This window comes from Neophocaena asiaeorientalis, unplaced genomic scaffold (assembly GCF_003031525.2).
Source record: "Neophocaena asiaeorientalis asiaeorientalis breed wild unplaced genomic scaffold, Neophocaena_asiaeorientalis_V1.1 scaffold46, whole genome shotgun sequence".
Lineage (NCBI taxonomy): Eukaryota > Metazoa > Chordata > Mammalia > Artiodactyla > Phocoenidae > Neophocaena > Neophocaena asiaeorientalis.
The window spans coordinates 7,447,366-7,518,582 of NW_020175393.1; the positions used below are offsets into that span (position 1 = coordinate 7,447,366).

General features: G+C 50.3%; 1 protein-coding gene and 1 non-coding gene across 2 annotated transcripts; one reads left to right on the top strand and one right to left on the bottom strand.

Annotated features, from left to right (window-relative positions):
• Nucleotides 1-15,516: 15,516 nt before the first annotated feature.
• On the bottom strand, nt 15,517-51,614 carry LRFN2 (leucine rich repeat and fibronectin type III domain containing 2). The gene is made up of 2 exons (XM_024766244.1): nt 50,215-51,614; nt 15,517-16,486 (listed from the first exon to the last, which is right to left on the bottom strand). Exons 1-2 carry the CDS (start codon nt 51,612-51,614, stop codon nt 15,517-15,519), a joined length of 2,370 nt encoding a protein of 789 aa, XP_024622012.1.
• On the top strand, nt 27,156-27,262 carry LOC112414086 (U6 spliceosomal RNA). The gene has a single exon (XR_003006069.1). It is a non-coding gene; the product is annotated as a U6 spliceosomal RNA (small nuclear RNA).
• Nucleotides 51,615-71,217: the final 19,603 nt, after the last annotated feature.

Here is a 71,217-nt window from a genome sequence, read left to right on the forward strand (position 1 = left end):
GGCTCTGGAGTCACATGAGTCAAATCCTCGCTCTTAGTGTTCCTTGATACAACATGGGCAAGTTACTGAACCTCTCAGGAACTTAGCTCCTAATAAGTATTTACTTCAATGCTTACTGAGGAGAGCGACATGAGGATACGAGGAGAGCGACATCCGCAAAAATTGTGCAGTGGGAACAAACTGCAAAGGTCTGTTCTCCACAAAAGCAATACATAAACTGGCAAAAACTGTGAGAATCAACTTTTTTCAGAACTCTGGAATCGAATCAAAATTTACCACAAGCAGAGACATGATTAATTGATTAAGAAAAAAAAAACAGATGAGTCTAGATAAGAGAGCTTTGTGACATTTTAACTTACCCTGATACCATCTCCCACTTCCCAGCTTGCAGTGGCATGAAGACAACAGCTGGCATTCCTAGTATGTACCTGGAACCAGAGGGAGCAGAACAGACTTTATTCTCAAACAAATGTAGTTTTTTTTTCTGACCCGTCTGGTGGCTCCTTGAAGAACCCTCTCAAATGGCTTGCTTTACTTCACCTCACTCAGAACATTCCCAGGGTTGAAGTAGCTACCCGGGGAAAATTTGTTCAAAACATTTAAAGGCAAATGTATTAGCTTTTGCTTCCTGAGACTGGGAATAACGGTTGGGGAAAACAATAGACTAACCTAAAAGTTTGGGAGGAAAGGCTGGGAAATGAGATGATTCGGGGAATAAGGATTTTGAAACGCAGTCACATATTTCTGGGAATCTAGAAGGCCATGCTCCTATTCAGGGCTGGGCATATGCTAAGAAGAGACCTGCGAAGGCCCTAGGTTCTTACCTCTGGCTGAAGTCAGGCTCTGTAGGAGCAGGGAGTGAAGGCTTAGGGGGAGTTGTAGTCTGCTTGGCTGGGTGTTGGAATGCACGCCCCAACACACACACACATACACACGCACGTGCTCACGCAGAGTCCATCTACAAAGACTGGAGGAATTTTTTCTTTTAGTTCTAAGAGCATAAGGAAATTTCTCTTGAACCACTGACTGAGCATTAATCTAACAGAACAGACTTTAATGACCACACATAACAAAGGATACAAACTTTCCAAAACTAGTTCAGAAAAGTCAAAGAACAAGGGACATGCAAATCAAAACTACGGTGAGATGCCATTCACACCTACTAAGATGGCTATAATTTTTTTTTTAATAAAAGTAAAAAGTGTTGATGAAGGTGTAGAGAAACTGGAACCCTCATATATTGCTGGTTAAGAATGCAAAATGGTACATCAATTCCATGTTGGCAGTTCCTCAAAAAGTTAACTATAGACTTATCACATGACCCAGCAGTTCCACTCCTAGATACGTATCCGAGAGAGAACTGAAAACAGACGCTCAAACAAAGAACGCGTGTACAAAAATGTTTATAGCAGAATTATTCATAACCGAAAGGTGGAAACAATCCAAATGGCCATCAACATGAACGGATAAAGAAAAGATGGTATATCTGTGTAGTGGGATATTATTTAGCCTTCAAAAGAATGAAGTACTGATACGTGCTACAACATCGATAAACCTTGAAAACATCAAGCTAAAAGAAGCCAGACACAAAAGGTTATATACTGTGTGATTCCATTTACATAGAACGTCTAGAATAGGCAAGTCGTCAAAGCAGAAACCTGATCAGTGGCTGCCAGAGGCAAAGGGGAGGGGAGAATGGGGATTAACTGATTAATGCGTACGGGACTCCCCGGGTTGTAGGAATGGTGAGTGACAAAATTTTCTGGAATACTGGTACTGCACAACGTTTTGAAGCCACCGAATCGTACTTTTAAAAACGGTTGAAGTGATAAACTTTATGTTATGTGAATTCTATTTCAATTTTTTTTTTTTTTAATGGGATCTCAGTTCCCCCATCACGGATTGAACTCCGGCCTCTGCAGTGAAAGCTCCAAATCCTAACCACTAGACCACCAGGGAACTCCCTATTTCCATTTTTAAAGAAGTAATATGGGATGCCCAAATACAAGGATGGATTTTGAACTTTTCAGGACTGAGTCTTTCAAAATAAGTGCCCAGTGAATATTCACACATGGGCCTCCTCCAACTGGCCTCTAAGACGTTTTCTTATTCTCATTGGTCAGGGGCAACCTCATCTGCTCAGCAACCCTCTCCCATTGGCTGGATCCTTCAACCCTCTCCCATTGGCTGGATCCTTGATGCCAAGGCTCTGAGTGAGAACCCGGGTCCCCCAGGTCCTGTGGCAGGGACACAAGGAAGCATGGGATAATGGTAAACCGCCCTATAAGGGTCTGGGTCCCCAAGGGCTGGCTGAGACTGGGTAAAGCTTCCTCTATAGTGAGAGGCCTTTGGTTGGTGGGAAAAGGTCAGAAGTTGTCATTAGGGGCTCTGAATTGCAGCTCAGCCCCTAACTCTTATGAGGCCTCAAGCTATTCACACCTCTCCTATAGCTCCTATAGCTGGATGGTGCTTTTCTCTGAGGTAAAATGGAAGTGAGGACTCTGGGATCACAGGCATCACATTATCGATGTGGTTTGCTGTTCTGCTAAATATAAAGCGAGGGCCACTGCCCTCAGAGGCCAGACTGCAGCCTATCTACATTCTGGACGGTCTGCGGGCTCCCATCCCCTCCCACACCCCCAACTCCTACTCACAGTGCTTGGCCCATCCGAGACTCAGAGGTTCCCTAGAAGCCCCCAAACTCCACGGAGTCCAGGCGGCCTCTCCCCCTACTCCTGCCTTGGGACTGCTGGTGTAGGACCAGTCGAAGGCTCTGAAACGTTCTAGAAGGCGCGAGGCCATCCTCCGCTTCCCCCTTACACACCGCAGGGGTGGGCATAGGGAGGAGGGCCTCTGATTGGAGGAGGCTTGGTGGGAGGGTGGCTTGATGGGCGTGGCCAACGGCTGGAGGAGAAGCAGTTGAGAGCAGTTAATTTCGGGAAGCGCCCTGCGCATTTTTCCTGAGGTGGCGCTGACTTAGTTGAGGAACAGGCTTTTGGGGATTCCCCCCTCCAGGAAGATCAGAACTGCTATAAGGACGCAGGAAAACCCTTGAGGCCCAGGACGTGGAGAACTGGGCACACTCTCCCTCAACCCAGGTTGGTTGCAGAAGTTGTGGCCGGAGGGTCCCCTGGGGCCACAGCCCTGCCGTCCTTGGGGCCTGGTGCTCCTGTCCCGCCAGGAGATGGGTGGTGGTTGGCAGGGCCCCGAAGCCCCTCCCAAGCCCCCTCCCCCTGGCCTCTGCCCTCACCAGAACGTTTCTCTGCTCTTTTCTCCCTTTACCTCTTATTGCCTCTCTCATGGGGGAAGGATTCCAGTCTCCCATCCCAAGGAGGAGAGCCACCTGAATGCCATGAAAGACACTGGGACTCCGGGGACAAGTACGTGCCTGGCAGAGTGACCTCCCAGCCCATTCCTGTGTGCCCTGCTCTGCGCTCTGCCGGCTTCTACCAGGCCTCTCTTTCCGGGTCTGAGGGTATTTTTCCTGGCTTCTTAGTCTCATTTCTCAACTCCCTTTCTGCTGTGATTTGTGAAGGGTTGGGGTGGACAAACTGGAGGCCTGGGGGGTCAGGGATCTCAGCTTCGAGTCCAAAGACGTCCCTCTAAGCTCTGGGTGATCATGGGAAATACGCTAACCCCTTCATGGGTATGCGCTCTCACCTGGAAAGTGACAAAATCATAATGCTAATTCAGAGTCTTGGTGAGAATGGGAGTGATTTGTGTGAATGTCTTTTGAAAATGGATGTGCTACAAATTACTTATTGTGATTTTAACTCTGTTCTTCCCACTCCCCGCCACCCAGCTGCTGCCTGTCTAGGTACCGAGTTTCTTCTGATTGCCTTTTTACTTCCACAGGATGGGTCAATCAAGCCATAACAAAGAGCATGGAGGCAGCCCTTTTGTCCACCCCGCCATCTTCTAGGAACTGGGAAGCACCCTTCAGGAGTCTCCGCTCCAGTGGACCTTCGCAGGCTCCTTCCTTCCCAGCCTTTGCTGTGGCATTAGCCATCTGGAAAAGGAGCTGCTAGTAGGACCCTGACTTTTGTTCCCGGCACCACTCCCACCCCTTCCCCTCCAGATATCCAGTACTCTACCTTCAGGGAGGAGACGTGAATTTCAGGCAGTAGGAAAAAAACCCGAGCCTTCAGGGTTATGGTTCCCTCCGAGGCCAAGGTTCCCATGACCGTCAGTAGAGAGGGCTGGGCTGGGCCCCTTCCCTTCCTCACTCTTCTTTTCCCTTTTTGTCCAAGAGCTCCGCTCTGACCCCAAGGCTTTTCCATTTACCATCAACATGGAAACTTGACTCTTCACACAAGTATATTCTTCCCCGTTTGTGCATTACGTTGTTCCCCAAAACTGCCCTTCCATGCAGGAGGCCTGTAGGGCTCAAGGGGCCTGGTCAGTCAGCTGGGCCCCCCTTTAGGGCCTCTCAAACCACAGGTCGAGTGGAAAAGTTTAATAAAGGCTTCATGTCCTTCTTGACTACTGGCTTGTGGTCAGTGTGCTGATTTGGAAGTGAAGACTCAGAGGGATCCTTTCTATCCTTCCCAGCCAAACCAGGTGGATGGTGTTTGTGCCGCTGGGAAATGCAAAGAGGGGCAGGTGGGAGGGCTGTTCAAGTGGGCACCCCTGGCCCTCCCACCTCCCCTTTTGAATAAAGCGCGTCACTGTCTCATCTCGGGACCTGGCCCCAGCCGGTTTACAGACACCTGGCAGAGTGTGCCGAGCATTTGCGTTGTAATAGGGCAGGAGCTAAAGGAACAAGTGTATCCACCAGAACGTCAGGTCACGGGGAAGGTTGTGGGAGCAGGTAGGCAGTGATTCACACTGAGGTCCTGGAATTTGATTAGTTACTATTTTTATAACGTTGTTCTTTTAGTCCTTGATTGAGGATAAAGGGAGAACTGGAGCAAATCACAGGTGGGAGGGCATGGAGGGGGTTGTCGTCCTCATTAGAGTGGGAACGGAGGAGTGCAGGTATGCGTCATCGGCCTGTGCTGTGTACCTGAGAGGTGTGGGCAACTTTCCTGGATCCCACAGCTGGGAATGCAAGTCCCAGAACACAAACAAAACATCGGCTTATTGGGGCCTCAGAGGTTGCCCGGTGTCCCTGCCCCTCTCCCCTACCTGTTTTCCCTGTGTGCCATGGAGACCAGAGCTGATTTGGCAAGAGAACAGACATCCCTAAGACTCCCCATCTGGGGCCCTGGTTCCGTTCTCTTCTACCCCAGTGGTGACCACAGAATATTCTGGGGGTTGTCTTCTGTTATGACTCTGGGGGCCTTCTAAGGAGCAGTAATGGTGGAGTCTGTACAAACCTGGAGCTCATTGACACACAGGGCATGTGTTCTTCATCTATTCTCTTCCTTGGTGGACTTCGGAATTAAAGGTATAGACTCATTTATAATCATGATACCACCTGGCAGGGATATTGGTGCATGGAGGAGGGCTTATTTGGAGACCTCTGATCTTTCCAGCCCTAAGACTCTGGGCCTGATATGCATATAATAATCACTAACGTCCTGCCATTTATAGCAGTGTCATCATTGATCCATGTCACTACTCATCATGAATTGGTGATTTCTCGAATCCTATGGGTTATTTGTACTGTATAGAGCTCTGTGATTTACAAACACAAAAATCGTTGGAGGTAGAGAGATACTATGCTATTTTACAGATGGGGATACCGGCACGGGAAAAAGACCCAACTCCCTTGAGCGAGGGGGTATGCAGTGCACTTGCCTTGTTGTTGCTATATGACTCCTCCCCTGTCTCCAACCCTCACACTTTGGAAAGCGGAAACAAAAAAGAACAGGCATCTGGGGATTATTTACCGCTCAGTTTGTCAGGACAAAGTTTAAGGACTCTTAGGAGGCACTGGGACAGGCACAGAGAAGTCACTAGATGTTTGCTCAATCCATTTCTCCATATCTTCTGCTTTTCAATGTTACATTTGTTCCTAATTGCTCACCTTTCAGAGAATTTGCTGAAATTCTAACGTCCTTTGCTGTTCCATAGGTTACTCTGGGGCAACTCCAGTTTTCGAGTGATTACCTAGCCCTCCCCCTAACTAGTTGTATGACCTGGCAGCAAGTCATTAACACCTGCCTTCGTGTCTGTTTTCTCAGTGAGAAAATGGGTGATCTAACCCATTTATGAGGTGCTTACTACACTGTTTGGTAAATAACACTAGTTCCCTCTTTCCTGCTTGGACGGTCCTTTGTATTCTGTCAAGAGCTTGCCTATTTATGGTGTAGCACAACCAAAAGGATAGAGTCCCAAGTCCTCCCTCCCGTAGCTGGTTCAAGACCAACCCAGATACCATAAAACTTTCTGAAAGACTTCCATCCTTCTGTACAACACCCGCCCCCCACCCCCGACCAGAGACTGGGTGTGACAGGTCAGTGCACCTGGAACAATCTGAAAGGCCTGGGGCTCACTGCCTTCCATCATTCTCCACTCATTTAGTCTCCAGCCATCCCCTCGTGGAGACCTGGAAGGGACAAGCGGACTTGATGGTGGGGCCGTGCCCCGAAGCCTCCAGTATTCATGGAGAAGCCAGCCCTTCCTTCCTTCACTAGACCTCGAAATGCAGGTGTAGACATAGCCACGATTTTCCAATGTGATTCTCTCTTCCTACACGGGGTCAAGAGTCTTTGCTGGACTAGTTCCTTTGAGGAATTAGAGCCTCAGAGCATACAGCACAGTCACTGGAATCCTGAAAATGACCTCAACTCCTGGATGGGCCCTGCTAGCCTCCTGGCTTCACTAGGTAGAGAGCCCTCCAGGACACTCCATGTGGAGCCCGAGCCCTGTCCTCTGCTCCTTCCCCCTTTTCTAGATGTGGACGGCGCATGGGCAGGATCCACACTTCGGACCTGCACAGCTGTGTCCTCCCAACAGCTCTTCTGGTCCTGCCCCTCATCCCTGCCCTCCTCGTCCTTGCCTGGACCCATCTCACGCCCCTTCTTTTTTGCTTAGCCCCCAGTGGATGATGGTGTCTAACCCCTGTCCCAGCTGGACTGGCCCTGGAGGGCTGAGAGAGCCTCATGTCCACAGAGGATCCCTGGCAGAGCTGCCCTTCTCAGCCCTATCTCTCAACTGTCCAGGGTCCTATAGCCTTTGTCTGCCTCTCCAAGGCCTGCTTGTGGGGCTACTGTCTTTCCTACCTCTGGCTGCCTTCCTACCTATTGTGGCAGCCAGCACTGTAATGGCTGAGTGTCAGTGGTGTGGCATGAAGAGAACTCCAGTTGTGGGGTCAGAGATACGAAGTTTGAGACCCACTTCTGCTTTATAAGCTCTATAAGAACTTGGGGGAAAATGGACAACTTTCATCCTCAATTTGGAAAATCTATAAAATGGGGAAAGCAGTAATGTGTAAATTGGAGTTTCTAGGTAAGGAATGGAAGGAATGATAATCCGTGCGAAAGAATGTATTTGTAATAGTGAGATGCCGTACAGTCTACCTCTGCTGCTGACTGTATCTTAAGTGTCTCCAGTTATGTTTCATCCCTCACGATTCTGCAGACAAGTTGGAGATAGGGAAGGAAACTTGGTTGACCACCCCTGGAATCGGATACTCTTGCCTGGGCCCACTCCATCTTGTTCTTTAACTCCAAACGGAAGACGGAGGGGTTCAGGCAAGAGGATCTTGCTTTTTCACGCCTGGCGCAAAGCCGCACTTTCCAGAAGTCTTAGGGAGGTGGAAGGCCCTAGAGCTCAAGAGAAAAGTCCCAGCCTCAGGAGAGGCTGCCTGGGGTCATCCCATCACCCCTCGGAAAGTGCTCACCGCCTGACTCAAGTGGGGACCCTCCGGCCCACTCTACATCCTTGAACAGAGCTGGCCTCTCCCTGGATGGCTTACCTGGCACCTGGCAGAGTCTTCCCATGGGTATTTACATTGTAGAAGGGAAAAAGTCTTTTAACCCAAAGGAATAAAGAAAAGCCAATGGGAGATTTTTAGTGGCAGCATTTGTGTCATTCCAGAGCCCTGAATGTTAGATTTTCGTCACTATGCCAGATGTGAGACAAGGGTGAAGTGTGAGCGGGGATAGGGGAACCGACGAGTGAGGGAACCCAGGGGAGAGGTCTGGAATCTTCCAGGTCCTCCTAGCTGCTGGGACAGTGGATCTCAGAACACAAAGGAGTATTGGGCTGCAGAGACTACCATGTGCTTTCTGCCCCTTTCCTCCCTCCCTCCTTTTCTCAATGTCATGACCAGCGTTGACTCAGCAGGGGAACAGCCCCTCCGCAGATGTTCCCAGGCAGGGCCCTGGCTCTGTACCTGGTTTCCTACCTACCTGTGGTTTGGCCACAGCAGTCTCTGAAAGCTGCTTTCTCTCTGGGCTCTGGATTTCACGTGAAGGCAGGAATAATGGTTCTGCAAGGGCCCACCAGGAATACGGAAACATAATCATCCGGCACTGATCTGATTGGAGTACAGGGAGCCACAGCCTGCCTGGGTAAATTGTGAAATTCCTCCTGCACGATCTTGCCTGTAGTAAGATTAATAACAGTTTTCATGGATATCGAACAGGGGATTCTAATACCCACTGAGGGAGGCTAGAGTGGATGACCTCTAATAGCTCTGTGAGTCCTGGGATTCGGTGAACTTGAGATACCTATTATCACTAATATGCTGTAATTTATAATAATGTTTTCAATGATGCATACCATTAATAATAATGACATTTATCACTCTGCCTTTTCCAACCTGATGTGTGATCTATATAACTAAATGGTAACTCCTCAGGCGTACTTACTGAAGTTGATGCTTACCATTGATACTTTACAGGAAAGGAAACTCAGGCCAAGAAATAGGCTCTGAACCCAGCTCCTCCCACTGGATGGCCCCTCCCCACCAGGAGCAACTGCACCTGCCTTGGGCTACTCAGGACCCTCCGGTTCTTTGCAACTTCCCCTCCTGCCCTCTTCCAGGCCTGCTTTGTTGTCTCATCCCCCCGCCCACCCACCTCAGAAGCTCCTGGGCAGCTAGAATTGTCTCCTTCTGTCCCTGCTTGTCCAGTACAGGATTCCGGTCCTGGCTGGGCCCGTCTGACCCAAAGCCAGTCACTTCGCCATGCTGGTCCCTTTGGAGATTAAAATCTAGTGAATTCTTCCAGCCAGAGGCGCCACGTGGGCTTCTGGCCAATCCATCCACCCATCTGTCTCCTCCTGGATAGTGGGTTCTTCAGAGCTATAGGTTATCTTAAAACGAGTGAAAACAGGCCATCTTTGTAAAACCAGAGATGTAGAAACCAGCTAATGTCCCTGCCCCTCGGAAGTGTGTAAGGCCCTCCAGTGCATGCCCAGTGTCCTTCACTTTTATTTTGATTTTTCTCGATACCGGGCACAGTGCAGGGCACACAGTAGGTCAGCAAATGCATGCTGAAAACATACAGCAATGATTTCTCCAACTCTCTCACTTTCTCTGCTGGACTGTTTTCTCAAATTCAAGGTTTATATACCAGGACTCAGGCCTTTGACCTGAAACCCAGCAAGCTCTGCATTTCTAATGGTCTGTGCAGTTCTGTTAGTAACTTCAGTGTAAATCAATTTATTGAGTGTTACCCAGCTCTGCCACTCACTAGCTGTGTGACCTTGGGCAAGTTATTTAACCCCTCTCTACCTTAGCTTCCCCAGTGGGGATGATAATGATACCCGCACATAGGCAACTCAATGAACAGCTGTTATCAATTTAATTTTGCAGTTCAACATCCACTCTGAAAATGCCAACCTTGTGTCAACCTAATGAAGGGATAAGAACTTTCTCATAATTGGTCAGGGTGGGTAAGGCAACGAGGCCATCCTTCGTAGACAGGCAGAATCATATCCTTGAGAGATTCCCCAAAAGAATGTGTGGGGAAAAAGTATGACAGAGAACCCAGGAGGGGAACCTTCAAGATTACTGGATGTGAATGAGGGCTTAATTCTCTTCTTCTCGGGAATATTCCATCTCAAATGGTGAGCAAGATACTTGCTTGTTACCAGGACATGCCAAGTCAGTGACTGAGGGGACAGGTGTGGGGCTCTGAGGTTTTGTCTCATGAGAAAGTGGGAATGGTCTCAGGAAGGTCAGCTGACAGAGGTAACCACGGTTCGGGGAACAGGGGACATCTGGAGATAGCACTGGCCGTTCAAAGGAAAGAAAACTCACCCTTGCAAAACATATAAATGCTGGAGTCCTTGCTGGGTGTGCCAGGGAGCACCCATGAACACATGTTACAGAGGAGGTGGCAGAAGAAGAGGGGGTATGATTATCATCATCTAAGCAGATGGGCAGCCCGGACGGAGGGGCCCAGGGCTGTGGGAGGCTGGTCAGTAGGCTGACTGGCTGTGGACCAGATGGGCTTGGGGATCCCATGGAGATGGCTGTAATGCCAGATTCACCCCCTCATCAGTAGGGAACCAAGTGGGTAACTGTGGGAGACACTGACATCTCAGAAAGGGGCTGGATAGTGAGATCTTCCTTGCTGCAGCCCCAGAGAGGCTCCAGCACAAAATGGCGGAGAGAATGCTGGCTCTGAGTCACTTGGACTACATTTGACTGTTGGCTAAAGGGATCAGATCAGTTATCCCAACACAAACAGGAAAATAACCAGACAAGAGCCTGCAATCTGGGCCCATTTCCCCGGAGTCAGCGAGCAGAAGAAAGATGCCAAACATCCCAAATGAGAACATGGCTGTTGCACCTGTGGGAAGATGCTAAATGGCCAGGATGGGGATCGCAGGATAGCTGCAGAGGTAAAGCTCATCTCCCCTCCTTGGTCTGTTGGGAAGCATATCAATTTCCCTCTGCCAGAGGCTGCAGGGAAGGGAAACCTGCGAGGTTTGTAAACATTCACTGGCTATGAGTTGGGGGACCTGAAACAAAATAATGAAATAAGCTGAGAAAATAAGATCTTTGGTTTAAAGGCTGAAAGCACAAGTAGATATTTTTAAACGGAAAAGGGGGCAGTGTTCCTTTGAGATGTTTGCAGAGCAACCTGGATGGGTCTGATTCTATTACGCAAAAATAGAATCTGTTTACCTGTGAAGAAGCCTTCTTGTCACAACGAACTTTTCCTGCTGCCAACTGCATCACACAGCACGTTGCTGGGTTTGGGATCTGGGTGTGCTGTATAAAATTGTGTGTTCAGGTTTTGACTGCTGCCTGCCAACAGTCTTTTTTTTTTTAATAAGTGTGTCTAATTTACCAGCAGCCGTTTGCAAACCCCCATGGCTGCAAGAACAGAGGAAACCCCACCCAGTTTGCTGAAGCCCTGAGACCTTTACTGCAGACACACTGAGAACAGAGAACAGAAGACACGGAAGTACTCAGGCTGTACTTATGAAAAGTCTATACCCACAGACTCTGGGAGAAAAGTTACTACCCATTTGGGAAGGGGGACATCTGAGACAGTGACCTTCCTCTTACCTGGTTAGAAATGATATCCCTTAAAAAAAAAAAAAGCGAGTCTAAGTTATTGTGGAATTTCAAAGCTGTAATCATGGCAAAATGAAAAAAATCTACTTTGAGGGGAATCTGAGGGATGTGTCATTATCAAGAACTTGGGGAGAGGGGGTCGAACACTTGCCAGAAACTCAGTAATTCAGCCAGGCTCAGAGTGTATCAGCTACCTCTCTTCTGTGAGAGATCAGAGAGCTAAAGGCTTCTCTCTGTCAGGAAAGAGGATCTGGGTAGGCAAGCATCTCTCCTGATAGGGACAAAAGTTTTGAATTAGGAAGAGGCGAGAAGATGGGTTTGGGCATTAGAGTGAGCTGGTGTGAGGTTTTCTGTCTTAAGGGTACAAAGTTACAGGTTTTCAGGGCAGAGGGGGCCAGATGAGGCTGGAGGTTGGAACGCTATTAAACAAGGGACCTCTAGCGGTCACCAGGCCAGGAGAAGGGATGATCAGGGGAATTTTCCTGGGATGGAATGTGTTACAAGCCAAAAAAAAGGGCCAGAAAGGCTAGTGCAGGGTCAGAAGAAACCACTTAACCAAGGGGCCCTTGCCTGGAGTCAACACTCTGAGAATTTTAGCAGACCTTCGGGCCAAACCCAGGGTTTCCAGATCAGGCTGTAAATTTGAGTACTTCAGTCAGTATAAAATACAGTCTGTAACGAATGAGTTGAAGGGAGGAAGAAAGGATAGGGGAGGCCGTGTGATGTCATGTGAAGAGCTAAGGCTTGCAGCCATGTGTGACCTTGGGCAAGTTACTTAACCCCTCTGAGCCTCAGCCCCTTCATTCGTAAAACTGGCATAATAATAGTTACCTTGAGAGGCTGCAGTGAGGATTCAGCGAGACATTGAGTGTGAAGCAGCAACACAGGACCTGGAACCGTTAGCTTCCTTCCCCTTCCAGAAGCTGTGCTTGCAAGTCAGTGGTTGTATGTGTAGAGCCGTACTGTACCAGCCCCATGTGGCTCTCAAGCACTTTAAAGGCAGCTAGTCTGAACTGAGATGTGCCATGTGAAACACACATCAGATTCCCAACACTTCGCACAAAAAAAAGAGTAAAATATCTTATTAATCATTTTACAGTGATTATACGTTGAAATGAAAATATTTTTATATACTGGGTTAGATAAACTATATTGTTAAATCAATTTCACCTGTTTCTTTATACTTGATTTAATGGGCTACTAGAAAATTTAAAATTACAATGAGGTTCACACTTTATTCCTCTTGGACAGTGCTGACCTAGACACTAGAGGACGATAGGGTCAGGAAGCTGTGTTCCAGAAGCTCATTTGTTTCTCTACCGTGGGTCTGTGCTTTAGTTTGCTGTCCCGGTTTCCCGGTAAAAGAACCTTTTGAAAAAATGCCACCTTGGCCTCAAAGTGGGTGGAAGGTACTCGGGCTCCCCTAGTGGCTACGTGCGGTAGTGGCCATCCAGGGAAAAGGAGGCAGGGCTGGAAGGCGACAGGATGGAGGGATCGGGTTGTAGCCGGGGATGGACTATTCCTTCTTAGCCTGGAGCGTTAATTCCAGACCCTCTACTGACCTTTACTCCAGGAGGCCGGCCCCATTCTCTCTTATTTCAGAAGGCTCCCATCTTATACGTGAACTTGGCAGGAAGCAGGCTCTCACTAGGCGGTACCAAACACAGGTGTAAGGGAAGATGCCACCTCAAAGCCACCTTCAGAAAACCACAGCGTTTCCAGAGAAATAAACAACAGACATTCACAGACACAGGAATGTTCTTTTTTTTGCTCTCTCCCAAGAAGTGTGATCCGTTTTTGTTTTTAAAACTGTACATTTTACTGTACATTTTTTTTAGCAAAAGAGAAGATTGGCATTTGTATTCTGCCCACAGGGATGTCACTTTCCAAAACTCCAAGTCAGAAACCTGACAAACACAAGCGTGAGTACATACCATGTCACGACAGAGCTCGTAGCCGCTGATGAGGACAGAGAGTTGATTCCCCCCCTTCCGATGTCCACCACTTTCCCTCTGGGCATCTGAACCCAAAGGCAAAAAGAGAGGTGGTATTTGGGGTCACTTCCTCAATGGCTACATTTAGAAAGGCTTAGTGAGAAAGTGCAGAGGGAAAAAAGAGTGGAGGAAAACGGGTCCGAGAAAGAGGGAGGATGGGAGAAAGGATGTGCTCTGGCACCCAGGCTGAAAGTCAGCTTGTGGTCTCAGGAAGAGACTGGCCTGGTCTGTTAATGGCCTGGTCTGTTTAATGTCCTGGTCAGGACCAGAAAGGGACTGGAGGAGGCAGAGAGGCACCAGAAGAAAAAGAATGAAGACAGGAGAGTTGAGGGAAGGTGAGGAGAGAAAGGAGGAGTGGGAGGAAGGACGAAGGCATGGGACTTGGAGGCTCCTGGGAGGAGCCAGAAGGCAGTCCTGCATAGACAGCTCCCCGCCCTCTCCCTGTGTGTTCTGGGCGGGGTTGGGGGCCACCAGCTCAGCTCCAGGTCTGAGCCCATTAGAACGTTTCAGCCCCAAATCTATGGCAGATGCTCGGGAGAGGGAAGAAGGAGGTGGAGAGAGGTAGTGCGTTGACAGTGAGGAGAGACCTGGAACAGACAGGGACCAGGAGAGACAGAGATGCGGGGAAAGACCTTCAGATGCTTCCAAAGCCTCTTCTCCCCCGCCACGTCTCGTCTGCCCCCTCTGGCCACTGTCTGGGAACGTAGGGGTCAATTCCTAGATGGAAAGGAGCCCGTGTGTCCCTCCCATCGCCATCCTGACATTTCCACGATGGATCCTCCTCATGAACGGCATCCATGGAAGGCATCCCCCGTGTCCCCATGTCCCACCCTGAGCCACCTTCTTCAGGAACAAACAAGGGACAGACTTTGGACATAGAAACACCCTAGCTACAGTGAAGACAGGGTAATGGATTTCAAGCACCACCCCCAGGAGGTAAGTGGCCTTGGGCCCTGCCCTGACTTGGTCACTAATGCACTATGTGACCTTGGGCAAGTCCTTTAGACCCTTGGGGGACAGGAAGAGAGGGTTAAGGATGAGATGATCGCAAACACCTCTTCAAGCTTCAGAACCCTACAATTCATTTAGTCATGAAGAGTCCTTAGTCCTTCGAGCTGGAAGGGAATTGGAGACTTGGTATGATCTCATTAGTTTATGAATTAGGAGGCTGAGGTCCAAAGAGAGAAAGGGTCTTGCCCACTGTGTTTAGCTGGTGGCTCTGGAACCCAAACTCAGAGCTTTGGACCCCGTGTCCAGTGCTCCTCTGTCACCCCACTCTGCTCTCCTTAATTAAGAGAAGCCCTCTTGACCCCCCCATGTCCATGGGGACTCCCTGTCCCAGCTTCCCCCAAAAGAGGCAAAAATCCCAAAGCAACTCCAAAAGTTAACATCCCTTATGTCCTTGTGTCTCATAAAAACCCTTCTACCTCTCCCGCACGTAGAGTCCCAGAAGTTACCCTTCTAGTTTAAGCTGATGTGATGGGTGTTTGAGAAGCAAAGGAAGCTGAGCCAGGGATGGGGGAGGTCACTCATCCCTCCCAAGTGTGGGGACTCTTGGGAATAATGAGGCGTCTGGGCAGGGGACTCCAGTCTTCCCCCAAACAAATGTGCAGCCCAAACCATTCCCTGTTCTTCTCAATTGGCAATGATCGCCCACCACCAGGGCTGCTTTCGTGTGTAGAGTAAACTCTCCGTTATCCGTGTCACTGAAGAGAAGGAGTCGGGGAAGTGGAAGAAATAAATTAAGAAATAAAAACAACACCGGAACCATCAGCAATGCAAAGCCGCTTGCTTATAGGCTACATTTGTGATTAGAAAGGCAGGAGCCCCGCCTTTCCAAACACTCAGGGCTTAGTCTGACATTTGAGCCATCGAGTCTGCTTTCCCTGAGCACAGCCTGATGGGTGGTGGGGGACGGGCCTGGGAAGGTGGTGTGTGTGGTGTGGTGGGGAGGGGAGGCCGTTGACAGGGAGACAAAACCGTCCCTGGATGTAAACATCACCATGGAAACGCCACAAAGACTTGTGGGTAAAGATGCTTTCCTCTTCTCTCACCCTGACAGGGTGGGAGGGAGGATGCCCACCCCCCCACCCAGGCCTACACCGTGCTCTCCATCACCCACTCGGAGCTGCCAAAAGTTCCCCGGGCCCCCGCCAGGTCACTCTCCTCAAAAGGCAAGAGCATGCCGTTGACAGAGAGGCTGCGCTTCGTCCAGACGTTCGAGACCCTCCGAGGCGGGCTGTAGCCACCAGCGGCGACCCCTCCCGCAGCCGCAGCTGCAAAGTCCCCCATGTCGAAGGAGTGGCTGCGTTTGGCCTTGCCCTCCAGGGGCAAAGGGAGCAGGCTCCTGGCCCGGGCCGCAGGCGGCCCCAGCAGTGGCTCTCGGTCCGAGGGGTGGCCCCTGGCCGATGTCCCAGACCCTCTCCCGCCTGGAGTCCTGGAGTCCAGCAGCTCCTCCTTTCTCTGACTTTTGAGGTCCAAGGAGGCGAAGGCCCCCATCAGGCGATCAAGGTTGGGCTTGGGGCGGGGGGCGGGGGGTGGGAGCCTCCAGGGGCCCCGTCCCAGCCCTGCAGCCTCCCCGAAGCCCAGAGAACTGGAGGAAGAGGAGTCGCTGCCTCGGGCCAGGCCAGCGCTGAAGTCCATGAGCTCGTGGCCCACCACCACCTTGGGCGGCCTGGGTGCGGGGGCCCCGCTTGGTGCGCTGCCCAGCGCGGGGGGCTGGGCCCCATTGGTCTGCGAGTGCATGTTGCTGACGGTGGCCGCCGGCTTCCCGGCGCCCTCCTGGTTGCAGACCTTGTAGCGCACCATGAGGATGACGATGAAGACCAGCAGCGTGGCCACGATGATGCCACCGATGACGAGGATCATGGTGCCGCCCAGGATCTGGCTGTGCATGGACTGGCACTGTGGGTAGTCGGCCTTGGTGAAGAACTGGGCACAGCCCACGATGTTGGTGGCCGTGAGCGTGGTGGCCGTGTCATCCCACATGGCCAGCACGCACAGGTCGTAGCCGGTCCCTGACACCAGGTTGTTGACCACGAAGGCCTTGTTGGAGGCTGGGATCATCCTGTGGGGCGTGGGTGGGCATAGAGGGGGAGGGATGGTGAGGGACAGTAGGGTGATGGGGGGACAGAGGAGAAGTAGAAGAAAGAGAGAGGGTGACAGAGACAGGAGAGATGGAGAGGGAGAGGGAGCCACAGATGCAAGGACACAGAATGAGGCGGAGCAGAAGAGGGTGACAGGTGGAGAGACAGGAAAAGGGAGAGACGGGGAGACAGAGGGGAGGGGGAGGAGGGGGACCCAGGTGAGAGAATAGAGACAGGTTGGAGTGGAAAGGGAAACAAGAGAGAAAGATTCCGGGTTGTGGGGTGGAAGTGCCAGAAGCAGGTACACAGAGAAAGACACCGGTGATCAGTTGCAGGGAACAACCCAGAAGATGTGGAAATAAAAGAAGGGAATGAGATGGGGGATAGTTGATGGTAGAGACAGTGGAAATTGGTTAGAGATGGAGGTTCAGGGAAGAAAGGGGAGAGATTCAGCAGAGAGGAGAGAGGAAGCACACGGGGAGGGGCAGAGGGAGGGACAGGAGAGGCAGAGAGATTAAAGGTGTGAAGAAGCAAAAACTGAACAAAAGGGACTCCCCACCTCCCCACTTCTGCCTTGTCTGCTGCAAATGGTCCCTGGGTCTCTGGACAGTGGGGGTGAGAGTAAGGTCGGCCCTGGCCCCTCAGCACCCTCCCAGAGGCTGGGTCCACCCTTTGTCTGTCCTGCGAGATTCCTCAGCACTGACAGCCTTGTTCTGAGCCTGGCGCTGTACTGAGTCACAGACAAGGTCCTGCCCTCAGGGACCAACTCCATCCTCATCTCCACATGGCTTTCTCGTGCCTTGGGAGGGAGAACACTCGCTGGTGCAGACTGGGGTCTAAGCAGAAGAAAACTGGAGGTGGAAAGAGGGGGTGTTGCTTGGAGGGGAAGGGCACGGTGCAATGTTGAAGAATGGTGGGCAACTGTTTCTCAGAAGGAGGGGCCGGGTCCTCCATCACTGCCATAGCAGGCCAGGCACATCCAAAGACACCTGGGAAAGGGTATCACTGGTTGGGGAGGCCTTGACTGGTCTCTTACCTTAAGGGAGGGTCTGAGGGGGCAGCAGTCTCCCCTCATTGGGGCCCACCCACCATAGCCTGGGCCCCTTCTGCCTGGACCTTCAGGAAGCGTGGATGCAAACTGTGACCTCTAAGGCCTTTGTGCAAGTATCATGCCTTCTGGTGGGGGTCCCTAGAAATGACACCTGTCTCACCCCATAAACACTTCTGCAGAAATACCTCGGCCTGAAGGTGCCACATCTCTCTCTGCAGCCTTCCCCATCTCCCTCCACTGTCAAAGAGCCCTCCGTTTTCCTGTCCCCTACTAATCCAGGGCTCCATCTATGCTTGTCAACCCCTCCCACCTAGAGCCAGGCAGCTTAATTGAGATCTCAAATATGAAATACCGGAGCCTGAACACTTCCACCTGGGAACCGCGCACGGAGGCTGGGACTGACAGGCGGGTATTGACAACCCGTCAGTGGGCAGCCCTGGAGGCTGCTGCCTCCCTCCTCGCTCTTGGCCCACACAGCTGCTGGGGAAGCCACATGGAAGAAATTGAGCACTCTGCCCCCGTCCCCATCCCCAACCCATAGCTACAGTGCATGGGGCAGAAGAGGCGGGTGGAGGAGGTCAGAGCCCAGATCCAGCATGCGTCCTGCAAGCCAGCCCTTTAGGTCTATCTATCCCACCTGGGCATCATGGTAATGCTGTGTCCTCATGTCACAAAGGAGGAATGGCCAAGGCTCAGAGAGGCTAAGTGATTTGCCTCAGGTCACACAGCTGGGACTGCCAAGATGAGGCAGTTGGGGCTTTAACACTAGCTTCTAGATCCACAGTCTGGTCTTATGCTTTTCCACAAACTCGGACGTTTTTCTTCATCTCAGTGAAAACTGCACCCCCCGCCCTGGGCCTGTGGCAGGTCAGCCACCCCCTTCCCTGGAGCAATATTCAGAGCCCACTGAGGCTCAGTTCTGCTGGGCCAACTGCTGCGCAGAGCCCAGGGCTACACGGGCCCACTTCCTCCCCCCTCAGGGAAGTGATGTGAGTTGGAGGGGCAGGAGCTGTGCACACCCAGAACGGTGACAATAGTAGAGCAAACACTTAATGGCAAGTGTGTGCCAGGCTCTATTTTTGGTGTCCTATTTCTATCAACTCACTTAGCCCTACGGCAACTCTCTGAAGCAGCCACTGTCGTGACCCTTGTTCTGCAGAGGTATTAAGCAGATGTAACATGGCAGAGCTGGCATTCAGTCCCAGGCAGTCTGGCTCCTGTCCACTCTGACCCACCTTGTTCCGCCACCTCTCTGGGTCGTGAGCGATGGAAGAGCGTATCCATGGAGGAGGGGATGGGCTGGCTGCTTTATTGAACACTTGGTATGTGACAAGGGTTTCCACATTCAATATTGCATTTAAACTTCACCACAATTCCAGGACACAGGAGATGGACTCCGAGCCCAGAAATCATCTCAGTGTTTAGCCATCTTATCCTGGGAAGCAGACCCCACCACTACTACTACTACTAACAGTTTGACACTAGCAAACAAATCTACAGCTGATTTCTACAGCTGATAACAGAGGTTTAAGAAGAAATCACACGGGAGCATACTGGTTATTCTGCTATTGGCTCTCAGGTCTGTCTTCCCTTTCACCTGCCCTCCCATGGACAACAAGGAACTACATTTCCCAGGCTCCCTTGCCTGTTCCCAGGCTCCTTTGCCTCCCAGATAGAGCTGGCCACTGGAGGCCCCAGAGGAAGACTGGAGGGTGGGAGGAGGGGAGAAGCCAGGTATTTCTACCTTTTTCTGCTTTAAGTGGTGTCTCCCTCTCAGCTCCTGAGCCTCCTCTGTGATCCCAGCTCCAGGGGCTCTACCTCCTGCCAGAGAGACCTGGATCTTAGGCTCTGACCAAACCATCTTCTCCATTACCTCCATCCTTGGGCGGGGTGGGTGGAGGCAGTGGCTTCCTGCTGTAGCTAATCTCTGTGATGCTGACCCCTCAACAATCCCATCACCTGTAACCCAACCCCAGTACTGCATTCCCTCTTCTATCTAGCGTGTTCTTTACTTTCTTCTTACAGAATCCTAGGTGACACAAGGACATATAATTTACACGACAAGGAGGAAAAACTTATTTTTTCCTTGCACTTTGGGAAAAAACTATCATTACTTGATGTCAGCAGTAGCACATCTTATCTAGTAGAACCCCAGTTGGAGGAAGCACTTTGCCACCTTCTCGGAATCATTCATCATTCCCCAAATCTGCCACCTGACGCCTTTGCGTAGAGCAGCCCCTCTTCCCAGAAACCACTTATCTTTCTCCACCTGGTGACCTCATCCTTCGAGGCCTGACTCAACATCACCTCTGACCCAACTTCTGCTCTCTGCTCCCACAGCCCCCCTGCCTTCCTCTGCTAGAGGCCCTTCTCAGTGGATGCCTGTGTCTTCCCGGAAGAAATGGGCCGTGTCTTCACCTTTGTATCTCTGTTGCCAGTCATCATATCTGGCCTTGCGTCACTGCTGAGTAAATATTTACCCTATAGTTGAGCAGTGAATGAAAGACTGCTTTGTTAAATATTAAGGCCTGTACAAATGTCAGGGATTCTTAGTTAAATACGACAGCTGGTGACCCTTAGACACTGCCTGGTCCTGAGGATCTCTCGGGAGAGGCGTTTTCCACATCTTTGAAGCACACCCCTGACAATATTGATGGACTTGCACGTAGATACGTGTTGGGGTGTGTGAGTACAGGTGAATGTGTGTGCATGTGTGAGAAACGATGTGTGGGGGGCATGTCTATCATTTGAGAGCCGGCTGCATGGGTATTTGTGAGCATGTGTGTGTGTGTGTGTGTGTGTGTGTGTGTGTGTGTGTGTGTGTGAGTGTATAGGTGTTCACTTATATATAGTACACAAAGGTTCTAGTTCCAGACGATGTTGGTCACTGCTCTGTCCCTCTTCCACCCAGCCCCCCAGAGGCTCCACATGTCCCCTAACACTTCTGAGGGGACATCCCATGTAACCTCTCCCAGAGACACTTGCAGACCAAGTTTGCTCTTTCCTAACTGCTGCCAATTAAAGCTACTGTTTGGGGCATCTGGGAACGGGGATGGGAGAGGTTCTTAGAGTCTCCCCCTGGGCCTCAGGGCAAAGCCTACTGTCCCCCTTTCGTGGGCTCAGTCCAGACCACATTCCCCAGCCAACTGTGCACTTAGTGGTGTCCAGGTGGCGAGTTCTGGCCAATGGAATATGGTGGCAGCAGTGTGAGCCCCTCTGCGCCAGGCCTTACAAGAGCGGGAGCACTTGCCCAACTCTCCTTCCCCTCTGCTGGCTGGACCCTGGGTGCAGTGGCCAGCCTTGGCCAGGCAGATGACAACAAGGCCCACCCGAGGGATGCTGGAGACCGGGTGCCTGAGTCTCCACTTGAGGAAGGCCTCCTGGTTAAGCCGGTAAACCGCCCTGGACTCTCAGGAGAGCAAGAAATCAAATTCTGCCATGTTTGAGCCCTTATGCATTTGCATCCATTTGCTGTAGTAGTTGTGGCCTCTTCTGGCTAATCCAGGCCCCTGCAGATACGATGAGGTGAACTTGAGGAGTCTGTTATGTGTAGGCGTGACAGAGAAAAAGAGGGCGTGAGTGTGTGTGTGGGTGACTGAAGAGGTGCGTGTGTCTTTGTGTAAGAGGAAGAAGTCGGTGCTGGTGTCTACACAAGAAATGCGATTCTTGCCTTCCTGGACTTGTCGGCAAACGCCGCCTCTTTTACCTCCAGCCTCCATCCCCCTCAGCTCCCAGCATCACCACTTTTAGGTGCTCTCCTCCTCCCCTCCCCCATCGGTGATGCACCGGCTGCCTGCTGAGCCCCAGCACTAATTTGGAGACACCATGTCAAGCTGCCCTCACTCCACTTCCCTGGCTCTGCACCCTCATTACTGGCTCTTCACAGAATCACCAGCCTGCCAACCTCTCTGGCCGGCCATGACATCTCAGGGCACATGAAAGGGACTCATTAAACCAAGGCAAGCAGCCTGGCTCCCCAGCCTCTCCCTCTACCTGCCAGCCCCAAAGGGGCCTGTTTGCTTTCCTGCACAACTGCAAGGGAGCAGAGGAGACATGGCTGGTTCTATCTAGCGTACGATTCATTGAGTACGTACTCTAAGCCCGGCACTTGACAGTCTGGGTCTCTGATTCTGCACACTGACTCTAAGAGGTAGGAATAGTTATCCCCACACTACAGATGAAGAAACTGAGGCTCGGGCAGATCGGTCACCTGCTCAAGGTCACACAGCTGGAAGGCGGCTGAGCCAGCGTTGTTAGCCAGGGCTGCCAGGCCACCAAGCATGGTCTTCCCGATACTGTATTACCGTGAACTGAATTGAGCAGAATCAGATGGTAGCAGGAAGCAAGTCTTAGAGTCAGGGTAACTATCTGACAGCAATTAAAAACCAAAACCAGAAACATATATTACTACAAAGGCAGCTAACATTTATTGGACACACTATATGTCAAGCAGTGTTCTGAGTACTCTACCTCTGTTAACTAATTTAGTCCTCACAGCAACTCTATGAGGGAGGTACTATTATTATCCCCACTTTACAGAAGAGGAAATCAAGGCTCAGAGAAGTTAAGTGATTTGCCCAAGGTCTCATGGAGAGAATGTTTGTGCCTAGCCAAGATTTGAAGCCAGCACCGTCACGTTATTTCAATAAATGCTCTTGATAACCCTGGGAAGTACCTTTCGGAATTATGCTCCCCATTTTAGAGACAGGTATTAACTGAATTACCCCCTATAGTTAATTAGGGGTAGAGATGAGAGTCCCATGAGGGTTGTTTTGCTACTTCTGAATGCTCATGGGAAGTCTGAAGGAAGTGAGGGAGCTATGTGGATGTCTGTGGGCAGTTTTCCCACAGAGGGAGCTGCCAGTGCAATGGCCCTGAGGCAGGAGCCACGAGGAGGCCGGTGTGACAGAAACAGAGTGAGGGAAGGGGAGAGTGGTAGCAAATGAGGTCACCAAGGTAGTAGCCAGGAGCCAGGTCCTAGAGGCCTTGCAAACACATTGTGTCTTGTGTGCCAACGCTGAGGATTTGCTGGGTGCCAGTTCTGAGAAGGATTCCGGAGCTGTGTTCAAACTCAGTGGGACAGAGTGCTATGGATCTGGAAGAATCTGTTTTATATTTGTTGTTTCTAGTCTCAGGATCAGAGAGCCATTAGAGAGAAGTACTGGAAATACCGGTACAAGTGGTAGAATCCCCTCTTCTGGTTTCGGAGCCGGACGCTGGCCTTCCCTGAATGCACGGCCCTGAGTGATAACAGGGGAAGGCGCATGGCTGCTCTTTAGAGCAGGATTACCATAGAGCTGGCGTGACTCAGTGAGGGCTCCGAGAATCAGGAGCCTCTCGTTAACTTCTGAGACAGGCCAGGGCCCGGGGGCCAGGCTCTGTCGCTGCCCTACTGCCTGTGCCCCTGCTGAGAACATGGGGCTCCCCTGGCTGCCCTGAGACACTCTGTCTTATTGGCAATGGCTTTGCCCCATCAGCAAGTAAAGGAGGCACATTCAACATGACTGAGAGTCTGAGGCAGGGAACCCCAGTACCCATTCCCACAGCCCTCAGAAGAGTAGGCAGGGAGGGGATCAAAACTCTTGGTTGCATTGGCCTCTGGATGAACTCTCTTGCTCCCCTCCCCCCACCTCTCCTCTATAAGCAGCCAGAGGGATCCTGTTAAAACCCAGATCAGACCAAGTCCTTCCTCTGCTCAATGCCCCCAGTGAGGCCTGTCCCACGTAGTCAAAGTCCTGACGTGGCCCCCAGACCCCTTGTGACCTGACTCTCACCCCTCCGAGTTCCTCTCCTCCTACCTACCCTGCTCACTCTGCACCAGTCACCTGGCCTCCCTGCTGTTCCTCAGGGTGTTGCCAAGGGTGCTCCTGCCACAGGGCCTTTGCACTGCCTGTTGCCCTTGCCTGGATGCTCTTCCTCCAGATGTCCATATGCTCTCTGCCTCACCTCTTTCAATTCTGCTCCAACGTCACCTCCTCTGACTGTCCCGTTTAACATTGAGGGCTTCCCCCATCTTTACCTTGAGCCCCCAGCCCCTTACTCTGCTCCATCTTTTCCCATTACACTTTTATTGCCTGACAGACACTATCATTTGCTTATTTACTAGGCCTCCTGTTAATTCTCTCTCTCTCCTTCCACTCCTAAGAGCAGGCTTTTTTGTCTGCTTTGTTCCCTGATGTTTCCCCAGCCTCTAGAACAACACTCGGCACATAGTAGGCCCTCAAAAACATTCTGTAGGGCAGGTGAATGAAATGAATGTTCTGTACCGGCACTGTCCAATACAGTAGCCATACATGGCCTTTTAAACTGAACTTCAAAGTAACTAAATTTAAATGAAATTAAAAACTCAGTTCCTCATTCACGTCAGGCACACTTCAAGGGCTCAGTAGTCACATGTGGCCAGCGGCTGCCACACTGGACAGCACAGCTCGGGGGCAGCCCACCGTCTCCGAGTTCTACTGGCCAGGGCTCTTGTTATGCCCTCTGGCAGGGGGTAGGAATCCTGCCATTTCCTATGTGAGTCCTGGCACCCCAAACAGATGGGCCAGGCCGGGGAGGCTTGTCCAGCTCCGGGACAGCTCCCGCACCAGGACAATTGGTCTTGAAGGCTTCAGTCCGGGCCTCTGCTCTCTCTGTCTCCCCAGGCGTTCTCTCCACGACGCTGGACAGCTTCATCCCTTCTTTTTGGTTCTTCCAGCTTCCCTCGACTCCTGGGGCCTCCAAGTTCAGTGGGGTCTCTCTGGGGCTCCCCCAGGCCTGACTCAAGCTCGTCTGTCCCCCAGGAGTGCTCTGACTCTCCACTTGCCACTCATCCTGTGGTCCAGCCCCTTCCCAAGACTCTGTCCTGTGGCAGTACCACCTCCCTTTACCCACGGTCCACAGGCTGGGCCAGCCCTGGGCCAAATGGAGCCTTTGGGCCCCTCTGGTCCTCCATTGCTATACCCTGTTCCTGCTTTTCCACTTCGCATCTACTAGTTACCCTTGTACTTCTGTTGTGTAAGTCTCTATTAAGAAAACTCCCTGATAAATCCAGTCACCATGATGAATGTCACCCCTCTCAGGAACAGTGACCATTAGAAAGAGAGGCGGCAGAGGGCAGTGGTGAGGAGCACAGAGTCTCGAGCTAGACTGCTGGGGTCAAACGCTGGTTCTGCCTCTTCCTAGCAGTAATCACTTACTGTGGGCCATTCCTTCACCTGTCTGTGCCTTAGTTTCCTAGAAATATACTATTTCTGGAAAAAGTGGAGCATTTATAATCTCTATAGGGTTATTATGAGGTTTGAATGAGTCATGACTCATAAGGAACCGGGTCAGCGTCTGGCACACAGTAAACTCCACTGGAGGGTTTGTTATATAAAGGGTGGGTGAAGCTGAACTAAAAGTAATGTATCTCTGATAGTGGAAATCCAGGCCTCGAGGGTTTGTGGCTGGCAAATCTCATGCAAGCTAGACCCTGGGAGATGTATGCAGCACCTGGATCCCGGCTGGGCTGATAGGAGACATCGTGGCTTCAACAGTCACAGCAGCAGGACATGTTCCCCCCTGTGTGTGGCTCCAAAAGTCTTTTTCAGAAGAAATGTGGTGACAGTGTTAGTCCAGCCCTGGCTGAGTGAATGAAGGGATTACTAGAAATTCAACCAAAGTGAGCCAGGCCCCGGCAGGCTGCCTCTTCACTCATCTCCCCAGAGTAAGCTCCATCCTGTTCCATGATGCTCCTTCATCAATGGGATAAAGCCGGGAGTGAGAGTGTGAGCCTGGGACTGGACCACCAGGGTTCAAAGCCCAGTGCCATCGCTTACCGGCTGTGTGACCTTGGGCAAGCCACTTAACCTCTCTGTAAAGGGAAACAGATGATAGGGCGTCCCTCACAGAGTTGCTCTGAGGACGAAATGAGTCAGTACCTGTAATTTAAACCATGCCTGGTCCATCGCGAGCTTAGCATATGTAGTGATTCTGACTGAGGGAGTCATCTGGCCCCAGCAGGGATGGAGATTAATCCCGCAGCACGAGGTTAGATTAAATACGGGCTAGTGAGGCAGGTACACACCCAGCTCAGGGGCCAGCCAGCTGAGCTCTGGCGGTCTGTCTCTTCTGCTGGCCTCAGCCTGCCCTCCAGCCTAGCGCTTCTCTGGCTGACCCACCGAGATGATGCCGGCTCTTTCTTGTTCCCCCTGTGCCATCTCCACTCACAGACCACAGGAAAGCCAGGTTGAGGGGGCCCATCGACCCCCTGGCTGTCAGCACTCCACTCCCACACTTCCAGGGACACGCCAGGCAGCCCCCCATCCCCCAGCTTCGCGCATCTCCGAGCTGCTCAGAATCCCTGCTCACGTTGCTATGGTCTGACGGCTGCTGCTTGGTCCCACCGGCCCCAACTCAACCCCACAGAGACACCCGGGACAAGGTGTTTCTTTCTTGAACACATTTCAGCGCTTCCCAAATTGTGCACCAGCTCCCTCACGCCCCCACCCCCCCCACCCCGCCCTTGAGTTTCCACTTCTCCAGAGTGAACATTTCCATTCCTTCCCACCATCTTTTCGGGACACGCTCTCCAGCTTGCCTCGCAGCTGCTCCTCACTGATCACACGCCAATCTGTCTTTGGCCCTCCTCTGAGTGTATGGGGGCGGTGCGCAGGGTCTGAACCGGAGAACAGAGTCACGTTCCCCCAACCAGACGTCCTGCTTCTCCTGAGGCCCCCTACCCAAGACAACACGGAACTTTCTGGAAGCTGCGTCGCCTCGGTGGCTCACACTGAGCAGATGGCTAATGGAAACACCCTGTGATCCCCCCAGAGCTGCAATCAAGCCACGTTGCTCCCATTCTGTCCCCTAAAGCAACGTTTCTACCATCGTAGGCTGAGCCGACCCAGGCGAGGTCCCCTCCCCTCATCAGGTCTTTTCCTCTCTCTGTATATCTTTATCTCTCTCTCTGTTTCTCCTCACCCAAGTTTCTATGGATGTGGAACGTTTTCCTGCATCTAATTGTCCTTAGCTCCCAGTCCCCAAGGACTGGGTGGGCACATCACAGGAAAAAAAAAAAAAAAATGTGGGCTCTGGGATCTGACAGAAATCTCTCTTCGAAGGCTGGTTCTGCCCCTGACCAACGGTGTGACTCAGGGTCAGTTTTTCCTCTCTCTGAACCCAATTTGCTCATGTATGAAATGGGACTAGCGGTCCCAACCTCCTGTGCTGAATGCGAGACATTCAGTGTGCTGGGGAAAACATGACTGCCCTCTCCTCTCCCTTCCCAGGGCCATTCAGTACACCTGTGACGACGACGACGATGGCCACGATCGTTGCCACTTATCTCCTCAAGGATCTGAGAAAAGCTTGCTCAATAACAATTCATCACTTACAGAAGAAATGCAGAAGGTGTCAGACCAATTATACCTCGTTGTAAACACAGGAGTGAACAAAATGAAGATTCCCCACCAGCCGCCTCCAAACACACTAGAACCACCGGCAGACGCCAAATCAGTGCCATCCAGTGATGTACCTGATCAGACAACTCTGCCCAGTTAGCAGATCCATGATTTCCCAGGGGCACCACGCAGGGGCAAAGTCACCTGTGGCACCAGCTCCTTAAAACTGCTGTGATGGTGCTCACGTCAGCTGCACACATACTCAAATTGGAATGATGTAGAAGAGATTAGTATGGTCCTGGCACAAGGATGACATGCAAATTCGTGAAGCATTCCATATTTTTATGAAATCCTGACCCACGTTACAGCTTGGATGAATGTTGAGGACATTATGCTAAGTGAAATAAGGCGGAAGCAAAAGGACAAATATTGTGTGTTTCCCCTCATATGAGGTACCAGAGTGGTCAAATTCATAGACTGAAAGTAGAAGAGTGTTTGCCACGGGGAGGAGGAAATGAGGCGTTAGTATCGGATAGGTACAGAGTTTCAGTCTGCGATGATGAAAAAGTTGTGAAGATGGATGGTGGTGATGGTTGCACACAAATGTGAATATACTTATGGCCCCTGCAGTGTGCACTTAAAAATGGTTCAAATGGTAAATTTTATGTTATGTCTATTTTAGCACGACATCAAAGTGGCCAAAAAGATGCCATCACAGAGCAAACGCTGCCAGGTGGGCAGGAAGAGGAGAGTTCGTTGGTGTCATTTGTCACTTCAGTGTGGCTGCTACATACTCAGGTGCAGTCACGGCAGGGACCTCGTGGTTCTGTTGTTGCCAGGCTTGGTTGGCCCAGTCAGGTCTGGGAAGGGCACAGGGTGGGGCAGAGTGGCCCCCTGGCCCTCCGCTTGCTCTTTTATATCTGTCCTGTTGTTGGAGAACAAGGCAGCTTCAGAGCAGAACTTGGCACACACCAAATGCACGCAAAGAGGTTGCAGAAGTTAAAGCATGGTGGTTCCCAGCATCCGCTGTGCTGCCAGCTGGATCTGGGTTCAAGTCTCACTCTGCCACTGACTGACTAGCTGTGTGACCTGAGGCAGATTATCTAACCCTCTCTGTTTCAGTTACATAGAATGCTAGTAGTACCTACTTTGCAGGAATAGTGCCAGGATTAAATGAGGTAAAGTGTGCCAAACATTTGGCATGACTCCTGGCAATAAATCAGGGAACAGCAAACACAAGGTTTTGTTTGAATGACAATGGTGACGTCAGTGATGACCCTTGATAGAAAAACTCAAGATGAGATGAAGTCCTCAGTCATCTCATGGATGGGTTTTGGGGCCCTGCCTTTTCCCCCAGTTCTAATCCCCTCCCTCTGTCAGATCAGAAGCTCCTTGAAGAAGGCAACTTTATCACCCCCCAGGTAAGTTTGTACTATGGTGTAAAAGGCTTCCTGACCGTGCAATGTAGGTAAGTCACTTCATATCTCTGAGCCTCGCTCAGTTTTCTTGCCTGCAAAATGGGTTAATAGTACCGATCCTATGGCATCTTGTGAAACATAAATCAGTGATATGTGTTCAGTACTGAGTATATAGTGCATAGGCTTTATTTGTGCAATAAGAAGCAGCCATCGGTAGAAACGAACACAACATTTTAAATCGACTATACTCCAATAAAAATTTTTTAAAAATAGCAGTAATCAGTATTACCTTTAGTAACTTGGCAATAAGTGATTCTCTGTGCTGTTTCTTAAATAAACCTCAGAATTTATTGAAAAACAAAAGCAGCCATAATGATACTTGGATTAGGTGCCTGAAGATCAAGTTCAAATCCTAGCCCTGGGAGCTGCTAGCTGAGGGATCTTGAACCAGGAGATTGTTGGGAAAACCTACCAAGCTCCTTGGTTGCACTTAGAAAAGTGCTCACAAAGTTGAGGTGTCATTTTTTATAGTGGGGACCCTCAGAACCCCTACATGAATGAGTGACTGAGAAACTGACAGGCACCTCCCTGAGGGCTTCTCCCAGCTGCAAGCCTGGAGGCTGGGCTCCACGACTAAGAGGCCTGCCCGACTTCTGGCTCGCTAAGCTGCAGCCCCGGAGTGCCTGCTGCCTCACCCCGAGGAGAGACGCCCTTTCCAGCTGGTGGTCTGGAGGAGCCCGCTTAGCACTTCTCCAGCCTGTGTTTCTGCTGATCCGGCCCTAGACACCTCCGCCTCTAACAAGCAGGCTGGCCGGGATGGGGAGAATCAGGTCAGGAGAGAAACAACCTCTGAAGTGAGACCTCACTGGGCAGCGGGGAGGTCATTGTCCAGTCAAGTGGATGGAGGAGCAGAGCTGTCCCCACCCACCAAATAGTCTCAATTTCAGCTGGATGGACAAGGCTCTAACCCTGACTCTCTCATGGAATTGCTGTGTGACCTTGGGCAAGTCACTTTCCTCCTCTGTGCTTCAATGGCCAATTCTGACATTCTAGAATCCCACAAGAATATCACCAGGAGAGGGGTGACAGGAGCAAGGGAGAGACAGGAGGAGGGAAGGCAAGGCACAGCCATCAAAGAGCTGTGGGAGTTCGGGCACCAGGTCCCCAATTCTGAGCACACATGGGATTTGGCAACAGAGTGACCGGGGTTCTGGGCTTAAATCCTGACTCATAACTTATGGGCTGCATAATCTTTACCCCAGTACTTAACTTCCCAGAACTTCGGTCTTGTTTGTAAAAGCAGTCTGCCAACCTAATTTGCAGTCATATGAGGATTAGAAATAAAGTATGGAAAGCACTGGCATATGATATGTACTCAATAGACCATATATGTATCTAGTGAATGCTTACCTACTTTATCATCTATCACCTATCTATCATCTGTCCATATCTATCTATCTATCCATCTATCTATCGTCATAGTTTTTTTTTTTTTTTTTTTTTTGTTTTTTTTTTTTGCGGTACGCGGGCCTCTCACTGCTGTGGCCCCTCCCATTGCGGAGCACAGGCTCCGGACGCGCAGGCTCAGCGGCCGTGGCTCAAGGGCCCAGCCGCTCCGCGGCATGTGGGATCTTCCCAGACCGGAGCACGAACCCGTGTCCCCTGCATCGGCAGGCGGACTCTCAACCACTGCGCCACCAGGGAAGCCCCGTCATAGTTTTTATAGAGAATGCTAACACCATCCAACCCACCCATCTCCCAGAAGGACCTCTGGCAGTGGCGAAGGTGAACTATCCGGGGGGAATGGTGGGTTGCCTGGGGGTTGGCCCTTTGTGCTGAGTGGGAAGGTAAGCTTCACTGTGGAATTCCTTCATTTGTCAGGAGTTTCCAGGTGAGGCTGGCCTGGCCTAGAGGTGCATCGTCCTGGTTTTAACTGGAAATAACTCAAAGCAGTATTGTTGCCCTCCCCCTCCCCCTCCCCTCCCTGAGCCTGGGGCAGCAGCTCCTGTGGGGACAGTGAGCCCCTAAATGTGCTTCAAGGCCCCTGGAGGATGGCCCTGTGGGTGTGTGATCTTAGTGTGGAAGTAATCACGTGAGCAAATCTACTGTGAGTAAATCACAGACTTCCATCTGTAACTTTCTGGTGGTCTCCCCAGCACTGTATATTGGGGTGCATGGGTCTGAGGCTCCAGAAATTGGTTTGCTTTCCTCCCTCTTCTGGTCCAGGCTGGGAGGGGTGTCGCTGGGCTGCAGAGGGGGCAAAAGGCGGGTGAGCGGCCTGCCCCTCTCCCACCACACAGGCGGGATGGAGGCTGAAGCCCGGCGGGGGAGCTGTGTGTGTGTCCGCTGACTGGTGTGTATGTGTGTAGGTGTGTTTTGTGTGTGTGTGTGTGTGTGTGTCTACTGACCAGACTAGAAGCATCATTGGTGTGTGAGTAGATGAGAGGAGGGTGTTGGCTTGAGGCTGTGAGCCTCTGTGAGCATTTAAAGGAGGTGAGCATTTGAATGAGTCAGAGCCTGGAGAAAACACCCTCCAGGGGCCCACAAGGCTCCTCGTGGTCTGGCCCCACTACCTCCCTGCCCCGTCTCCTGGACTCTGCCCCTAGCTCTCTCCTGCTGCTGCGGCCACCCTGGCCCCCGTTGCTCCTCAGACATGCTCCAGCCTTGAGGCCTCGCCCCGGCTGGTCCCTCTGCCTGAAATGCCCTTCCTGCAGACCTGTTTGGCTCACCTCCTTCAAGTCTCGGTCCTGACTCACCTTCTCAGTGAGGCCCGCCAGGCCACCCTATTTAATATTGCAATTTGCCCACCCCCTGGGTAAGACAGAGCTCCTTACCCTGCTCTGCAGGTTCCTTTCTGCGTAACACTGATTTTCTCCCCTCACCTCTATAATTTGCCCATTTATCATGCTTGTTGCCCGTTTCCCCCACGAGGACGAGGATCTCCAGGTGTTCTGTTCACTGATGCATCCCGAGCACCCAGAACAGTAGCATTTATTTGACGGCATATTTGCCTCTAGTTTCTCATTTGTAACACGGGGACAATAAGAGAAGCTATCCACTTCAGACAGTTGCCGCTCAGATTAAATGAATGAATACCTAAAAGCACCAAGAACAGTGCTCGGCACACAGCTTAATACATGTTAGCTGTTGTTACTACACTCCATCACCGCTTGGGAGGTGGAATTGAGTGAGCGATCCATGTGAGGGATCCAGCACACCGGCAGTCACCCAGGGGTGAAGGTGCTTACTAAACGCTTCTCGCTTCACTCTCACCCCACCCCTTAAAAATTCCCAGGAAGGAAAATTCCCTGACCTCTTCCAGTCATGGAGCCCATATTTTGGGGCCCTCTTTGGGTTAGGAAGTTACTTATCAGTAAATTAACTATCTGTTTGTTTGGGTTTTGTTTGTTTGTTTTTTATCAAAGGAAGGGGCAAGCAAGAACCCAGCCTGCCCCACCCTGGGCTGCATAGCTCCCAGGTGACTAACAAGCACATCCTTTGTTGGGTATGATAGCAGCTTGGACTACGTGGCACCTGAGCCCAGGAGTCGGGTGCCCAGATTCTTCTCCTGGCTCTGCAACCCCCGATAGGCTGGATGATTGGGGCATGTCCCATCCCCAATCTGAGTCTCTGCTCTTCCCTGGTAAAGGGTTGGGATTAGACCATTGCTAAAGTCTTTCCAGACTCATCTGTTCATCCGATTTTTATGGAGCACCTGTTATGTGCCAGTGCTGCTAGAGGGGATACAGCAGTGAGCAGAGGACACAAGTCCTTGTCCCGTGAAGTTGACGTTCTGGGCGGGGGGAGGGTGAACAGTAAATGATTAACACAATTGGTAACTCATGTACTATGTTAGAAAGTGGAGTGTGCTATGGGCAAAAGAAAAAGCATAGCGGATTAAGAGAAGGTGAAAGGGTTTGGGCGTGGGCTGGTCAGGGATAATCTCCTTTAGCGGTGACATTTGAGGTGAAGGACATCTTACATTCCAGGAACCTACGAATCTCTGTGATTCTCTCTTCCATTTGGGGTCCCCTGGAGTCCCCATCTCTTATTTTCTCTCCTTCTCTGAGCACACTGAGCCCCAGCTTGCCCAGTGGGTGATGGGGCCGGAAGACAGATCAGCCAAGTCCCCAACGGTGGTGAGTGATTTATCACCGTCTTTATTCACATTCCAATATTTCACAGCTCCCGTGGCTCGGATGGAATAAATATGACCTTTTATTCTTCACTTCGCTTAAGACTCAAGGTCAACAGCCCAGCTGCGATCTATCGGCTGCTCCCTCCACTGGCTGTCTGTGAGCCAGGGAGCTCCATGGCTGTCAGAGATTCATGGCACCACCTCCCAGCCCCACGCTCCACCTGCCCCTAGGCGCTGGGCCTGGGCCTTGCTTGGCCGAGGAAGCAGCAGCCACGGTGGCTCTGGGGGACCATGGCTTATTGAGGGCAGAGACCAAGCCATAAATCTACCCCCTCTCCCCTGAGCACCCCCCATCACTAAGGTTGAACCCATGACCCGGATTTCATTTCAGTCCTGGGAGGAGGCAGCCATGGGAAGGCCAAGCAGCCACGGTTCAAAGGGCAAATCATACATTAGAACACCAAGGGCATGGCCATCAGTTTTCTCAGCATGGAGAAGGGACGAAAAGGCATCAGCCTGCCTGCCTCAGATGGAACCCTCCAGGCCCTTCCGGCAGCAAGGTCTCCTGCTTTCAGAGAAGCCTGGTTTTGCTTGTCAGACACCACCAGCACTCCTGGAAGTTCTTCCACTTGTCTGACGGAGACCCATCCCTGCAGCACCCGCCTCTTTCCTCTCGTTTCCTCCTTATGTGTGGGTGGTGGGTGGGATGGGATGGTCTGGTTCATACTTCCCCTGCTTCCTCATGGTAGTCTGAGTGACACGGGCTGCTGGTCTGGGTTTGCTAATAGATTAGGTGGCTGGGAAGGGGCGGCTAGACAGTCTAGAAAGGAAACGCAGTCACTGGCCTGTATTTTGAACACACCACCTGTGACCCTAAGATACCGTCTTGCTCCTCTCCATCCTAACTCATGTCCTGGGAGGAAAAGGAGGGGTCAGGAGCTCTCTGGAGCACAGCCAACCTGGGTCTGAATTCTGGCTCTGCCACTTCCAAGCTGGGAGAAGTTGGGCAGCTTACTTACCCTCTCTGATCCCAGAGATTCCTACCCTGCAAAGCACCCATAATAGTCCCAGCTGTCTCCCAGGGGTTGTGCACATGCTTGATGCGGGGTGGGGGGGCGGGGGGGAAGCAAAGAGCAAGCACTCAAATGCTAAATGCGTATTATCAAGGCCTCGAGGTGCAGACTCTAGAGCCAGCCCACCTGGGTTCAAATCCCAGGTGGGACACCTTGGGTGAGCTTCTTAACCTCTTCGGGCCTCAGTTTTCTTATCAGGATAATAACATCTCATGGGGATGCTGCAAGAATTAAATGAGCCAATAAATGGAAACCACTTAGAAGAGCACCTGGCACGCAATCGTTTCTCAGAAAGGTCGGCTCTTATTATCATCACCATTACTGGAGGAGAAACCATCTGCAATCACTTGGCACTTTTGACCTAAGCCCCATCAATTGGTTTTGGGATTTATAATCCACCAACCTCCAACCAAGTTTATAAAGGGCCTTGCAACATAAAAACACATATAAAACGAGATGAGTAAATTTTTAAAATGCTTTATGGCAGATCATGAGCCAGTAAGAAGGATGTTTGCTGTGATGTGCAAACAGTAACCTCACTTATAACCCCCGCATACCCACCAGGTTGCCACACGGTGCTGGGCCGCCGCTTCATCTTGGGAAGAGCCTAGGGAGGAGGGGGCGTGATGGCCTCAGAACATGTGAGGGGAGTGGCTTTCTTAGGGCCACCCTTTCAGTGTGGGACTTGGACCAGAGGAGGCCAGTGGGGCTGAGGCAGCCTTCAGATGAGGGGCACCCCCGGCCCATGAGGAACTGCCCCAGTCCACTTTGCTCTGGTCAGGCCACATCCAGCATACTGCCACACATGCAGAGGGATGGCACAACCTGGTACACATCTGAGGCAAGAGACCAGGAGACGTGCCACAGGCCACACCCCAGGTCCCTTCCTGCTCCAGGGACAAACATGACAGCCTTTTACCTGTAATCCCTCCCACGTCTCTTCACAGATCGCCCTCCTACTTGACCTTCTGGGTCACCTCCAGGAAGCCTTCCCTGACCGCCCCAGGCTCTCATAGGCTCACACAGCTTATCACAGCTGTAGTATCTGAATCAGTGACTACACAAGTACCTAGTCCTTCAATGCCTGTCTCCCTGGGAAATGCGAGCTGCAGGAGGGCAGGAGTGTCCCGTGCTCAGCTGTCTTCCCCGTGAGTGGCCCAGACCCAGCATCATAAATACCTCTTGAATGACTAAAAGTAAAAGGCAAAAGTGGACGGTGGCAGGGAGGGAAGATGTTGCATCTGAAAAAAATAGCACTAGGTGAACCATGAGAATTATCTGCAAAAATTAAATAGACATATTATGGAAGAAGAATGAGTTTTGTTCCTGAAGAGAATGAAGACAGAATCTACAGCTAGGAGGTAGAGGGAGATGGAGTTTGGGGCCTGTAAGAAAAAACTTCTTGGCTTAAAGGCACCCAGCAGTGGTCTGGGCTCTTGAATAAAAAAGAGGGCAGGTTCCTGTGTCTGGAAGTTATCCCCACGTGGGGCCAGTCAGCATCCCAGGGAGGTGGTAGGAGTGGGGGTGGTCAGTAGGAAGGGTGGTGGGCATCGTAAGGATTCATGAACAAAGGAGAGAGCTGGCCTGGATGACTTTGAACTGCCCCCTTTTCACTCTGGACTTTTTTCCGTCTATGAGAGTAGCAAGAACTAGGCCCATTTTAAAGATAGAACAAGAGAGTCACAAGAGAGTTTTAACAAATGAACAGCTGAATTGGTCCCCGGACCTTGGCTTTTCCTCCCTCTCCCTGAGCTCTCTCAAGCCCTTGGCAATGTGTCCACACAAGGGAACTAGGCTTTGAGGATGCCTGATGACCCCTTCCTGACCCCCTCTCCCTCCTCCTGTTAGAGCCTCCACTGTGCCCTCCATCATGTCTGCATCCTCTGTTGGCCAGTCCCAGAGGAAACCACTTGAGTATCTCCCATGGCAAATGCAAAGAAACACATCTCTAATGGTGGGATTTCAGATCTTCTGATCTTTTGTGAAGGCAGTATTTTTGGATGGGATTCCATTCCTAGGCCCACTCTAGGCAGGACGAGGGAGAATGGAGTTTGGGTCTGGACCTGGGCAATCCTTTCCCGACCTCAGGAAGGTAGCCTCCACCCACTCACTTCTTCTGCAGGACAGAAGCTTCTTTCCAGCCCCCCTACCTGAGGGAAAGGACTGCTGAACACCAGCCTAGCCAACCTGAGAATTTTCAAAGCCTCCCTGTTCCACTCAGACCTTCTTTAGATCGATAGTCAAAGCTTGGCGGAAAAGCAGCCTTGGGAACCAGCCCTTGGCACTGGCTCATAAACGGTGGCATTCTGACGGGTGGTAAAAATATCTCTCTGGTGTTCAGTGCCAGCTGCCGCCACCATCTCAGCTTCTAAGATCCTGTCTCCATGCCCAGGACCTCAGCAGCCTCCGCACCTGTCCACACACACACCCCAGGAGACAGAACACAGGTCACCCAGCCCCTGACCCCTGGCCACCCTCACACCCACAGATGCCACCCCAATTGTTGCAGCCAGGCACCAGCAAAAAAGGCTCTTAAGAGCCACCAGAGAGGGAGATGTATTCTCAGAAATACTGCAGCACATTCCTAGTGAGCTAATTAAACAAGAACATAAATAATTACTCCCTATCAGAGTGAGAGGACCTGGGGGGAGGGGGGGTGATGACTGAGGAGCTGGGACAGTGATGGGTGAGCTGTGATGCTCTGGAGGGGGAGATGGGAAACTCCTGTCCACTGTGGCTGTGGGTTGGGCCTCAGGGAGGTTCCCGGGCCAGGGAGATGGAGCCCCAAGGAGTCTGCCAGAAACATCGTCACAAAATGCTGCTTTGTTCCCTACCTGAGTGTTTCCGGCTCACTCACGTGCCCGCGCCCTGACCTCCCTCCACCGTCATAACAAGCCCAAACGGGAAATTTTGGTGGAAGGGGTCGTTTCCCCCATTTTATGGATGTTGACATTAAGGATCAGGAGGGTCTCAAGACATTGCTAAGACCCCTGAAACCGTCCTCTACCTGGTCTCCCTGCTTCCACCCCTGCCCCGATAGTCTCTTTTCCACTCAGCTGCCAGAATCTTCTTTCTTAGTCACATCATGCCACTCTCCAGTGTTCAACCACCCAATGGCTCCCATCCCATTCCAGATAAAGTCCAAGGCCTCACCATGGCCTATGAGGCCCTACATCATGCAGCCCCATCCAGTTCTCTAACCTCATTCACTGTCACCCTTCCTCCAGACTCACTGGAGTCTTGCTGCGTCTCCAGCATCCTACCCTAAGGGCCTTTGCACTTGCTGTTTCCCCTGCATGGCTCTTCCTCTCATTCCATTCAGGTCTCTGTTCCAAGTTCACTCTTTAGAGAGGCCACCTCTGACCACCCATGTAAAACAGCGGCTCCCCAGTCTCTGTCTCCTTGCACTACTTATTTTTCTTCCTAGTGCACATTAAAATTTTTTCATCCCTCTCCTCCATAAGAATGTAAGCTCCTTGTAGAAAGCACTTTGCTTATCTTGTTCTAACCCTATGGTCTTGACTGGATTCTACCCCAAAGCAGACACAAAATAAGTATTTACTGATTGAATAAATAAAAGTCTAGATACCAAAAGTCGAAGTGTGGTTTGTGCCTAGACTATCCAGTTCCAAATCCAGAGTTTCTCCACCACAGGTCATTTCTCCCCTCAGAGCTTGACCAGGGTTCCCCACTGCCAACAGGAGAAATCTTGAAGTCAGGACAGAGCACTGGCTACAAACTCCAGCTCTACCACCTCCAAGCTGGGGGACCTTGTAAGTCATGTCACCTCCCTATGGCTCAGAGTCTTCAACCGTCAAGTGGCAATATCATACCTCACAGGGTTAATGTACCCAATAAGAGAATGACTTACACAGCACGTCTTTAAAACAATACCTAGAACGTAGTAAGGGCTCAGTAAATATAGCTATTGTGTGTGACACTCAGTAGTGTCTCAATGACAGACACCCTCCGTCTGCCCTCTTCTGTCCTCTCTGAACAAACGTCTTATTATTTCCCTAGACCAGAGGGTCTCAAAGAGTGGCCCCCAGATGGACAGCTCAGCATCACTGCGAGAATGCATTAGAACTGCAGATTCTCTGACCCCACTCCAGACCAAATGAGTCAGAAGCTCAGGGGGGCTGGGCCCTGTATCAGTGTGCTAACAAGTCTGCCAGGTGATTCTGATGCGTGCTCAAGTCTGAGAACCACTGCACTAGAGACAGCCTTTCCACCAGGTAAGCCAGGTGTGGTAGATCGAGCTGTTGGACCTGTTTCTTCACTTCTCTTTGATAAGATAAAACCTCCACAGCCTCGCCGTGGCCCGACAGTGGGTGATATGCAGGCCCTGCTTGGCCTTGTAACTTGCTTTGGCCCATGGGATTTAGCAGATGTAATGCCAGCAGAGGCTTGACATTTGCTTCTTCACCTGCCCACTTGCATTTCTGCTATCACCATGAGAAGAACATACTCTGGGTGGCCACTACACCCTACCTGGGCTCCAGAACGAGATACACAGAGAAGATCTAAACCAGACCCAGAGCCTGGAGCCCAGCCCAGCTGAGACCAGGTGAACTCCAACCAACGTGCAGACCCACAAGCAAGAAGATTCAATAGGTTGTATGTCACGCAGCACTACTGTGGTGACACTGACTAACATACTGGGGCTGTCAGGGGTCCTTGACCAGGCCTGATCATTCCTGCCTCGGCCTCTTTATTGCTTCCACCTAAAACAGCTAACCCCTCCCCTCTTCCTTCCAAATCCCACCTACTCCCCCGGACACAGCTTGTACCTCACTCCACCTGCTCCCAGAAGCTCTGCCCCATCCAGCCACAGAATACACCCCTCCCAACCCAGGCACGTGAATGTACTTCCATTAGCTCATGAAAAAGCTCAAGTGTATCAAGTTCACCAAGCAAATTCATTTACATTTTCACCTTTTGGGTGGCTAATTACTAAACTGAAATGCCCCTTAACTTAGTATCATCACTAACTAATTACCTGGTTAGAAGGTTAAGGGTCTTATAGTTCCGTGTGATGTTTAATTTCTGAACAAGTACCTTCCTGACGATGCAACAGTAGTTAGTTCCCACCCACAGCGTCAGCCCTGCAGGCACAGCACAAGTGGGAGCCCGTCTTTGGAGCCCACCCCAGCTAGAAATAGCTCTCCTTTGTAAATAGTTAATGAGCTTGTTCATGCGTGTTGCATGTCTCCGTGGCCCTGCTTTCACCTCGGGCTGGCGTATCACAGTCTGTGGTTTTGTGTGATTCTGCTGGCTCACCACCCCCCACCACCTCTGAGGCTCTGAAGATGATGGGCGTTAATCTGACTTCATGTTTGGAACCCTTCTGTCACCTATGGGGTGCCCACTCTCGTCACACACACACACGCCAGACCACAGGCCTAATTGGCAAGGACTCAGACATCCCTCTTGGCTTCTCTCTCTGTCTCAGTGTCTCTAGAGATGAGCAAAGAGCACTCACAGTGTGGCAGGAAATCAGCCCAGATCACCTTCCTTCCCAGGCTGGCCTCAGCTAAACTACACACTGGCTACTGGCTCCCGGGATTTTGTAGGCAGGTGCCAAGAGACGTGGATGACACAGACGCTTTCTCCCATACGGCTCTGTGGCGGTTGCACTCCTGCCCAACATCCATCCTCCTCTTCTGAGTCCCCTGCAGAGCCCTGATTTTATTTGGGAAAGCAACATACCTGAGCAAATGAGCAACTTTCTCAGGCTCTGACGTGGTCTGAGGAAATACAATGAGATGGAAGCAGGGGTCCTTGGGTGGGGCTTCTGGGGGACTCTTTAAAGGGGCTGACTCATCCAGAAGGTTGGTACCTGTCTTAGTTGGGCTTTCCCGGAAGCAGACTCTAAGATGAAGATTTGAGTGCCAGTAGTTTATTTGGGAGGCGGGCCCAGGATTCTCTGGAATGGGGAAGAAAGGCCAAACAGGCTGTTTTGCTAAGCAACTTACCCTTGTGAGCAATCTGGGCTCAGTCCTACTGGGACCCTCTGGGAGACGGCACAGAACATGCCTCAGCTGTCCTTCTTCTTTCCCCCTGGGGGAGGAAGCTGGGGTGTTAATCCTCCAACTCCCTCTGGCATAGGGTGGGGCTGCTCCTGGGGACGTCAACTCTCCTGCACTTCAGCTGCCCTCCCTGTGGGCTGGGCACACCTGAGGAAGTCCCAGAGGGAAGGGTCAGTGAGCCACATGTTGAAGACTGCAACTGACCTAAGAAGGAGCTTCAGTCCCTGAGGTCCATGGAACTCCCATACCAGCCCTGAGCTATATCCCTCTGGAATTCCATTACATGACAGAAACAAACCCCCAATTTTGTCAAACCACTATAGTCAGATCTTTGCTACGAGAAGCACTTGACACTATCTGAAGATGCTCTTCACGTCTTACATCTTTTATCATTTCACAACATCCTTGTGAGTTATCATCATCCCCATTCTGCAGATGAGAAGCCTCAGGCTCAGAGAAGGAAAGGGAGGGGGATAAGAGACCACGTCTGGAGCCCTGGATTCGACCCCCCTGGTGTTAATCACTAAGCCTCAGCTGGGGGGTAAGAAAAATGACTCCAGCAACTAAAATGCACAGGCTGCTTTTGTTTCCTGAATGTTTCACATACTTTATCTCTTTGGAGATAACCCCATTTGAAGGGGTTTGTATTTCAATGTTATAGATGAAGCAAAGTCTCAGAGTGGTGAGATGACCAGGGCAAGGTAGAGCTGGATGGGAAGCCAGGTCTCCTGACTTCTTCCCTCACCAGAAGTTCAGAGACCAAACCCCAGCCGTGGGATTTACAGCAGCTCTGCCCATCAGTGCCGCCCATTCCCTAGGTACAACGGCCCAATACTGAACACACATCAGAGTCACCGGGGGAGCTTTAACAACACGGACGCCTGGGCCCCACCCCAAGCTGACTCAGGATCCCTTGGAGAGAGGATACAGCTCCCCAGGGATTCTGGTACACAGCTAGGCTTGGGGAACACTGGGGTGGTGGGAAACCTCAGGCTCCAGGTCAGAATGCCTGGGTTTCACACTTCCCCCACCCACAGTTCTCCTGGAGCTGTTACGAGGCTGAAAGGAGCTGGCTGCTGTGAACATGTTTGGGGGAAATTCTAGTTGTCAGATGAGTGTTTGTGTTTGGTGTCATTCTGATGGCTGCCACCACCAGCATGATCCCCAAGTCCCAGACACTCCTCAAGCCTGACCCCTCCCTCTGTAAACCTTCTTTGGTAATTTCCTGGTGAGAAATAAGTAATATCCCCACCCCCACCCCCAAACCAACCAAATGTATGTAAAATTAACAAGGAACTGGTTCTCTGGTTCTCACTTACTAGAGGGGGAAAAGCCACACTCCAAAAGAAAAGTAGACTGGATGCACAATTCAACTCCCTTTACTCCTGCTAATTATTTCTCCCTTCGAAGATGTCTTCAGACAGAACTTTTTGAGAATAAAGAGTGAATGACAAGCAGAGAATTTAGTCACTTCTGAACAGATGCCCTGAAGGTTTTTGAATCTGAGTGGAGTCATCTTCTTGTGCAGAGCAGGAGGGGCAGGATGATAAAATGGTGATATGATTTGAGATGCTCTTGGAAGGCACCCCTGAAAAATGTCTCTCCTATGCACAAACTTGCTGTGGGTTTTGAAATTCCACCATTAGAGATTCACTCCTTTGGGTCTTTCAGAGTTTCCAATTGAACTGCAAAGATTTCTGAAAGGGGTGACACCTTATACTTTGATCTCTTAAAACTCTATCAGATTGTTTTCCTAATTTACAGTTCTCTTAGAGTAAGGTTTTGAAGAATGGAGCCACAAGAAGAAGCCTGGAGAACAGGGACAAAAAGAGGGGGCTAAGAAAGGAAAGTGGACAGGCTCCTAATAACAATAAGTAATGACATGTATCCTGTACTTCACAGTTGACTATGAAAGATGCACTTTCAAATAGGTGATCTCATTCAGTTCATGCCACTGTCTATATAACATATGCAGAAAGGAATCTCTGTTCCCATTTTACAGACAAGAAAACAGAGACTGACAGTGACGCAGTGTTTTGCCCGTGATCCCAAGACTAGTAAATGGTAGAGTTAGGGTGCAAACTCAGGTTCTAGAAGTGCTAGCTGCCTCTTTGTCTTCTGTATATTACTGGCAGTGCATTGTGCCTAGTTTTAAAAAAACTACATTTCCCAGCCCCCCTTGCAGACATGTGTGGCCAAAAGAGATATAAGCAGACGTTATTGGGTAGAGTTTCAGAGAACCTCTTCCCCTTTGCCCTCTGGCTCTTCTGCTTTTTATCTTTCCCGCTGTATAGAAAGGAGATGTGAAAGCTAGAGTGCCGGCAGCCATTTTGCACCATGAGGGAACCTTAAGGACAGAAACTGTGTGCTGAGGATGGCAGATCAGAGAGGTAGGAGCTGGGCCCTTGGTGGCCATGCTTCCCAGAAACCCAGGCTAAACTCTCTTCCACTGGACTTCTCTTACACAAGAGACATAAACCCTTATGAACTTAAATCTCATTAGGTTAAGTTTTCTATCCATCCTAATTGCCACGGCTAGGTCTTAGAAATGTGGGGAAAGCAACTAAAGCTGGAAGGGAAAATCTCAGCAGACTCCCAGTGGGTTACCCCATCCTTCCGAGAAAAAGAAGTTATAGTTGGTGCCCCCCAGCCCAAGTCTCCAGCCTTAAGGAAAACTCCTTGAGATCTCAGCGAGATGTGCCCCACAGCATGGTACCTGGCATTGGATGTAGGACACCACGTTTCTAGTCTTTGCTTTGTGGAACCTTGGGAAATCCACTCAATTCATTAAAGACTTAGTTTCACCATCTATAAAATGGGTATAATTTTTGTCCTGTCCATCTCCACTTGTGGACATCAGATTTCTATTGTCAAGCAATGTAAAAGAAATTTAGGAAAATATAAAACCCAAGATCAATATAATCAATATAAAACCCAAGATCAGCCAGGCTGATCTGGCTCTGACCAGGGAGTTGCCAGGGATCTTTCTACCCCACACACCCCAATTTCCTCCTTCACACCTTTTTTTCCTCTGCCTGTCAGGGCTCAATCCACTGTTTCAGGAGAAGCTGAGATGTCAAAGAAGCAGCTGAGTCAAAGAACCTTCCCCCTGCATAGGTGTCAGGTTTTGCATATGGCATGACTCTCCCTTTAGGGAGCACCTGTCCCTAGCAGTTTCTTCCCATATCCACAAGATCCCAGGTTCATCAGTAAATTTCCCTCCACCCCAAGGTGGAGAGGGCTACATTTTCATGGGGTAGGGGGGACGAACTGAGGTGTTGATTCATAAGATCCTGATGGGGTAGGAACTGGCTGAATCTGCCATTTTATTTTTTCCCCAGAGTGGAAACAGAGCAACAGTAAAAAAAAAAAAACAAAAAAAAAAACAATGCCCTAACCCCAGCCCTGCAAAACTCTGTGGGGTGGTTCAGTCTCCCCCAAGGTGGGGAGTATGTCTGACAATCATGGAAGAATATGGCATGGAAAGGGGGGTCTGAAGATAATTGGGGGTTGGGGCATGGAATGGTTACTATCTTCTACCACCTTCAGGCCTCTTGCCTCATAACCCCTCACTTTTTCTACACGGAATTGATGACAACAGACTAAGCGGCACAAAGACAAGGCTGCATCCTGGCTAATTCCACACTGTGCTATAGAAGTATGCTGGCTGTTCCCTGGCCCTCCTGGGGACTGTTCCAACATCATGCCTGGAGGCAAGTGTTTGTGAATGTCAGTTGGGCTGCTAATGACATGCAGGGCACTTAACTTACCATGTCACATGGGGGACGAAGCAGAGCTGGGATGGGCTTCTGCTTTCTCATGCACGAGGGGAGGCCCCCTTCTTTCTGACTCCCCTCTCGCCATCCTTCCTCTTCCCCTCAATGACTCCTCCCCACCCCCTTGACACTGCCCCCATTAATGCCAGCCACTTCCTGAAAGGGCAGGCCCTGGGGCAGACAGATGCGGGAACTGGCCCTCCTCAGTCACACGGGAAACAGGCCAGGCCCCACTTGTGGACTGTACGTGTCCAGCATGACCCAGGGCTGCCGGCAGGGCTCAGCCGTGTGTACTCAGGGAAGGCAAATGGCTTGGGAAGTCAGCAAAAACCATTAGATAATTAGGGAGCTAATTATCTGATTAAAAAAAATAAAAGCGAGACACTATTTCATAGCCAAATTCAAATCCTGAGTTATCCACGGCTTGGAATTAGCCATGCCTCTGCTCCCCCTTCCTGGTATATAGAATGGAACCTGACGTTTCAGACACAGCTCACAGTTCCCAGGGCTTCTGTAGGCCCATGAGGTTGGTCAGTGGTGACCTGTCAATGACGTGTCCAATCTGGCTGGACAACTGAGCCTCCACCAAGGTCCCTGTCTGTGGCCACAGGCCTCAGGGCTTAAACCCCTATGAGACAGGGCACCCTAACCCTGGGAGGCAAGATGCCATGTGGCCCCAACTGGCAAAAGCAGGTGGATTTAGCAAGTGTGGTAACCATATTGCCTTGATCAGGGGATAATAAGAAAACAGAGCCATAGACCATCAGGGTAGGCTCACTTAAGTCAAAGGTTACAGTTAGGCTGACCACTCAGCATCCCTGGCATGGAGTTAGCCGGGTTCTGCTCGAACCCTTCTGGTATGGGCAGCTCACCACCTTATGGCAGCCCTTGTTTATTCTGCTGTTGGGCAGCTCTGATGTTCATTTCCGTTCTGTTCAGTTCACCAGATGTTGACTCCATAGCTGTTGTGGGCCAGGACTTACTAGGAGCTAGGGATCCACAGATGAGTAGGTATGAATAGCACATGCTAGAGAGGAAGAAGGACACAAGCCAAATCATTTTGCAGCCAGATGGAGAGCAATGAGAGAGGTAGGTACAGACGCTGCTATTGGAAATTTTTTATTGTAATGGGTCAGTGCCTGCTTTCGTGTGTGTGTGTGTGTGTGTGTGTGTGTGTGTGTGTGTGTGTTCCTCTCTCCTACTCATACATTCTTTGAATAAATTAAGGGATATATGACTCCTTTCCCAAATCCTGTCATCTCCAAGGTAACCTCTGCCCATCTCACAAGATTCTAGAATCCCATTCTCATCAACGGATCTCTGGATATATTGCCATTGGTAAAGATAATCTCTTGAGACTCTGTCATCCTGTATTAAACGTGTTACAGCTCCACTCTGACCAGCTTGAATGATTCAGTGATTAAAATCGTAACCTCCCATGATCTGAGCACTTCACCTCTGTTAACACAACCCAAAATTACAGGAGTCTTTTGGCCGCTCCATCACCTTGAGGCCATGATGTCCTTGAGATCAGCTAAAACTCTGAGCCGATGCCACACAAAATTCCAGTCAACCCAGATGTGCCTCACCTTGAACTCATGCAGTTGAGTTTTTGAACGGAAAGAGAATACATATTTTCTGTGTCATTATCCATGTCTATAAGAAAACATACTGAGCAGTACAGAATGGGGGCAGGTATGGGCACAAGGCAGAGGCTTTCTCCCATGCTCACATCAATTTGTTGGGCAACCTGATTACTTGACCAGTTACAAGTCCACTTCACCAGTTCACACGTCTCCATTCTGGCCCAAACACAGGGTAAGATTTTTGTCAAGTGTCCTTTACAGTTGTGATGTGCTCCATTTACGGCAGTGAATCACAGCCATAGAAACTCCTAGGATGTTTTCCAACAGCACCTATCACCCCAGAGGTTCTGGCCCACTTCCCCCTTGGAGATGCATAGGGGTGAGGGTCTCGTGGAGAATGCTGTGTCAGGAGGGATGTCACTGAGGAGGGGGGCTGCGCTCGTGAATGACAAGGAGGCAGATTGAAAGAACTACTGGGTCACAAACTGGTGAATATAACAAAAAAGAAACAGACTCACAGATATAGAGAACAAACTAGTGGTTACCAGTGGATGGGAGGGGCAAGATTGGGGTAGGAGATTAAGAAGTACAAACTTCTTAATCTGTACAACACAGGGAATATAGCCAGTATTTTGTAGAAACTATAAATGGAATATAACCTTTAAAAATTGTGAATCACTATTTTGTACACCTGTAAATTATGTAATATTGTACATCAACTATACTTCAATTAAAAAAAAAAAGAAAGAAATACTGGGTCATAGTGTCCCCTGAAGACAGCTGAATACTTGGGCAGGATTTGTCCCCTGGGAACCCATGCTGGGTCCTGGCAATCAGCATTCTTCGCCAAGGGCTTATAGCCACCTGTTGAGCAATTCTGCCCAGCCTAGCATCCTATGCTTTATGGGGTCTAGTCTTCAAAAGGAGACTATCCACCCTTTTCCCATCTTGGGCACTTCTCTTTCTGTCCATGCTGTCTCAGGCCCACCCCCACGGGCTTGGGAAACTCAGCTAGTGTCTTCTAGTCCTGGGATGTGACCCTTTGGGTACGTGTGATGTGTCTCTGTTGGCCTTGGTTTCCTCCTTGAGTACTGGTCTTGCCCTTCCCATGTTGCCTGGATTCCAGTTCTGTCTCTGCTACTTTCCATGTAACACCTTGGGCGAGTTTCTTATATGGGACGTGGAATAACAATAGTTCTCACCTCCTGGGGTTTTGAGAAAACTCAATGAGTTAGTACACATAGAGCCCTCAGAATAGCGCCCGGTTCAAGTAAGCTCTCAGCGCAGATGTGTACCATTATCGCTGGCCCTGTTCTTGCCGGGGAAGGTGGAGGCCAATTGGAAACTGTGCAGCTTTCCCTGTGGCTCTTGTCTAGTCCTCCTGCAGCCTCCTTCCTAACCAGCACATTTGTCCTTCCTGCTGTGAACATGGATTAAGAGCCCTGCCCTCTGTACAGTGTGTGCTCCTCTTTAATATTCATCTTTGGATAGAAGCCTTTCTGCCCCGCTTTTGTACACATCCCTGTTGAAGGCCGAGCGTGTCACAGAGCCACTGTGCAGCCCACTGGTGTCTCTTCTTTCTTATGGGGACAGTTTGCTTTCTAAAAATCCACTGTATCCTTCTTGGAGTCTCCCATTTGTCCTAACAGCCAGCTTCACTGTTCGGGTGAGGGCAGCACAGCCATGGTGGCTAAGTCTAGGCACTGAAACCAGAGGCCTGTGTTCAGATCAGTCCTGCCTCGTTCTGGCTGCACAAGCTTGGGAGAGTTTTAATTCTCTTGGTCTTTTATATTTCTTGGTATGTCCAGGAGATTTAAATGAGATATTTACTTCTTGGAACGCTACATTGAAACCCACAGTAAGCTGGCAGTAATGTTGTCTGGTGATTGCTGTTACTATTATCGGGCTACAGACTCACGCTGTCCTTTTTCTCTAAATTTTGGAAATCCAACTTCTTAAAGACTGAATTGCATATCTAACCATACTCTTCCCGTTTCTCGCCCAGGATGGCAGACAAGATAATGGTCTCAACGCTCACCATTACTGTTACTATAACCATCACTATTGCCAATAACAATAAAAATAATACTTTGTATTCCTTGAACACTTACTATCACGTGCCTGCATTGTTTGGAGAGCTTTCCGTGCTGCTTCTCTTCTAATCTTCAAGACCACAATAAGGGGAAATCTGCATTGTTATCTGCATTTTTTCCCCTGAGATTTCTAACGTTTCCATTTACTTCATTTTATTGTACTTTGCAAATATTGTTTTTTACAAATTGAAGATTTGGGGCAACGCTGCGTTGAGGAATTCTATAGGGGTTATTATTCTAACAGCATGTGCTCACTTCAAATCTCTGTGTCACATTTTGGTAATTCTCACAAAATTTCAAACATTTTCATTATTATTCTATTTGTTATGGTGTCTGTGATCAGTGATCTTTGACGTCACTACTATGACCCGCTGAAGGCTCAGATGATGGTTGGCATTTTTTAGCAATAAAGTATTTTTTAATTAAAGTTTGTACTTTTTTTAGACATAACGCCGTTATACACAATAGACTACACTATAGTGTAAGCCTAACTTTTACATGCACTGGGAAACCAAAAAAAATCACGTGGCTCGCTTTATTGCAATATTCACTTTATTGCCGTGGTCTGGAACCCAACCCCAAATATCTCTGAGGTGTGCCTATATTTCTATCTATAAAGCTAGTGTCTCTAGGATCTCAATCACAAAATAAAAGCACTTTGAATTCAGCTTTGAGTGACTTCAGAAGTATACCTCCGATCTCTCCCATGGCCCTCGGAGGGCTTCTGAGACCCCCAGGGAGGGGTGCCATCTTGGCAACCTTGGCTTGCTGCCACCTTGATGCCAGTATCTCCCCCTCACAAACTGCATGTCCCTTCATCCTGCGCCTTTGCAAGCCTCAGAGCTGGTAGCTTTTTGCCTTTACACTTTATATCAAAGTCAAAACCATATAATAAATTCACAAGTGAGAAATATACTTATTTTCAAAAGGTCAACCTCACAAGGTATCAAAGAAATGCAAATTAAAGCAAGGTCCATTTTTCACCTATGAAATTGGCAAAAATGAAAGTAAATATATATTCTATAATTGGCAAAGGTGCGGTCAAAATGGGCACTGTCACCTTCCACTGGTGAGAGGATAAATAAATGTTTATATGCAATGTAAAAAGGTTATAATTTACCCGTGAAACCAGTGATTCAACCCTTAAGAAAATATGCTAAGGAAATCACTGAAGTTGCACAAATGTATTTATGTACAAAGATACATCCGTTGCTGCATTACTTTTGTTTCTTTGCTGCATTACTTTTAATACTGAAAATTGGAAACAACCTAAATGTCCAACAATAGAAGACTGATTAAATAAATTACGGTATGGCCAAATGAAAAGTACTTTAATACCATGGGATCTCAGCAAGCTACGATGTTGAGTGGAAAGAATTAAGAAACAAAAGGACACGCTAGATTGATCATAAGTATTGTTTTGAACTGAAATAAAACTTAGAGGCCAAATGCTCCTGGTTGATTTTGAGTGGTGGGATTACAGGTCATTTTTTTTCTCTCTCTTTATCATTTTGTCTATGTTCCAAATTTTCTACAAAGACTATTACTTTTATAAGTAGGAAAAATATATATGCAGATTGTTTAATTTCATATATATATGAATACATAACATATATTGTTTAATTTCATATATATATAAATATATATATATATATATATATATATATATGACATGCATATACTTCAGTTAAGTTCTAATGCTGTTTTCTCTACATCCTGAGAATGAAGGTGCTCTCCAGACGAGCCACACATATGACGCCAGGTAAGGGAATTTCCTTGGCTCCTGCAGCTTCCATGGTGTACCCACCCTCCATCTCATGGACTCCGTTTGGTGAATAAATGCCTTCCTTTCCCCACAGCTTCCCATCCAGAGACCGATTCATCAACTGAGAAAGTCAGAGTTGGAAGAAACCTCATTGACAGATCAAGGTTCTTGACCTCTCTTGTACCATGGACGCTTCAGCTGTCTGGTGAAGTATATGGGATCCCCTCTCAGAATAATCATTTTAAATGCATACAATAAAACACAACAGGATTTCAAAAGAAACCATGCATTCCTTGAGCTGTAAGATTCTAGGCCATGTCTGTCATGTTTAACACAAGCTGAGGCTGGCCGAGGAGGAAACACACCTGTGGTCAGCCCCCGACCCTTTGGCCTGGACCCATCATCTGTGGGCACCTCCCTCTCTCCGGAAAGCGTAGGCAATTCTGTTGCAGCTTTTCAGTCTTAATCTCCCTTTCTATCAGCCTAGGAAATGGCCCTTTGATTATCACGGAAGGAGATGAACATCAGTGTCTCCATTTCCAGATGAGGAGACTGACACCCAGAGCGGTCAGGACAGGTGGGCAGGATGACCCCACCTCTAATATTCAGTAGGCTCACATGGCCTGCTCTGGTTAATCAGAGCTCATCCAGGCCTTCTGAGGGACCAGAATGCTCTTCTCCTTCTAGGGCTGCCTAGAGGAAAGAGGTTGTCTGAGGGTGAAGCCAAATCAGAAGAAAAATGAAACTTAGGGAAGCTAAGCAACTGAGAATGCAGGATGTTTGTGGGGCCTGAGGCAGGTCCCCAAGTTTTCAATTACATGAGCCAACACATTACCTCTCCCTTTTTCTTTTTTTCAGCCAGTTTGAGTTGAGTTCAATTACCTGCTGACCAAGTCAGGTGCAGATTATCCCCGTTTTACAGATGAGGACAACTGAGGCAAGAGAATTAGACGACTACCAAGTGGCAGAGTGATGATCTGAATTTTACACCTCCTGACCTTAGCCGTGACTGCCTACAAGTCCAGGTGAAGGTCAGGTTCATCCCTCCTTGAAGGAGTCAGATTCTTTGGCCAAGAGTTCTGCTCATTGTTACTGTGTGCCCTCCATCTGAGGCTCAAAACAGAAAGTTCTGAGGCTCACAGCCACGAGCCCACCTACCACAGTCACGGACCTGGGAGGTACGGTCCTCCGACACACACATCTCTTTGGGCTGCCCATGTGGGGTCCCGTCTTCTTAAACTTGTAGGTAATGTTCATTCTACTTCCCCTCACCTGCACAAATGGCACAGTTTGTCCCCAGAATCCCACAGCCACCTCTGGGGAGGTGGGGCATAGGTGGGAACAGTTCAAAACCCTCCCCATCATTTCCTCCTGGCCCAGCCAGACACCTCCCTGTGTTGCCGCAGTCCCGGGCTCACCTGTAAATCAGTACCTCATCGTCGGAGCAGTTGTACTGCAGCTGGTACATCTTCACCCGGGGGGCGGACTTGCTTACCGACCACTTGACCAGGGCCGAGGTGGTGGTCACATCGGACACTAGCACAGCCCGTTCCGGGGGGCTTTTGGGAGGCTCCCCGCCCCCACTACCTCCACCTCCCCGGCTGGTCTTGCTGGAGCCAGTGATGTCCGAGAGGCGGGACTTGGGGGACGCCGTGCGGCTGGTGCCATTGCTGAGGTGTGGCAGCTGGACAATGGAGACCTCCACCGTGGCCGTGGCCTCCCCGGCGGCGTTGGCAGCGATGCAGGTGAAGGCGCCGCTGTCCTGAGACGTGGTGATGAGGATGTCCAGGGTGCCATTGTCATACACGGCAGTCCTGGAGGAGTTCCCCACCAGGCGGTCATCGGGGGCCACCCAGTGGATGAGGGGGCTGGGGTCCCCGATGGCCTTGCACTTGAGTGTGGCCGCCTGGCCCTCCAGGACCAGCAGCTTGTGCGTGTGCTGGGTGATGAGAGGCGGTTCGCACACGAACTCCTCCTCACGCACGTGCCAGAAGTAGCGGCCCTTGAGGCCCCCCGGGGAGCCACAAGTCTCCAGGTCATCGTCCCGCTCGAGCCTCCGCAGCCAGAGAAGCTCGCAGTTACAATGCAGTGGGTTTCCCCCAAAACTAAAGGACAGGGGTGGAGCGAAGGGCGTGGCCGTCAGGGCGGAGGCCTGGGAGTGGGCGAAGATGGGGTCCGGGGGCAGCTTCTGCAGCCGGTTGGAGGTGAGGTCCAGGCGGGCCAGTTTCTGCAGGTCGGTGAAGGTGCCCTCGGTGATGTGGTCCAGCAGGTTGTGGTCCAGGCTCAGCTGGTGCAGGTTGACCATGCGCCTCACGGAGCCCCAGGGCAGGCCGTGGAGGTTGTTGTAGGAGAGGTCCAGATCCTCCAGCGTCAGCAGGAAGTCCTCGAAGGCCTCGTCTGCGATGCCTCCCAGCTGGTTGTTGTTCACAATGAGGTGCTGCAGGTTGACCAGGCCCCGCAGGGTGTCCTCCCCGAGGCTGGGCAGCCGGTTGCTGTCGAGGTGCAGGGAGCGCAGGCTCTCGAGGTCCAGGAAGGAGAAGGGCTGGATGTGGCTGATGGTGTTCCTGGACAATGTCAGGTCCACCAGCCCCGTCATGTTGGCGAAGTCCTGGCGGCCGATGTGGATGATAAAGTTGCCGCCCAGACGCAGCTCCACCGTCCGCCGGTCGATGTCAGGGGGTACGAAGAGCAGCCCCTTGGAGGGGCACAGGGTCCCCAGTGACTCAGACAGGTTCTGGCAGACACAGTACTTGGGGCAGGCGTCGACCACGGTAAACGCCATGACAAACGCCAGCAGGCCACCAAGCAGGGTCTCCATGGTCTGGTCACTCAGGCCACGGCGCCTGGAAGGGAGGGACACAAGGTCAGGGTCAGGAGGCGACTTCCTAAAGCCCTGGCCCAGAGCTTCCTCCCTCACACCCACCCCCTGCCTTGGGGAGCAGTAGAGTAGCATCTGCTCACGCAGGTGTAATCTCTTCAACCAGTCCCTCCAATGCGATTCCACTTTTTCCCTTCTCCTTAGCTCTTATCACCTTGGAACAGACTATTTAATTACTTATTAATTATGTTTATGGAATATTTTCTATCTCCCTCACTAGAATGTCAGTTCCATGAGGGCAGATACTTTTGTCTATTTTGTTAATTGCTATAACCTGCACATCTAGCACAGTGCCTGGAACATAGTAGATGCTCAATAAATATTTGTTGGATGGATGCATGGATGGATAATTCCATACCAGTGGTTCATCGAATAATCATTGGATTTGAAAAGTGTTTTATGGCTGGATTTTGAAGTGGTTTTGCCTTCTCAATTGGATTAGGCTCAGCATGAAATCAAATTGGACCAGCATTCCCTAAGAACAAGAACATGGACAAGGAGAGAGCTGTCCCTGGGAGATGCCAGTGTTAGTGGGGAACTGGCTTTGGGTAAGTTCTTCACCATGGGGAATCCACATAGTGGGTGAATCTCTGGGAGTTCAGGGAGGTGAAGAAGGAGGTGGGATGGGAAGCCAAGGCGTGGACCTCTTCTGAGCACTTAGTATGTGCTGGGTCCCCTGCCCAGACCTTCATATACATCACCTCATCTGGGCTTCAGGAACACCCTTCATGGGGAAAGGCTTATCTGTGTATATAGATGAGGACTTGTCCATGGCCTAAGAGCCTCCTTCAGGTCCTTATGCAAAAGTCACCTTCTCACCAAGGCCCTACCCTCTGTGCACATCCCTCTTCCTTGCTCTGCATTTTCTCCTTGGAATTGATCACTATCTAAGTTACTGTATGTTTCACCTAAGTGTCTTGTTATTGTCTGTGTTCTGCACTGGCAAAAAAGCCCCAAACGGTTGGGGCTTGTTTTTATTCACCACTGAATAAAAGGCCTATAGCACTGCCTGTTGCATAGTAGCTGCTTTTGTGAGAATGACTATCCAGGGAAGGAAGGAACAGGGCTTTGGATCAGGTCTTTGAATCTCCAAATCTTACAGTTTCATCATTATTCCATGTGGCTCTATTTTTGTAGTACTAAGAACATCAACTGAGTTGGACTTTTGGAAAATCATTGCACACTGGCCGTGTAGCATCACGCAGACCAACAGCTCTCGATTTGCCTTCTAGGAGTGCTAAATAGGGTTCTGCAAGGCCACTGAATTGGGAAGCACAGCCCACTCTCGCTCACCCTTTCAAAAGCTCTCGCTGCACTAGCAAGTTCATAGAAGTGTTGAGAAATTCTGTGGCAGTAAAGAAATTTGAATTAATGTTTAATCCTGCATTGCTCCTTTTTTTAAGCTAAATATACTCCTACTTTTTGCATAACAACTATTAATGCCTTGAGGAAGTAGAGCTCTATTGCTCCCAGTTTAAGGAGCACAGATGTAGACAAAACAACCAGCTGATAAAAAAAAGATACATAGTAAACTTAAAAACCTGTTCCAATCAGATATGACTTTACTGTGAAGATTTGAGTTCCATCATTCTGTCTCTTTAAGGGTAAATCTCCGACCTGAAACCCTTCAGGGTGAGATTTACTCTGCATTTTATCTGTAGTGAGTGTTATTCCTGAACAGCACTGTCCAATAGAAACATAATACGAGCCACGAATATAATTTTAAATTACATTTAAATTACATGGCCATATTAAAAAAGTGAAAAGAAACAAGTGAAATCAATTTTGATCAAGTATTTTACTTAACCCACTATATCCAAAATATTATTTCAACATGTAATCAATACAAACAGTTATGAATGAGATGTTCAACATTCTTTTATTTGTACTAAGTCTTCAAAATCCAAGTGTATTTAACACTTAGAGCACATTTCAAATGCTCAATAGCCTTATGTGACTATGGGCTTCCACAATGGACAGCACCGTTAGAGCAGGTGTTAGCCAACTGTAGCCCAAGGGCCAAATTCAGCCTGCCACCTGTATTTGTAAATAAAGCTTTATTAGAACATGGCCATGCTCATGTTTCCATATGGTCTATGTCTTTTTTCATGCTACAATGGTGGAAGTAAGTAGTTGCAGCAGACAGAATATGGCCAGCAAAAGCCTAAAATATTTGCTGTCTTGCCCTTTACGGAAAGACTTTGCTTACTTCTGTTCCAGAGTATTTTCTTTTCTTTACATCTTCTTCATTATGGTCACCCTCATTAAAAGCCTTTGTCAACATGCCTATTTCCATGCAGCTCTGCTCTGAGCTCCCATGAGCAAAGGAAGTAGAGCTTGAGGTCCCTGCTTTCGCCCATCTCCTCCTTGAGGGGTACCAGCCTGCCCTGACCCAGGTCCCAGCAGGCACATCCATCCCAGAGGTGTCTACATGTGGAAGCTTTTGTGCCACCTTCTCCATGCCCAAATGCATGGCCTTCTAGGTCCCTCTTCTTATGTTTAGCACAAGGACAAGTCTTTGCAGGAGCTGGTTCTGCCCATTTTTCCACTTACTTTCTCACGACTCTTTCTTCCTTTGTTCTTCTTGCTTCGACTACACTCGACCTCTCTCACTTATAACTGCCAGGCTTGATCTTCCTCCGGGACTTCCTCCAAGCCCTGCTCTCTTCCCGGCTTCTCCCCCACCTCCACTCTTGCCTGACCAAGCTCCTAGCCCACCTCCAGGCTCAGCTTAAATGGCACCTGCTCCAGGAAGCCTCTCCAAAACCTAGGCCAAAACAGACCTTCCTGCTGTGGACCCCTTAGCATCCTATACTTGTCCTACGTATTGCTCACCACACTTATACAATTCCTTAATCACTTTCATATCTGTCTCCCTAGGCTGGAAACTCCACAAGGCAGGAATTTATCTACCCTGTGCACCCAGCACCCAGTACCACACCCGACTTGTAGTAAGTGCCCAATCAGTATCGAATGAGTGAATGAATAAGATGTGCTGAGCCGAGGGAGCTTCTGGCACTGTCGCTGAGCTTCTGAGTTCTGTACCAGCTCTGCCCGGGGCTCACCTGGCTGATCGGCTGAGAAAACCATCTTCGTGGAGTGGCCTGGTCACGCAGAAGCTTCAGGAGTGTCTTCTACCGGCCATCCGTGTGCTTTCAAGCATGTGGCTCATTGTGGCCGCAGAGTCAGGGAGCTCAGAGGTCTCTGGCCCCTTCATCTGCTCAAGGAGAGGTCAGTGGCATCTCCTACACCCACTGGGGACACAGGGATGGCCACACCCAAGGAGGTCCCTTGATAGTTCAGCTGCAGGCGGCTGTGTGCACGCGTGCCTGTGTCCGTGTGCATGTGTGTGTTTATGGGGTGGGGGTAGGGTTCTGAAAGCCTCTGGCCCCTTGAGAAGGGCATCCCCCTCATGAGCTCTTGCCAGTAAACACCGCAGTTTCTAAGGCTCAGCAGCACTTTCCAACATCTTCCCATCGCTGCACACACAGGAAATGGTAATGATCATTGTCAAGTGCATCTGAGTCCAGAGCTGAGGCTGTTGGTGGCCTGTGGGGGTATCTTCCACTGTCCCTCCAGATCCTCTTTCTCCTCCCTCTCTGACCCTGCCCTGTGTCCTGGAAGGCTGACAGCATGGGCGGCATCAGTGAGATATGGACTGACTGCCCTGTCCTAAGGCATGCTTGGGCCTTTCCATCCCTGCCTGTGTCGCCTGCCCTCCGGCAGAGAGCGACGGCAGTGGCGGCAAGCAGGAACGATCCGGACACTTTGGGATGCACTCCCTGCACGGGGCCCATGGTTTCAAACAGTTTTGCCCCTGTAAATTATGCTAAACAAACCACATTTTAAAAAAGAGTTTGTCGAGGATTAACAAACATCTAATGAATTCAAATCTGTGACATAATAGAGCTGGGTAAATATATTTTAAGTAATCAGCATGGAAGCTTACTGACAGAGAAGTGACTATTGAATCTTAATTAAAATTGTATTCTGAGAACCGTCACTTATTACTCTTACAGCCAACAAAAAGCAGCTTAAACCCCAAGTTGGGAGGGAGGTGAGGGGAACGGGGTAGATAACAGGCAACTAGCGCACACCTGGGGGGGTGGGGAGGATCCCTCTTTTGAGCGGAGATTTGAACAAATGCTAGAAGGAGCAACCCAGGTCCCTCTAAGCATCTCGGAATGGTGTAGGTGGTGGAGGGGACCACGGAGAGGTGGCGGATTAGGAGTAGAAGGCTGGTATCAGGAACAAAGAAGCAGATGAAAGCAGGCAGGAGGGGCCAAAGCTGAGAGAGGTGCGTGGGGATCAGAAGCGAGGCTATGAAATGGATGCTGGTATCAAATGTCAGAATCAGCCTTCATGGGAGGAATCCATCCGCAAAGGAGCAAAAGCTTGTCTGCTCAGAATGTCTATGAGCCAGGACTGGGGGGAGGGGAGGGGCGAGGCAGGGGAGTTGCCAGAGGGACCAGGTGATGAGCTGGAGAGGAAGAGAAACAGTCTCCCCTGGCCCTGCAGTGCCTGAGAGAATCAGCACGTCTCTGGGAGTTTGCCCAGGGTAGGAACAGTTCTCCTCCCTTCCTCCCTAGGTTTCTGGATGCGGTTTTCACAACAACTCTGCAAGGTGAATGCTGCCACTAGTCCATTAAGATGCTCCGGTGTAATTGCAAAGAGGTGTCCCCACCGGGCGTCTGGAGTCCTCCTTAGCTGAACAGCCTTGTGCAGTGAGCAACCTGATCTACCGTACCTTGTGGCCTGAGTGTTGCTACCCCTGTTTTAACCACCAGGAAGTGAGGTTCAAAGAGACTTGGACCTGCCCAAACTCTCCCAACTCCCCTGAGAAGAATCATGACTTGAACTCAGGATAGTCTGGCTCCAGGCCGCCCTGAGAGTAGAAGAGGCCCCTCTAGAGGCTTCCATGGGCCTGGTGTACGTAGAAAACGGCTGCCTCTACCATGAGATTGCTTAGTAACCTGCGACAACCCAGCTGTTCAACTAAATTTGGGCACTTGTGTTTCCTGCTTGGGGATGGGCCTGGAAGGAACGCTGCTGGTGTTCTGGGAAGCTGAGGCCTAATTGGCTCAGAAAGACCCACCCGCCAGGCCCGATGGTAGTGAGTCACACACATACACACGCACGCACGCACACAATTAAATCTACTGGCAATGAATATAGAGTTGTGGAACTAGGCTGGTGGTTTGTAATCAGAATCTCCAGATGGGATTTTATATTTAAAACCAAAGGAAAAACAGAACGATGAGGACAGAAAGGGGAGAACTAAGGGACACAGCAGACATGGCAGCACAAAAGGAAAGTTCCTGTTCCTTCACTTGATGTGGAGACCACAGACTTTCCTCGCCCTTCCCCCAGCCCCTGGCCCTGCCTTCCTGCCAGAACCACCTCGAGCTGTTCCAGACAGAAGAGGCAACATTTAGCAGATGGCTGGCACGATATATGTGATATCTCTCCACCCTGATTTCCATTTAAAAGATACCTTAGCAACCAGCCGAGGAGCCACCTGCCCCTGGCGCCTGTAAATCAAGTAAGATGCCTGTCTCTGCTTCAGGTAAAAAGAAATGGCCCCTCCAGGGTGCTCCAGGCCAACAGGAAAGTGTGAATTAATAAGAGGGGGAGGGGGAGGGGTTTGTATCTGCCGGGAGAGGCAGCCGCCTGCGTCTTCTTTCCAGACTTGCCCTCTCAGAGTACACGCTGCCTCATAAATCGCACCACTCAAGGCGAGACCTGAAGGGACCTGCACGGGAGTCAGGGGACCAGAAAAGGAAACTTGATTTCCAGACATGGGTTTCCTGAAGGGGCTGCTTCTCTGATCTAGGAGTTGTCAGGTGGCGACCCTGCCTCTAGCGCGGTGCGTGGCTCCAGTTTGAGGCCTCCAGCCCCTGTCCTTGCCCCATCGCCAGCACCTCCACCTCTCAGGCCCTTAGGAAGTAACAGTCTGGGGCTTCTTCTAAGGGTAAGAGAAATGAGTTAGCATCAGAGAACTGTTATTCTCCACCCCCCTCCCTGATGCTGCTTTGCACAGGAATCCTTCTAGAATCTCGAGAAAGAGGGGATGGGGGCAAGTTCAATGAATGTGTTGGAGAGGGAGATAGCTCCTGACCTCAGAGAGCTCCCAGTCTGATGGGGGAGGCATAGCTTTTGACCACAGGCAGCTTCTATGTTGATGCTGGAGTCACAGGTTCTAGTTTGAAGGGAGAGGGAGAGAAGGAGAGAGAGACTGAGAGGCAGAGACAGAGAAAGCCAGAAAGCCTGGCCTTGGAAGCTCTTAGCTCCGTGGCTGCAGAAAGACACCCACACAGGATGGGCGAAAACATTCCCTGTGCTGTCCCCAGGCAAAGCCGGGGAGACAGAGGCCACATCCCAGATCCTGGGACTTCATAAACTAGCTAAAAAGCCTGGTCTTAGATAGCAGAGGTAACAGGAAAGGAAAGGGAAACGAAGTCTAAAACATGCAAGGGCAGAATGAGCCCACTTAGGCTCTGTTTAAACTTCTATTGTGCAAGGTAAGCAGCTCTTCTCATAAGTAAGTTGTTAAGCTCAGAACCGCTTCCTGTCTGCTCTCAGTGACAGCGCGATGCCTCCGTGTTAACGCATCCACGAGAGCTTCGATTCTGTTGCAATGTAATTACGTGTTTCCCTGTTTTCTACCCTAGTCACCTGGGAACCCCCTCTTGGCAGGGACCGTATTTTGTTCAGCTCTGAATCCCCGGTAGCCAGCCCAGTACTTAGCACAGAGCAGGCACCAGGGGCATGTTTGATGAGAGAATGAATGAGTGAATGAGCGAATGAGCGAATGAATGAACGCGAGCTCCAGCACGCATAGCCGTACACCTTGGCCCCTGCGACCCTGTACACGCCTTCTCACTGCGGGAGTGTGCGCGCCCCCGTCGGGAGAACAGCCCCCCAGCCGAGGCCAGTGAGGGGGGTGGAAGATGAGGACCTCAGCTTCCTCGCGGGTTGGGTGGACCGACTCCGAGGCACGTTCTGCACAGTCTCCCACGGGTCCCCAGTGAGACCGGGCCGCAGTGGCCCTTCGCGGTCACCCGCTTCTAACACACCCCGTTACTGGCTGCCTTCCCCTCCCCTCTTCCCCTCCCATCCCTCTTCCCCCACCTGGGTGTCCCGCGATCGCGGGCCAAGTAAGCCGCTTGCACTCAAATCCGTGTTTCAAGTCCGCTTCTGGGGAATGCAGCCCAGGGCACGCTTACTTACAGCTCTCACGCTATAAGGTACCCGCCGAGCCTGGGCCACTGTGGAGACGTCAGATACGTGGGAATCAGACATGATGGGAAAGCCGCGCACGTTCTCGTCGATGACGAACGCAAACAGGCCTCTTATCGGAGGAAAGAGACCTTCGCTCCCACACGAATGGTAGGTATTGAGAGCTGAATGGAAAATGGCTTCTACCCAACCAGGGCTGGGCAACGTCTCGAGACACGTGCGAGCCGGTGTGTGGACGCGTGTTCGCGTGTGGATGGGCGCGGAGCACGGGCGCGCCTGACGGAACGTGCCGGAGGCGCCTCCGCGGGTGAGCGAGCGGGCGCCCCGCGGACGGAGGCGACGACCGAGGGAAGCTGTGGGTCTGGGGAACGGCGGGCTGTGTGGGTGAGGCAGGGCCTGGCTGCGCGTGAGGCGGCCTGTGAGGGGCGGCTGTGTGAGGGAGGGGCGGCCAGCGGATTTGTTCAGCTTTGACGGGAACAAGTGCTGTTTCGCGGCTGCGTTGTCGACCGCAAGTGCGTGCATCTCCATGGCTGCCTGGGGTCTGTCCCCGCTTAGGGGACACAGACAGCCTACGGCGCTGGCGGCTCTCAGCATCGCTTCAGGCCTCTCCGCTCCGGCCCTCCGCTGAGAGCGTGTGAGGGCTCCGGGTTCACACAGACTTCGGCTTTGATTCAGTCACGACTCTCAAGACTCTTCTCTGCAGTAAACCCCGGCCCCCGTTTCAAGCATCTTTTTAGATTCTGTCACCTGGAGCCTCAAGCAAGCGAGGCTCCGGCTCTGGGCACCTGGGCAGAGCACCGCCTTCTTACCTCAGAGGTGGAATGCGGAGAACGTGGATACACAGGGATGCGTTTGCGGTCCACTCGGCCTTTCTGGTCCTTTCTCCCTCTCCCAGAGTCTTCCCCAGCAGATTCATAGCCACGGACCCGTCTTCGCCATTTTAGCCCCTTCATCTTCGCCTGCTCTAAACCACAGAGCACCGCAGGCTCACGGGCTCACCAGCACCCGCCACCAGGCACCCCTGGCCTCTCTCTGGTCCCCACGCTCAAGGGAGCGAGTGTGTGGTCCCCTCTAGGACCCTGGTGACGAAGGGAGAAGCGGGGTGGATAACTCAAAGCGGCAGATAATCCAAAACCCATTTCCATTCGGCCGGGGAACGTTCACTCTGGGATTTACTCTCCTCATTGTGTTTGGCGCAGGCTAAAATTAAAATTGGCTTTTCTTCTTCAAGCCGACCAGGCTGCGGGCTAGGCTAGCACTGAAGTTTAGTCCGGCTAGACAAATTAATTATGGCTTAACAGCTGACGAGGATGTCAGACTTGAAGGTCAATAGAGGTGGGGGTTGGATCTCCCTCAGCAGACCGGGGCTCCCAGAGGGCGGGGCCGCGGCTAGCATCTGCCCACAGTTCTTCCTCTGGGATCTGAGGCTAATATTAAAAGTGTCCTGCTCCTCACAGACCCCTCTTCTTACCCCACCCTGGGAAGCCCAGGTGAGGGCCAGGCCTCCCTGAAGCAGCCCTTCCCCGCAAGTCCTCAGCTGGGCCTCAGCAGGGGCGCCCCCCAGCGTAATATCACTGAAGCTCACAGGCTGCTCTGAGAAGGGTGATGTCTCCTTGCACGGGCCTGTGGTTATTACCCTTCCCTGTTGTTATGCATTTGGCGCAACGTCAAGCGTGGCATATTTAATCTTGGACTCCTAGTAACACCTCTGATTATTAAAAGAAAAAGAATTTAGACAATCAGATTGGCTTGATGGGAGTTTATCTGCCTGTTTGTGGGTGGCGGGGAGGGCGCTCCTGCAGTGGGGGACACAGTTACAGACAAAGATTCCCATGTTGCACCTCCAAGGTCAGGTCTTTCTTTGGCCTCGAAACAGAATCCTCATCACCTGTTGGCCAACCTAGACTTACAAGGTGACACGAAAGCAAGAAGACTTTTCAGTCGGGGCTACCTTTGATGTTTTATAGAGTTCCCACAAATTCCCTCAGTAGACGTAAGTCATGCGAAAACGTCACACTAGGGAAAAGGCCTATTTGTGGGGTCCTGTGCTGCGCTCTCCCGTGTCACATGCCCCGGCTGAGCAGCAACAAAGGGCCAGGAGGGGTGGTGAGGCAGGGCTGCCCAGCCCCTCGGGGGTGGGGGGCAGGGTGCCAGGCCTGATGCCCGCTCTACGCCCAGGCAAACTCCTCCTCATAGACCGGCTGTAGCTCCAGCACCCCAGGCTTCCTCCCACTTTGTAAAAAGTATCTTCCTGTGTCCTCCCAATTCTGGACGGAAGGGACAGAGAAACATCACGAGTCGGGGAGGAACAGATGAAAGAACTGAAGGGATACCTGAAGGGAGTTTAGTGAAGGAAGTTTAGACTATTTACAGAAGTGTGGGCAGGGTTAGGGGAACCCAAGAGGGGTGATGTGCCCCCAGGGACTGGCAACAGAGGGAGGCTTTTCAAACCCTTTCATCCCTAGGCCTGAAGGGTTGAAGGCAGAGGGCAGCTCCCAGGACGCACGCAGTGTTACAGACACGGGAGCGGGATAGGGGTGGATACAACCCGCTGACCAACTACAGCCTGGGAGGGGGCTGGCCAAGGAAACGGTCCCCTCTCTCTCCTCCCGCCTCTCGCCTCCTCCTGGGCCTCCCAGTCGCCAAACCCAGGAAGCTAGAGGACAAAGGAGCCTGCAGGAAGTGGTCCACACAGGCCAGCCTCCCAGGGCACAGGCAGGGCAGATAAAGGTGGAGAGTCCACCTGCAGGAGCAGCTGGACAATGATCTGCACACAGAGAGAGCAGCCTTCTCTCTTGTCAACTTTCCCGGTGAGTTGTTGGGTAATAAAACCACTTGTAGGGCTTCCCTGGTGGCGCAGCGGTTGAGAGTCCGCCCGCCGATACAGGGGACGCGGGTTCGTGCCCCGGTCCGGGAAGATCCCACATGCCGCCGAGCGGCTGGGCCTGTGAGCCATGGCCGCTGAGCCTGCGCGTCAGGAGCCTGTGCTCCTCAACGGGAGAGGCCGCAACAGTGAGAGGCACGCGTACAGCAAAAAAAAAAAAAAAACCCAAAGACAAACAAACAGAAAAACAACCACTTGTAAGTGTAAGAACAGGGAGGAAAAAGGAGGAAGAGGAGAGAGAAGAGAGAGAGATGAATCCACTGGAAACAATAAACCCCACAGAATCAAGGGCAGTAAATATGAATTCAATTTGCTTTTGCCATTTACACAGCCCAGTCTTCAGTAAGCGCTGACAGGCTGATCAGATAAAAGTCTCCATTGCCACCAGGACGGCACATTTAAATTTTTATTACAAACATCAGGCTCCATTACCCTGGGATTTGCTCTCTGCATTCCTAATGTGGTCTTTCTTCATGTTGGAATGGGAGCACCCTGGCTTCCAGGGACTGACTAATACAGCAGGAAGAGCCTGGTGTAGGAGTTCTGTGACCTGGGTCCCATCCTGGCCCTGCCCATGGCCTCAGCAAGCCACCTCTCCTCTGTGAAGCCTCACCTTCAGTCTCTCTTCTTTTCCCAAACTTGGCTAAAGCACTGCCATAGGCACAGCTGTCACTGTCTGGTAATGCCTTCTTCTACCTGAACTAACTGGGGACCTGTGATGAGAGGGTCTTGAGAAAGTGTGTCCTTAAACCTATATTTTTCTGTGAACTTCTCAGAAGGCCAAAGACTTGAATTTGGCTTCAATAATTCTTACTCTTTAGCCCTTGAAATGTAGATGACGTCATTATCGTCATCATCATCTATCACCATCCAAAGGTGAACATTTGCTGAGTGTTAATTTCATGCCCATCATTTCATGCTTTAACCCTCTCATCCTCCCACCCACCCTATGGGTGTGGTAATTATCCCTATTTTACAGATGAGGCAAGTGTGGCTCAGAAAGGTGTTTAGGTGACTTGCCCAGAGTCCCCCTCCTACTCAGTGACCGCTGGTCCCTCCGGGCTGTCCGAGTGTTTTGTCAATATTGTCAGTCTCAGGACCCTAGGACTCACCTAGCTCTCCAGGAGAGCCAATCAACAACATGTACAGGGGCTGTAGCCGAACAGTAGGCAGAGTCACTTTATTATCAAACATTTAACTGAGAGAGAATGGGGAGCTCACCCTAGAATTTCGGGGTGGGGTTCTCTGCCCTGATGTGTCAAAGGTCAGAGTGCTCCCAGAGTTAAAGCACAAGCAGGTGAGAGATCAGGGGGCTGGTTGCTCCTGAGTGGTGCCCTTCACACTGGTCCCAGTGGGGGACTGTGAATCGCTCTTTGACTTGCACCATCACTTGGCCTCAGGATTCAGGGGGGTTGCTGACTTGGAGGAAGGGACTCATTGCTATGAATGGGAAAAGCAAATCAGTGCTTAGTCGAGGCAGTGAGTTTTATGTTTCTCCTGCAACCCCCAGGGTTTAGTCCCAGCAACCAAGTGCTCCCCTTGAGACCCTAAATCAACCAGCCTCAGGTAGGGTGAAAAAAATCTTTATTCTGATAATCAGGAGATCAGAGTGAAGTTAAAGCTGAGAGGAAGCTGCCCCTGCCACAGTGTGACCACAGCTGTCTACCTCTCTCCTACCACCCTCGGTTGCCTCCAATGTATGTGGGAAGGGGGTTTGGGAGCAAGGCGATTTCTGGATCCTCTTCCAGACATAACCTTTCCTAATCCTATTCTTGCCGCCACACGTTCAAAGATCAAATAAATGGTTAAAATATTAATCAATGGTTAAAATATTAATGGCTGATTCGGTTAATTGAGAATTCTGCACTGCTTAACCAAGGAACAGGGTCCCTAACGAAAGTTTAGGCATTACCCCCTGATTTGTGGGAATGGTGTTAGGAGAGACGGCAAGGCTGGGAGAGTCTGATTGTTTCTCCTAATTCACATCACATAACTGACTCCTGCCTTTTGACGTAAAGCAGAGCCAGAAAGGACGAATGCCTCTGCCTTAAGTTCCCACACAGAGACAAGGAGATTGGATGGAGGCTCCCTAGACGAGTGAAGGAGGACTCAGTCTGCTTGGCTAAAGGAAGGAAACAGGGCAACTTCCTGCTGTAGTTGAGTGGAGGAGTAGCGGAGAAGTCAGGTTGGAGAGTTGGGAGGGCAATCAGATCAGCCAGCCCTTCCTTGATGCCCAGCGTTGTGCACTTCCTCCATGGTGTGACTGTACAGAGTCCCCTGGTTGTCCGCTAATATCCATTCTCCCCCTTTCCCCAGTAAGAAGCCCCAAGTGTTATTTGGCCACAAAGCCATGCAGAATAAAGACTACATTTCCCAGCCTCCCTTGTACTTAGGTGTGGTCATATGACTAAGTTTTAGCCAATGGGCTATAAGTAAAACACTAGTATGTGATACCCTAGAAGTGTCCTTTAAGAAAGGATGCACCCTTCTTTGCCTCTCCCTCTTTCCTAATAACTGGAATGTTGATGCATGGACAGAACTTGCACAGCTATCTTGGTCCACGAACTGGTAGCCATGTGTTTGAGGATACAAAGTGACAAAACAGAAAGAACCTGGGCACCTGGTGATCATAGCACCACCATAAAGTCCTGGAATCCCTGAAGTTTTTATTTTTGTTTTAATTATAACTTAAAAAAATAGTTTAAGACTCATAAGAAGTTTCAAAAATAGTAAGGATTCCCATAGACTCTTCACCCCACTTTCCCCCGTGATAGCATCTCATATACCTATAGTACATTGTCAAAGCAGGAACTTGACATTGTTACCATGCTGTTCACTTGAATATAGACCTTATTGCCTGTACTTTCTACATGAGAGATTTAAAAAAAGTCTTTCTCATTTAGGTTACTTTGTTTTGTTTTTTATCACTCACAATGAAATCAATTTCTGCTATAATTTCCAAAAAGTATAAGGTGGCATCCAAGCTGCATCCCTGAGAAAGGCACATGGCAGGCAGGAGCTGGCTCAGATTCAGGGAACAACCAGACAACCTTCAGGGCAATGTGGAGAAGTCCTTTTGAACAGTGAGAGGCATAGGACTATCGAGCCATCTTTCCCTTTGATGGTGCTGGTGAAAGGACTCTCATCCTCGACCTCCTTGCTCTACCACTGGCCCTGCCAGGCATCCCTGCCCTCACGCCTAACTCCATGCTCACCCTTCTCTTGCTGGACCCACCTCCACACCCACCTCTTACCTACGCAGAGCTCTGCATCCCCTTGCAAATTCAGGAAGACCTGAGATGCTCATCAGTGTTGCTGGATCCTGGCCCTTCAAAGCCACGTGTTAGTAGGACAGGGGAACGAAGGCGGGTGACATTTGTTGGTATTTTCAACTCGGGTGAAAACAAACAAATTGCACTGGAGTTAAATGTCAAAGAATCCTCAGACTGCTGCATGGGAAGAAGGGAGGGACGTCTCCTCTCGGGGACAGCCTTCTCCGTAGCCCTGAGTGGGTGCATGTGGGAGATGCAACTGTGTTTGAAGCCTGCAAGGAAGGACAAGTGGGCCGTGTTTGTCAATGTCCAGCTTCATCCTACTGTAGGCAGGCTGGTTAGACATGTGGGCAGTCCCCAAGGGAGGACACGCATTCATCATCCAGCCATGCATCCAGAAAACACATACTGAGAACTGGCTACATAGAAAAGGCTCTACCATAGGTGCTGAGGGGCAACCAAAGATGAAACCAATATGGCTGGTCCCCACCTCCTGGGAACAAGTATCCCGTAGAGAGGACAGAAGGCGTATAAACATATAGTGTAAGAAGAAAATGGTCATCATCGTTAGGGGTAAAATGTTCTCAGACGAAGAAGAGGAAAGGAGAAGCAGGGATGAATTTGAGGCTTTGCCATGAGGCCTGCAAGACGGACAACATTTAGACGTGCACAGAGGTGGCATTCAACTCAAAGAGATCACCGAGGCATCTCCACCCACATTACTATTAGCTTTACTATCATTGTTCCCCCCAAAACTGGAAGGAAGTGCACCTGTGGAGCTGGACACATGTGACGTAACCCAGCAGCACAGGAAGGGTTTCTGGGGTCTATGAACTTACTGGAATCGTGTGCTGAATTTTGTGTGGTCAAGCATTTTCCTGGCAGGAGTGTCCACAGCCTCCATCAGACTCTGCCAGGTAGAGGTTATTTGCCCCCAAATTGGACCCCTATTCTAGAAGCTGGCAAGAAGCCGTTGCTGGATGTCAAACCATTACTTGTCTGAATGAATACACTCCATGGAGACAGGCTGGAGATTTCTAGATGAGGCTCTTCCTGCACAAGCTCTAACTCCTGAGACCTGATTTGGAGAGACTAAACCATCCCCAGCCCCAGCTCGAGCGGGTGGGGCAGGAGGTAGAGAAAGGGTGTTGGTGGAGGTCAGTTGGGCAAGCTCTTTCCCAGGGAAGCAGCAGCCTCTGCTTATGCCCAGCCCTGCAGTGATTGAATTACCAGCCCTTTCACTTAATGAGCATCTCTCTAGGCTGGCCATGAGACCTGTGTTCGGGAGAGCAGACATTTCATTAGCAGAATTCAGTGGCGCTGTGTTGATCCCGGTTTCCTGACAATTATAAGAAGGAACCAGAGTGCCAAGTGGCATCCTTCTGTGAGCCTTGCCTTGTTCAAAACATGCAAGCTCTCTTCCACTCCCTAGTCTCACGTGTAGCTCTGTGTGACCAGAGGAGGCAAGAAGCCCCTTCTAAGGGACCCCAGAGTACAAGAGGAAGGCCTTGTGGGGATGTGCCCTTGGGCCTGGACCACTTTGGCTGCAGAGAGATGATTACAGATTAGGAATGAGGAAGAACGCCGCAGGCTGCTGGTGGACAATCTTCCAGGAACCATCACTCCTTCATCTTGTTGCTTCCAAGGATATCTCTTTCAATGAAAATGACATTATGGATACTCCAGGTCACCACTGGGATTACCCTTATCTTCCTTTCCACACGAGGAGAAACAGAGGCACAGGAAAGAGGACAGGGGCACCGGTGGAAGACTCTGGGAGGACTTCTAAAGTGTTCAATCTTACCTCCGCAGTGAAAGTCTTCCAGGAACAAAGGGTGAGGCACATACCAGATTTGCTGTGTAATGTGACAATGCAGGTGGGAGTTTCTCTAGGTCGGCCCTCTTAACGTCCATGGTATCAGCTGGCCTCAAGGCCAGAGTCATGGCTGGTCAACATCACAAGTCCAGGGCCACACAATCCTGGGTCCACCATGCCATCAGTCTGCTCCTGTGATACCCTTAGCATCCCGAGCTGACAATGATCCAGAATTAACCACATGAGCTGTCAAAGCCACAACAGCCAGTGGTGGCACCAGTAAGGATTATAATGTCACTGTCCACATTGGTGAGTTCTGAGCCCAGGTGGACTCTTACCCCAGGGCATGCTGAGTGTGGGAGAGAGGAGTGCCCTTCGGTCTACGGGTCTGTGGTGTGTGAGCACAACCCTCCCTAAATTCTCTACATCAAAACCTAGAAGAACTGAGGGACTAGACCCACCTGACTGTTCCATCAGGTCCAGAAGACCTTACAGATGGTGACAGGGCTCTGAGAGGAGCCACACAGATCCACTAACAGGAGAAAGATGACTGATGACATCAGCAGGTTTCCCTGAAGACAACTGTGTGAACAAATGGAATTTTCTTTCTCCCCCACACCTCCTTATCACGTGGGAAGGGAAACACACAGACAGAGAGGGAGGGAGGGAGTGCGAGAGAAAGACGGAGAGAGAAAGGGAAGGAAGAAGGGAGGAAGGAAGGGAAGAGGGAGGGAAGGAGAGCGGAAGAGGGGTCAGAGAGGGAGAGAATATAAATGAATACATGGAGCTTTGGAAACAGACACACCAGCCCCCTAGGGCAAGATGCTGGGTCGTAGCGTAAGTTACTTATGCAGAATAAGAGTGACATGTTGCCAAGTGTAGGAGATGAAGCAGTAGGTGATTTCTTCCCCATGGGGGATGTTCTATGGCCCTGCTCCGCTCTGATCACCACTGCAGGTGGAGGCCCCAGCTCGCTCCAGTAAGCAATCAGCAGTGCTTCCCTATGTGTGTCCTGTAAGGAACTCTTACCCTGGGAAAGTCACTGATTGTGTCAAGAGGCTGGAGGGAAAAGGAAGAAGGGAAAAGGAGAATTGGACAGTGAGGATGTGGCAATGCTTTTGTGGAGAAAGGGGGATGTGATTGGCTGGCACTGATATTCTCATCTGTATCCCACTATGGAGGATGGATGAAGGAAGTCTCAGCTCTCTCTAGCTTTAAGGATCTAAGAGGGAAGCATCCCTATAAAAATCATCACCCCTACACCCCGACAGCCACCACCCTCAGCAAAACCACTCCCACCATAACTCCCCCAATGGTGGAAGCCTCCCACCACCGCTCCCCGCCCCCAGACATTCACAGACACACACAACTCCCTTTGAGTTGGCTTTGATGTCCAGATGTTTCTTCCCTCTGGGTTCAAAAATCCTTTCTTTTTCCCCAAAGGCATTTCCCCAAGGGAAGTGTGGTCAGGACTGGAAGGAAGTCCAGGAAGGTTGCAGGAAGTTGCAGGAAGGTTTGGAGTTTTACTCACAGATCCCTCGCAGGGTCTCTGATTTGCTGGGTGCATGCTTTGTGCCCAGGATCAGAAAGTCACTCATACTGACTATCCTTTACAGCAAACTAATTTCAAGGTTCTCACAGATATGCCAAAGCTCAAAGTCAACAGGCATGTAAAAGTCCAGCCCCATCCATCATGCATTGGGTTCAAACATCTACCAGCCTCTCCCTGATTCAGGTTAACCCTCGGTCCCCATAAGCTTTTGTGCTGGACAATCTCTCTGCTCCATCTCATCCTGTTAGAAGTGACCCCGTTCAGCTGGGATACTCCAGACCAAGAGGATGGACTGCCAGATCCAGTGGGCAGGTAAAAAGTCAGACCTTCATTACGTTAAGACTCCCTCAGGACTTCCCTGGAGGTGCAGTGGTTAAGACTTTGCCTACCAATGCAGGGGGTGCAGGTTCGATCCCTGCTTAGGGAGCTAAGATCCCACACGCCTCATGGCCAAAAAACCAAAACGTAAAACAGAAGCAGTATTGTAACAAAATTCAATAAAGACGTTAAAAATGGTCCACATGAAAAAAAAATCTTTAAAACAAAAACTCCCTCAATGTCTAATATACTCAACCTTATTCATAATTAAGGAAATGCAAATGAAAACATCTCAATATTTTTTTATTGACAGGGTGGTAAAGACTGTGAATACCCAGTGCTGGTGGGGCTATAGGCAAACAAGTACAACAAAATACTGTTGGGGTAGTGAGGAGAGGGTGTGCAAATTAGGAATATGCTTTGGCAACACATATAGAAATTCAAATTGCACCCACTAGTCCACATCTAGGAAGTTAATTCTACACAGATACTTGCCCATATGCACAAAGAAGTCGGTACGAGGATTTCATAACAGCATTGTTTACAATAGACAAAGACTGTATATAATTTAAGTATTCACCTGTAGCACATCCATATTTGAAATGCTGAGTTGCCGAAACCTAATGTATTGTCAGATCCTATATGTACCCCCCAAAAGGATACACACTTCATCTATCTATCTATCTATCTCTCATCTATCTTTGATTTATAAGCCAGACAATATTTGGAAGAACACAGAAAGACTGTGGTTTCTCTGGGAACTGTACCTGGAAATCTGGGCCATAAAAAAGACTTTCATTTTACCATTCACACTTTTTTTTTTACTGTTTCCATTCTTTATTGAAAGGCACTACCTCTATAATAAAAAAAGTAGTTATAAATACCTTAAATAAATGAAAATGTCTTGATCTCCCCCCCTCGCCCCCGTATTCCTACTGTTCCTGCCTTTGAGCCATTTCCCCCACTTGGACCACAGCAGGAGCTCTCTGTTGCCCTTGTTCTCATTCCGCTATGAGTGGTTGCCTCTGCGTCACCACGGGATTCGTGTGTGTCACCCTATCAAACACACCATGATCTCCCGGCCTCACCTGGCTCCCAGATCATTAGCCACTTGCCCCATCTCAGTGGCCGCCATGGCAGAACACTTCCATGAAGACAAGCGTGGCCTGGAACAAGACGCCACATTCCAAGGCATGAGATCTGGCTTCTACAGCAGCTCCCCAAAGGGGCCAGTGGAAACAGGAGACAGGAGAAAGCCAGGCAGCTAGCTTCCTCTATTGCCTCTTCCCTCCAAAGTATGGATTCTCCACACAACCTGTCCCGAGAATTTTTGCTCAGCTGAGCAGGTTCACCTGATGCCTCCTTGTGGCTTGTTGTGAAGCAGTGGCCATCGCGATGACAGTGACCCATCACCATGCCGTGCCTCCCATCCTTCCCTGCCTTCCTCCCCTTCTCCCTCACTCTCACTGCCCTGGGACTGTACCTCCCAAATAAGCATCAGTATTTAATCTCCACCCCAGGCTCTCATTTCTAGGAACCCCAGGCTGATATAACCATACTGACAATTACTTGTTTCTAGGTCTCTTTGTATCTTTCGAATTTAGGGTACAAAAGGAGACTCAACCTTTATGAGACTAGAATTCAGCTTGATCTGAGACCTCTTGGATACCATGGTAGGTAGCATTCCAAGATGGCCTCTAAGAGGCCACCTCTTGTAGAATCCCTTCCCTTTGAGAGTGAGGAAGTGGGATGTGGGGACTTGTGAATATGACGGCATATTACTCCTGTGATTACGTTACATTATATGACATAAAAGTTTTGTGGATGTTACTAAAGAAGGTCCCTCATCAACTGACTTTGAGTTAATCAAAAGGGAGATTATCCTGCATGGGCCTGACTTAATCAGGTGAGCCCTTAAAAGGGACTCAGCCCTTCCTAAGATCAGAGGGATTTCTCTTGCTGGCCTTGAAGGTGCAGACTACCATGCTGTGGAAGGGTCGTGTGGCAGGGAACAGTGGGCAGCCTCTAGAAGCTAAGGGAGGCCCCCAGTTGACAACCAAAAAGAGAGCAGGGGCCTCAGTTCTATAACCACAGGGAACTGAATTCTGCTGGCAATCTGAAAGAGCTTAGGGGTGGATATCTCCCTAGCTGAGCCTCCAGGTAAGAATGCCTTGATTTCAGCTACGTGAGACCCTGAGCAGAGGATCTACAGACGCAGCGAGGCAATACATCTGTGTTGTTTAAGCCACTACATCTGTGGTCATTTGTTATGCAGAGATATAAAACTAATACAGATATCCAGAAGTGTGGTTTCACTTCCGACTAAAAGGAAGAGGCAGCTAGCTGCACAGACGGCCAGAGGAGAAAGACACTGTGCCAGAGGGAAGTGGATTGAGGAAAGAGAGACTGAGAGAAACCGGATCCAGGCATGCCGATGAGATTTGTTTCCTAAGCCAGAAATA

Coding starts and splice junctions, on each gene's coding strand:
- LRFN2 (XM_024766244.1), bottom strand. CDS start 51,614: ATGGAGACCCTGCTTGGTGGCCTGCTGGCGTTTGTCATGGCGTTTACC. Junction 16,487..50,214: donor GATGAGGTACTGATTTACAG/GTGAGCCCGGGA, acceptor CACGCCCCACAG/GATGATCCCAGCCTCCAACA.